Source organism: Leucopleurus acutus (assembly GCF_964270905.1).
Source record: "Leucopleurus acutus genome assembly, chromosome: 8".
Lineage (NCBI taxonomy): Eukaryota > Metazoa > Chordata > Mammalia > Artiodactyla > Delphinidae > Leucopleurus > Leucopleurus acutus.
The window spans coordinates 104373438-104441145 of record NC_139151.1 but is presented as its reverse complement, the minus strand read 5'-3'; the positions used below and the strand labels follow the sequence as shown (position 1 = coordinate 104441145).

At 55.5% G+C, this 67708-nt stretch overlaps 6 protein-coding genes across 7 annotated transcripts; 4 read left to right on the top strand and 2 right to left on the bottom strand.

The window, feature by feature from the left end:
• Positions 1-17112: 17112 nt before the first annotated feature.
• Positions 17113-24905, top strand: ACY3 (aminoacylase 3; the record flags this gene model as incomplete). Its single annotated transcript, XM_082845039.1, is given in 8 exon segments — positions 17113-17187; positions 17353-17431; positions 22928-23141; positions 24105-24155; positions 24157-24198; positions 24575-24654; positions 24761-24880; positions 24883-24905. Coding segments are annotated over 8 exon segments (684 nt in total).
• Positions 24906-26974: 2069 nt separating this feature from the next.
• Positions 26975-33893, top strand: TBX10 (T-box transcription factor 10; the record flags this gene model as incomplete). The annotated part of the gene is made up of 7 exons (XM_082845038.1): positions 26975-26986; positions 30724-31019; positions 31113-31214; positions 31571-31742; positions 32919-32986; positions 33201-33295; positions 33703-33893. 7 exons carry the CDS (start codon positions 26975-26977, stop codon positions 33891-33893), a joined length of 936 nt encoding a protein of 311 aa, XP_082701164.1.
• A 257-nt stretch (positions 33894-34150) lies between these two features.
• On the top strand, positions 34151-38102 carry NUDT8 (nudix hydrolase 8). Of its 2 annotated transcripts, XR_014326417.1 has the most exons (5): positions 34151-34386; positions 35026-35158; positions 35732-35809; positions 35911-36348; positions 38056-38102. XR_014326417.1 is itself a non-coding variant. In XM_082845798.1 (4 exons), the coding sequence occupies exons 1-4, from the start codon at positions 34193-34195 to the stop codon at positions 36136-36138; spliced, it is 633 nt and encodes a 210-aa protein (XP_082701924.1). In that variant the 5' UTR covers positions 34151-34192; the 3' UTR covers positions 36139-36352. The 2 variants fall into 2 exon arrangements, 1 of the variants encoding a protein (XP_082701924.1); XM_082845798.1 differs by lacking the exon at positions 38056-38102 and having other exon boundaries at positions 35911-36352.
• LOC309965526 (double C2-like domain-containing protein gamma) lies at positions 37496-42215 on the top strand (the record flags this gene model as incomplete). Its single annotated transcript, XM_082845037.1, is given in 15 exon segments — positions 37496-37560; positions 38242-38306; positions 38380-38528; positions 38532-38619; positions 38782-38830; positions 39047-39077; positions 39152-39223; positions 39440-39494; positions 39497-39542; positions 39630-39765; positions 39855-39908; positions 41215-41369; positions 41494-41572; positions 41761-41857; positions 41935-42215. Coding segments are annotated over 15 exon segments (1383 nt in total). The 3' UTR covers positions 42177-42215.
• Positions 42216-42604: 389 nt separating this feature from the next.
• On the bottom strand, positions 42605-48062 carry NDUFV1 (NADH:ubiquinone oxidoreductase core subunit V1). The gene is made up of 10 exons (XM_082844490.1): positions 47916-48062; positions 46728-46810; positions 46484-46654; positions 45594-45777; positions 44559-44748; positions 43908-44120; positions 43598-43764; positions 43206-43287; positions 42852-42997; positions 42605-42747 (listed from the first exon to the last, which is right to left on the bottom strand). The coding sequence occupies exons 1-10, from the start codon at positions 47985-47987 to the stop codon at positions 42661-42663; spliced, it is 1395 nt and encodes a 464-aa protein (XP_082700616.1). The 5' UTR covers positions 47988-48062; the 3' UTR covers positions 42605-42660.
• Positions 48063-61109: 13047 nt separating this feature from the next.
• Positions 61110-63905, bottom strand: LOC309965401 (glutathione S-transferase P). Its single transcript, XM_082844888.1, has 7 exons — positions 63807-63905; positions 63577-63612; positions 63174-63274; positions 62978-63065; positions 62496-62599; positions 61548-61655; positions 61110-61369 (listed from the first exon to the last, which is right to left on the bottom strand). Coding segments are annotated over exons 1-7 (627 nt in total). The 5' UTR covers positions 63808-63905; the 3' UTR covers positions 61110-61180.
• Positions 63906-67708: the final 3803 nt, after the last annotated feature.

Here is a 67708-nt window from a genome sequence, read left to right as displayed (position 1 = left end):
ACTGCGCCACCAGGGAAGCCCCTCTTTTTTTATTTTTAAGTGAACACTTTTGTGACAGTTAGTACATTCACAATGTTGGTATTGAATGGTTTTTTTTTTAATATTTATTTATTTGGTAGTGCTGGGTCTTAGTTGCAGCATGCAGACTCCTTAGTTGTGGCATGAGAACTCTTAGTTGCAGCATGCACGTGGGATCTAGTTTCCTGACCAGAGATCGAACCCAGGCCCCCTGCATTGGGAGCGTGGGGTCTTAACCACTGCGCCACCAGGGAAGTCCTTGCACCAGGGTAATTTCAAAATTATCTGATTCCAAGACTCTACAGTGTAACATTTTAACTATCTTTAACTTCTCAATGACATGTTAGAGAGCCTGAAAAGTCTCCTGCTAGAAACACCTAGAGATCCTGGATCAGAAACAAATTGATTTTCAAATACATAGCTGAGCTGTCAAGAAAGTAAGCAGTCGCCCAGGGGGAGGGGCTGGGCTCTGAGACCAAAAGATGGCCCACTGAGTATTTCAGACATGAGCAGGGTGCCCCAATGCGTGGCAGCGTCCCAGACCCAAGACGTACTGAAGGAATAGGCAGAAGGCTGAGCAGCGGTTCTTGTGTAACCGCCTGGGTTTAAAGATCTGAGGAGGTGGAAGGCCTGGACTTGGAATAAGCGGGTGGGGGCTTGCTTAATATCTGCATATTCAGGACTTGGGAGCACCTCCTACTGGAAGACACTTTATGATGTGCTGATTTTGATTCTTACCTGTACTGTGAGAAATTTGCGTTAGAATTGTTAATTATGCATTTTGTGTTTTTGATAATTTTTTTTTTTTTTTGCCACACTACACAGCTTGTGGGATCTTAGTTCCCCGACCAGGGATCGAACCCGTGCCCCTGCAATGGAAGCTCGGACTCCTAACCACTGGACCGCCAGGGAAGTCCGTATTTTTGATAAATTCTGCAACTTAGGTTGATCTATGTCAGCAGGATACCCAAAGCAAAAGTCGATATTTAGAGGGTCTTAGGGTTTATATTTAGGGGGTCAGTCTGGTCTCCATCCCTTACAGGATGCGGAGCAACTTGTGAACGTGGACATTTTCCTGAAGGTACTGTTCAGGCTATGAGCCTTTTATGAGAAGGGGAGACCTTCTGATAGTTGTTGAAGTTTCAAAATTTGGCACACGGGCAAATCATTTTGTGTTGGATATTACGGCTTATGAGGCAACAGATGTTGTGGTTTTGCTTTTAGAGACAGCCAACCCATCAGCACAGCCCAGGAGTCAGGAGAAGTGCGCACGAGGCCCTGGCTGGTCAGGGTCCTGCTCCGGTGCTAACAGTAGCACCCGCTTCATCCAGCTGAGCTGCCCCGTGTTGATCAGGGAAGGCCCACAAGAGAGGGAACCGCTGCTCTCAGTCAGCCCCTTTCTTGTTTACTCACTTATTCCTAGGGGACCCCAAAGTGGTTAACGACTCTGGGACAGGGGTGGCCTCGCCCAGCATCATAGTCTCGGGCAAGGGACAAAGGGCGGGGGTGGGGATGGGGAAGGGGTGGGGCGAGACTCTGCCAGATGACCCAAGTCTGGCTTTATCCTAAAGATGTCGTCTTTACTGTAGCAAGGAAGCTTCTGTGGCCCACCTTCCTGACCTAAGACATAGGCGCAACTGTCCGAAAGGTCATCAGGTCAGAACCAGCGAGCTGTTATATAAACAGAAGTTTTATATGCGCTGGGGAACCAAAAAAATTTCTTGCGAGACTTGCTCTATTACGATACTTGCTTCCTTGTGGGGTGTGGAACAGAACCTGCAGGGTCTCCAAGGTCTGCCTGTAGGTGATGGTACGGCTGGTCAAGCTCATACCCAAGACAAGGCCAAGCCAAGGTCAACCCGACTGGTTTGGCTGGTAAAGGCACAATGAGCCACTTTTAGATTCAAGGCATATTATTTCCATGGACAGTGAAAAGGAGAATAAGCCCAAGGTGCCAGCCCCTGGAGGTCCTTGTCACTCGCTCCGAGCTCAAGGGGCCCAGACTGCGAGGCTGCTGTGGGAGACCCTGCAGCTGGGGAGCTGATTCTAGACCACTGCTGAGTGCCTTCTTATCCTGTGCTTTCTTCTGAGGAGGGCAGCAGAAAGCCTCAGGCCTCATCAGACTGGAGGTGATAAGAAGCTCTCAGGGCAGCCTCCAAGGTGGGTAGGTGGGCGAGAGGCAGACGGCCTCACAGCAGCTCCCACAGGCCTCCCACCCTCTGGAGTCCTGGTGGATTATAGCTTCCTGCCAAGACTCAGATGAGCTGCGGTTCAGGCCTCTGCCTGCGTGGCCTGTGTGGACACGTGTGGGTCACTGGGGCGCAATGGAACCTTGAGGGCTTGTGCCCAGGTGGGCTCCATTTATGACGAGCAGACGTCTGAGAACTTGTATAATTAGGTTTCTTTTTTCTTTTTTTTAAAATTGAAGTATAGTTGATTTATGATATTGTATTAGTTTCAGGTGAACAAGCACAGTGATTCAGTATTTTGTGCAGATTATATTCCGTTATAGGTCATTACAAGGTAACGGGTGTAATTCCCTGTGCTATACAATAAATCTTTGTTGCTCATCTACTTGGTATAGAGTAGTTTGTGTCTATTAATCCCATATCCTTAATTTGCCCCCCCGCCTTCCCTCTTTGGTAACCCCAAGTGTGTTTTCTATGTCTGTGAGTCTGTTTTGCATATACATTCGTTTGTATTATTTTTTAGATTCCACGTGTAAGTGATGTCATATAGTACTTGTCTTTGACTTATTTCACTGAGCATAATACCAAGTCCATCCATGTTGCTGCAAATGGCAGTAGTTCATTCTTTTTTATGGCCGAGTCATATTCTATTGTATGTATATATATATACACCACATCTTTTTTTAAAAATTTATTTATTTTTGGCTGCGTTGGGTCTTTGTTGCTGCCCGGGCTTTCTCCAGTTGTGGCAAGCAGGGGCTACTCTTGGTTGCAGTGCGTGGGCTTCTCATTGCAGTGGCTTCCCTTGTTGTGGAGCACAGGCTCTAGGCGTGTGGGCTTCAGTAGTTGTGGCACATGGGCCCAGTAGTTGTGGCTCACGGGCTCTAGAGCTCAAGCTCAGTAGTGTGGTGCATGGGCCTAGTTGCTCCACAGCATGTGGGATTCTCCCCGATCAGGGCTCGAACCCGCGTCCCCTGCACTGGCAGGTGGATTCTTAACCACTGTGCCACCAGGGAAGCCCTGTTTTTTTTTTTTTATAAATTTATTTATTTATTTATTTATGGCTGCATTTGGTCTTTGTCGCGGTGCATGGGCTTCTCATTGCAGTGGCTTCTCTTGTTGTGGAGCACAGGCTCTAGGCGCACAGGCTTCAGTAGTTGTGGCATGCGGTCTCCGTAGCTGTGGCTCGCAGGCTCTAGAGCACAGGCTCAGTAGTTGTGGCACATGGGCTTAGTTGCTCCGCGGCATGTGGGATCTTCCTGGACCAGGGCTCGAACCTGTGTCTCCTGCATTGGCAGGTGGATTCTTAACCACTGCACCACCAGGGAAGTCCCACCATGCTGTTTTGTTTTTTTTTTTTTAACATCTTTATTGGGGTACAATTGCTTTACAATGGTGTGTTAGTTTCTGCTTTATAACAAAGTGAATCAGTTATACATATACATATGTTCCCATATCTCTTCCCTCTTGCGTCTCCCTCACCATGCTGTTTTGTTTTGTTTTTTTTTTTAAATCTCATCACAGGTAGATGTGACACGTTATTTTTTTTTAACTTTTTATTTTATGTTGGAGTACAGTTGATTAACAATGTTGTGATAGTTTCAGGTGTACAGGAAAGTGATTCAGTTATACATACACATGTATCTATTCTTTTTCAAATTCTTTTTCCATTTTAGGTTGTTGCATAATTTTGAGCAGCGTTCTCTGTGCTATACTGGGTCCTTGTTGGTTACCCATTTTAAATAGATGCCCATCTTAAGCACAGGCTCCGGACGCACAGGCTCAGCGGCCATGGCTCACGGGCCCAGCCGCTCCGCGGCATGTGGGATCTTCCCGGACTGGGACACGAACCCGTGTCCCCCGCATTGGCAGGCGGAATCTCAACCACTGCGCCACCAGGGAAGCCCCCCCACCATGCTGTTTTGATTTCTGTCACTTTGTAGTATAGTCTGAAGCCTGGACGGGTTATACCTTCAGCTGTGTTCTTTTTTCTCAGGATTGCTTTGGCAACTCATGGTGTTTTGTGGTTCCATATAAACGTTAGGATTATTTGTTCTAGTTCTGTGAAAAATGTCTTGGGTATTTTGATAGGGATTGCATTAAGTCTGTAGACTGCTTTGGGTAGTATGGCCATTTTAATAGTATTGATTCTTCCAATCCAAGAGCAAGGGATATCTTTCCATTTCTTTGAGTCATCTTCAATTTCCTTCATCAGTGCTTTATAGTTTTCAGTGTACAGTTCTTTCACTTCCTTGGTTAAGTTTATTCCTGGGTATTTTATTCTCTTTGATACGATTTTACATGGGATTTTTTTTAACTTTCTCTTTCTGATGTTTCATTATTAGTGTATAGAAAAGCAACAGCTTTCTGAATCTGTATCATGAATCTTGTATCCTGCTTGTATAAATAGTTTTCATGATATTTGTAAATGGGAATATGTCACCTCAAAAATCCAAGTAGGAAAAAAAAATCCAAGTAGGTCTAAGAAATATTATTAGAAAACTCTTTAATAAGCATTTGGGGGAACTCCCTGGTGGTCCAGTAGTTAAGACTCCACGCTTTCACTGCTGAGGGCTTTGGTTCAATCTCTGGTCAGGGAACCACGATCCTGCAAGCCACACAGCACAGCCAGAAAAAAAAAAAAAAAAAGCATTTGGACACTTCTGTGGAAAGTGTTGTCAATAAAATGTCACACTTGGATTCTGCGGACAGCTACATGTGACCGAGGGTCTGTCTGCATGGATTTCATGCCACAGCTGGGCTCTTCAGGTATCCTGGGGAGTGGAACACAGGTGTACCGTGCCTGGTCCAAGGTGAATGCAAATTGCTGAGGGTGACGGTGTGCCACACGGGAGAGCCCCGATTGAACAGTGGGGCCTCCAAGAAGGTTAACAGGCTAATCCCTTAGCCCTCTCTGCTGGAGCGCCACATAGAGAAGGACTTACCTCAGAAAGGACTGTGGGTGTACCTTTCATCACATGGACTGAACTTCAGTGAGAGTCACAGAATTCCCACAAAGTTTTTGAGAAATTTCGCCAGCTTGGACTGAAAGGACGCAGACAATTCAAAACAAAAAGAGGCCATCAGAACCCTGCCGAATCCATCAAATTCTACCGGCAGGAAGTAGGCTGAGAAAACCACTCAGCTGCAAACACATGCTTCCTTTCATGAAAAAGGAAGGACTCAGACGACCAGGACCCAGAGAGCAGAGCCAAGAGCCATGGAGAATTCTTCCCAAACCTTGGAAGCTGATCAAAGAACTTCCAGCATGTTCCTGGCTGGATTGCAGAATTGCTTTGGACCATGGGACTTCCTGGTGGTCTAGTGAGTAAGACTCCATGATCCCAATGCAGGGGTCCCGGTTTCGATCCCTGGTGGGGGAACTAGATTCTGCATGCATGCCACAACTAAGAAGTCTGCACGCCTCAACTAAATATCCTGCATGCCACAACTAAGACCCGGCACAGCCAAAATAAATAAAAATAAATAAATATTAAAAAAAAAAAGAATTGCTTTGGACCAGTCTGGTCCACTGTGCCTCACATTTTCTCCCTCTTTTAACGGGAATGTCTATGGCAGTTATCCTGCACTGAGGTTATAAGACTGCAGTCAAGGCATCAGCCAGAATTCCAGGCATCTCAGGGCTCAGATGGGAGTAAACAAGAGAAGAAGCAGAAAGAGCATGAGCCGATGGAACAATAGTCTTTTAGTTTCATGGAAACAAAATTCAAATAACACGCAACTCACCATTTTAAAGTTGCAATTCAGTGGCATTTTCTGTATTTGTGATATTATGCAATCCATACCCCTCTCTAGTTTCAAAACATTTTCGTCACCACTAGATGAACACCCTGTACCCATTCAGCAATCACTCCCCATTTTCCTGTCCCCAGACCTTGGCAGCCAACAGTCTGCTTTCTGTCTCTATGGCTTTGCCTATTCTAGACATTTCATGTAAAAGGAAGCATGCAGTATGTTTGGTATCTGTTTTTTTCCCACTTAACGTAATGTTTTCAAGTTTCGCCCATATCGTAGCACATGTATCACTACTTCATTCATTTCATAAAACTTTATCGCAGTTTTAAGTTCACAGCAAAACTTCATTCCTTTCTATGGCAGAATAATATTCTATTGTATGGCTATACCATATTTGGTTTATCCATTCATCCATTGATGGACGTTTGGGTTGTTTCCATATTTTGGCTGCTGTGAATAATGCTTCCATGAACATTTATGAACAAATATTTGTTTGAACACCTGTTTTCAGTTTTGGGGGGTGTACACCTAGGAATGGAATTGCTTAGTCGTGTGGTATCTATGTTAAACGTTTTGAGAAACTTGCAAACTGTTTTCCAAAGCAGACGCACCATTTTATATTCTCACCAGCGATGTATGAAGATTCTAATGTCTACACATCCCAACCAAGACTTGTTATTTTCTGTTTTTATGGGGTTTTATTGTTGTCATCTCATTATAGCTATCCTAATGGGGGTGAAGTGGTATCTTATTGTGGTTTTGATTTGCATTTCCATAATGATCGATGAGGTTAGACGTCTTTCCATATGCTTTTTGGTCATTTGTACATCTTCTTTGGAGAAATGTCTATTCAAGTACTTTGTCCATATTTAAATTGGGTTGTTTGCCTTTTTGTTGATGACTTGTGAGAGTTCTTCATATATTCTAGATATAGAACCCTTACCAGATACAGGAATTGCAAATATTTTCTCCCATTCTGTAGGTTGTCTTTTCCCTTTCTTAATAATGTCCTTTGATGCACAAAAGTTTTAAATTTTTGTGAAGCCCAATTTATCTATTTGCTCTTTTGTTTTTCGTGCTTTTGGTGTCAAATTTAAGAATCCATTGTCAAATCCAAGGTCATGAAGATTCACCCCCATGTTTTCTTTTTTTAAGTAGAGTGCAATATATTTCCCACTGTATTCTCTCTCTCTCTTTTTTAGAAGTTTTATTTTCTTTTATTATTTTATTAATTAATTTATTTATGTATTTATTATTTTTATTTTTGGCTGCGTTGGGTCTTAGTTGCAGCACCCGGGATCTTCTCTGCAGTGTGCGGGCTTCTCTCTAGTTGTGGCGTGTGGGGTTTTCTTTCTCTAGCTGAGGCACGTGGGCTCAGTAGTTGCGGAGCGCAGGCTTAGTTGACCCGCGGCACGTGGGATCTTAGTTCCCCAACCAGGGAACCTGCGTCCCCTGCATTGGAAGGCAGATTCTTTACCACTGGACCACCAGGGGAGTCCCCCCATCCCTATGTTTTCTTCTAAGAGTTTTATTGTTTTAACTCCCATACTAGGTTGTTGATACATTGAGTTAATTTTTATACGTGGAGTGAGGTAGGTATTCAGCTTCTTTGGCCTGTGGTTGTCCTGGTAACCCAACACCATTTGTTGAAGAGACAATTCTTTCCCTACTGAGTGATCTTGGCACCTTGTTGGCAATCGATTGCTCATAGATGTTTGGGTTTATTTTTAGTCTCTCGGTGCTATTCTATTGGTCTATATGTCTGTCCTTAAGCCAGAACCAAACTGGTTTTTTTTTTTTTTTTTTTTTGCGGTACGCGGGCCTCTCACTGTTGTGGCCTCTCCCATTGCGGAGCACAGGCTCCGGACGCGCAGGCTCAGCGGCCATGGCTCACGGGCCCAGCCGCTCCGCGGCACGTGGGATCCTCCCAGACCGGGGCACGAACCCGCGTCCCCTACATCGGCAGGCGGACTCTCAACCACTGCGCCACCAGGGAAGCCCCCAAACTGTTTTTGATTACTATAACTTGAAGTAAGTTTAGAAATCAGGAAATGTAAGTCCTCTTCGTTTTTCTTTTTAAGTATATTTTTGGCTATTTAGAGCGCCTTGCAATTATGTATGAGGACTGGCTTTTCCATTTCTGCAAAACATTGCAGTTTCGATAGAGATTACATTGTATCATAGATCGCTTTGGGGAGTATTGCCATATTAAAAATTATTCAGTTTTTCAGCTCTCGGGTCCTGCTTCCAAGATGACCAGGAAAAGAAGGAACAATAGTTGTGCCTAAAAGGGCTGTGGCAACATGCAGCCTACTCGTTGCACCAACTGTGCCCAGTGTGTGCCCAAGGGCATATCCATTAAGAAGTTCATCATTCAGGGACTTCCTGGTGGCGCTGTGGTTAAGAATCTGCCTACCAATGCAGGCGACATGGGTTCGAGCCCCGGTCCTCGAAGATCCCACATGCCACGGAGCAACTAAGCCCGTGTGCCACAACTACTGAGTCTGTGCTCTAGAGCCCCCGTGCCACAACTACTAAGCCCCAGTGCCACAACTGCTGAAGCCCGCACGCCTAAAGCCTGTGTTCCGCAGCAAGAGAAGCCGCTACAATGAGAAGCCCACGCACCGCAATGAAGAGTAGCCCCTGCTTGCCGCCACTAGAGAAGGCCCACGTGTAGCAACGAAGACCCAATGCAGCCAAAAAATAAATAAATAAACATTTGAAAAAAGAAGTTCATCATTCAAAACACAGCAGAGGCTGCAGCCATCAGGGACATTTCTTTTTTTTTTTTAACATTTATTTTATTTGTTATTTATTTTTGGCTGCGTTGGGTCTTCGTTGCTGTGCGTGGGCTTTCTCTAGTTGCAGAGAATGGAGGCCACTCCTTGTTATGGTGCGAGGGCTTCTTATTGCGGTGGTTGGGACTTCCCTGGTGGCGCAGTTGTTGAGAATCTGCCTGCCAATGCAGGGGACATGGGTTCGAGCCCTGGTCCGGGAAGATCCCACATGCCATGGAGCAACTAAGCCCATGCACCACAACTACTGAGCCTGAGCTCTAGAACCTGCGAGCCACAGCTACTGAGCCCACGTGTCACAACTACTGATGCCCATGCGCCTAGAGCCCGTGCTCCGCAATAAGAGAAGCCACCACAGTGAGAAGCTTGTGCACCACAATGAAGATGGTCCCCACTTGCCGCAACTAGAGAAAGTGTGCACGCAGCAAAGAAGACCCAATGCAGCCAAAAGTTAATTAATTAATTAATTTAAAAAAACACAAGAAGCAGGGCTATTTCTATGGTTGGGTATCTGAATAAATCTTATCTGTAGCGAGTATAGACTAGAATGAGGGTAAAGCTGTAATTGGTCCAGCAGTTACCCATACTAGCCAGGATAGCGGAACGCTTAGTCACTTTTGTGGTCTGGACAACGTTCATGTTTGGGGGATGATGGTGTGTCAGGGGAGGTTTGTTGGTTGTAACAAATGTACCCCTCTGGTGGAGGATGCTGACGGTGTGTGTGGAGGGGGGACAAAGGGAACTCTCTTTATTTTTTGCTCAATTTTGCTGTAAACCTAAAACTACTCTAGAAAATAAAGTGAATTAATTTTAAAAAGATGCTTGGCAAAGGATTACTGTTGCGAATGTATAGAGAATTCCTACAAACCAGTAAGACAAAAGAAAAATAAAACAATAGGAAACTGAGCAAAAAACTGAACTGACAGGAAGCCTGAATGGCCCACATGCCAATGTCAGCCTCGATAGCAACTGGGAGAATGTAAAATAAAACAATTGTAAATGCCTTTGCACATCTATTGGATCAATTTCCTAAGACGGCCGTAACAAATTACACAAACTTGGTGGCTTAAAAACCAGATATTTATTCTTTCACAGTTTTGGAGGGCAGAAGTCTGAAATCAAGGTGTCACAGGGCCGTGCTCCCTCCGAAGCCTCTAGGGGAGGATCCTTCCCACCTCTTCCAGCCTCTGAGGGTTCCAGGCGTTCCTTGGCGTGTGGCGGCATCACTCCAGTCTCCGCCTCGTGTTCACATGGCTTTCTTCTCTTCTGTCTCAAATCTCTCTGTTCCTTTTTCTTATGAGGACCCTTTTCATTGGATTTAGGGCTTTCCTGAACAATCCGGGATGATCTCATCTCAAGACCCTTAACTTGATTACATCTTGAAAGACCACTTTTCCAAATAAGATCATATTCCCAGGTTCCAGGACATGCACATACCTTCGTGGGGAAGGGTGGCACCATTCAACCTGCTACACCCATTGGCAAAAAATAAAAAGTCCAACCATACCAAGTGCTGGAGACCATATGGAACAAGGGGACTGTCATACAATTGTCAACAGGACTTTTAATTAGTCTCTTTGGAGGCAGCATCCACAATCCTGGGAAAGTTGAAGATGTACGAACCGTATCACCTGTTTCACTCCCAGATACACACCAAGAGACGTGACCCAATGTTACTGGCAGCAATGTTTGTAATCCACAAAAAGGGAGCACTTCCTAAATGTCCACCAGCAGCAGAATGGGTAAGTCAACTGTGGTGTGTTTATTCAACCACAGTATGAGTAAGTACGGATCATGGTGGGAAAACCTCAGAAACAGAATGTTGAGGAACAAAGCACATTGCAGAAAGATAAGAATGTGACACCAGTGGTCTAAATTTTAAGCTATGCAAAGCAATCCTATGTAACGTTCAATGATAGCAGATATACAACAAGAGCATGATGCCACTCACAGCGTGATAAAGGTAAGGCAAAGATCTGACGAAGCTGGGTGGTGTGTACATGAATGATTATATGCTATCCTGTGTATTTTTGTATGCTTGAAACATCACATAAGGCATAAAGAAAAAAAGAGGATTCTGTGTGTCCCAAATCCCAGTGTTCTCCATATTCTGAAGTTTAGAGCGGCTAAGAAGAGCTTGAGCTCTCAAGACCACACGTTTCCCTGGGTCCACAGTGCTAAAACAGAGTGGTTCTGGGGTTTTCGCACACTGAGATTCAAGCCCGTCCTGGGACCACAGCTCCCCAGCTGCCCCTCTGCCCCGTGGTGTGAGGGGCATGCAGGCTCCTCTGGCCCTGCCTCTGCTCCTCGCCACACCCTCACCTGGCTGGGTCCTTGGGGCTGGAAAGGACACATCAACCTTTGTCCCTCCCACCACCCCTTAGGCTTCTCACTGCCTGCAGTGCTTTGAAGTTTCTGGAAGCATCCCACCTGGTCCGATAACTACCTCCCAGCAACCTTGTCAGATGGGTGTCACTTTTTTGATTCTTTTTCCCCATTCTATGGATGGGGAGACTGAGGCTCTGGGCTTTCTGGACAGGGTTGGTTCCTGTCTGAAGAGCTTCCATGTGGAAGAGGCCCGGAGGGATGCTGCCAGGGGCCCCCAGATCTGTCACAAACCTATTGGGTAGCTTTTCCCAGGAATGACCAGGGAGCAACCACCTGCTCCGCCCAGGGAATCCAGTGGCAGTTTCTAAATCCATCTGAACCTTGAGATCATTTGGGAGCTGGTTAAAAACGCTGATGCCAGGGCCCATCCCACACCTGCTGGGGCAGAAACACAGAGTGAGCCCCTGGAATCTTCAGGTCCCCAGGGAGGTTCGAGGGTCCCTGAATTAATCTGTTGAGTCCTACTGAGGAGGCCGGGGTCCTGGAGTCCTGGGCACTGCTGTTACTTTTTCCCCCCAGGAAGGATCCCCCTCACAGGGCACCCAGCAACTTGGCTCTCTCCCTGCTCCTACCTGAGGGAATAGAGGGTCCCTTTCTCCAGGCCCCGCCCACCAGGTGGAGAATCATGCCAGGTCCGTATCTTAGGCAGCTTGGGCTGTTCTAACAAAATACCACAAACATTTCTTTCTTGCAGTTCTGGAGGCTGGAAGTCCAAGACCAAGGTACCAGCTGGTTAGGTTTCTCTTGGGGGCTCTTTTCTTGGCTTGCAGGTGGCTGTCTTCTCCCTATAGCCTCTCGTGGCAGAGAGAGCCAGCAATCTCCCTAGTGTCTCTTCTTATTAGGGCACCGATCCCATCACAGGGGCCCCACCTCCTGACCTCATCTAGCCTTAATCACCTCCCAAAGACCCCAGCTCTAAATACCACACACCGGGGGTTAGGGCTTCAACATATGAATTTGCAGAGACACCATTCAGACCACGGGAGTCTGTCAGATCTCACTGGAAGGTCATGGCCTAGACCAGAGTCTGCTGCTCTGCCCTCAGATTTGTCACAGCAAATCCCTCCCTCCCCTACCCTGGCTGGTGGTTACTTCCTGGAAAACACAGAAACCCCCAGAGGAAATCGCCCCTCATTCTCCCACCCCCAACTCTGCAAAACCCCACCCCACATCCACATGCGCCACCCCCGGTGACATCCCCATCAAGGGGACCATCCTGTAAGCACCCAGCGTGTCCCTGGACCACCACTCGCTACCCGACCCCGCCTGTCAGCCGTCACCCATTCTCTGCTTCCCTAGAGCAGCAGAACCTCTTGAAAGAATCATCTAGGGTGGTGGCTCTCAACCGGGCCGATGTCATTCCCCTGGGGACACTTGGCAGTGTCTGGAGACCTTTCGAGTTTTTGAGGAGGTGTGTCCCAATAAGAGAAGCAGAAGGAGATTCGACACACACGGCGAAGGCCATGTGAGGACAGAGGCAGAGCTGGGAGGGCTGTGCTAGGAGCCGAGGAGTGCCAGCAGCCACAGAAGCCAAAGGGGCCAAGGAGGACCCTCCCCTGGAGCCTGCAGAGGGGGTGCAGCCCTGGCAGCACCTGGATTTCGGACTTCTGTCCTCCGGGACTGGGAGACAGTAACCCCGCCGTTTCCAGCCACCACGGTTGCGGCCTTTGTTAGGGCAGCCACAGGAAACTCATCCGACGGGTTTGCAAAGCATCTTACAATCGTTTTATCCTGCGTTTCGCAATTGCTCTGGAGGTTTTTGGACATATTTTCATTGGCTTGCGGGTTATTCAGGCTGCTTACCGGTTCCATTCAGTTTAGTTTGTTTCGTTTTTTTGTTTGTTTGTTTGTTGTTTTTTGGCCGCGAGGTGAGGCTTTCGGGATCTCCCCGACCAGGGACTGAACCCGCGCCCTCGGCAGTGAAAGCGCAGAGTCCTAACCGCGGGACCGCCAGGGGATTCCCTAGTTTGTTTTAACAGGTTTACTGAGATACAATTCACCCCTTTGAAGTGCATAATCCGATGGTTCCAGGGAGGTGGGCCTCGTCAGTCACTAGCCCCCGCGCCCTGCTCTTAGACTGGACTTGCCAGCCCTGGCTTCCCTTCTGGTGTCTTGTGTGGCTCCCGCTGGCCTGGTTCCAGTCACAGCCAGGGATGATGCCCATGATGCCAGGGGGTTCTCACGCTCTGCCTGGAACAGCTCTCCACAGCCCTTGGCCGTGGGTTTTTTGGTCCCTTGGGACAGGCTGGGGGTTGCTGGGGGCACAGGGTCAGACCATACATGAGGGATAGCGGTGGGGCCTAGCGCATTCTGCTGCTTCCCAGAACCTAGCAGGTGCTCAAGAAAGGCTCGTGGAAACATTAGTAGCCAACACTTAAGAGCGCCCGATTTTGCACCAGGAGCTATGAAATGTCTTGTCTATTCTTTCATCTTCTCATGTGATCCTCTCAAGAACCACGATAATTAAGTGCAAGTGTTACCCCAGGGAGGCTCAGGGAGGTTAAGTAACTTGCCTAGGGTCACACAGTAAACAGAAGAATAAGGGAAAAAAGGAACGAGGTGTGCCGCCCTGCAGCCACATGTTCCCCAGCCTGTCCAGGCTCTCTCTGCAGCTGCCAGGGCCCCTCCCTCTGCCCCAAGGATGCCAGTCGGGCACATTAGGAGCATGCAAATGAAGGAGCCCTGCAGGGTGGGGATGGGGGCATAGACTTGAGGACCTAGTGCAGGGGCTTCGGTGGGCCGCTGAGGGTGCAGGCTGAGGGCGTCCTGGAGGAGGCTGCCAGGGTCCCACTGATATTTTCATCCTGTAACCATTCTCCTTATCAGGTAACTTTCTGCCAGGCCCTCCCAGTGATCACAGAGCAGCCTGGAGTTGCCAGACCTGTTCCCAGGCCAGCTGTGCCAGGTCAGGGGAGGCAGCTGCCAGAGGTGCCGATGTATAAACCAGGAGGAGGCCGGACTAGCTGGAGCTTCGGTGAGGTCAGCCCGGTGCCACGCCACTGCCAGACGTGGGCCCGCGACATCTGGTGGGGGGCTGCGCAGGCTCCTGGGAGGATTGGCCGTCAGCAGAGGCAGGGGTGAGATGGGCCAGGAGCAGAGTCAGCACACGTGAAGGCAGCATGTCAGGCAGAGAGCAAAGGCTCAGCAAAAGGATACAGGGTCGGAGCCCACACCTGCGGGGTACCTGGGGTCCCGGGCTGAGGGCCAGCAGCACGAGGTGCGGGGAGATGAATGGGATGTGAGTCCACAGGGTGGGGGGCCATGGTCCTGGGGCCTGGCTCAGCACAGGGAGGTGGGTGCTGCCCTGCCCCAGCTGTGTACGTGACCTCTGGCCCGTCATGCTGTCTAAGCTTCACTCCCCCCGCCCCCCCGCAACCCCTGTGACAACCAGGAGTACCCTCGGAGGAACCCTCCATCCCTGGCCTCTGCTGGCCTGGCCCCGGGGGTAGAGGCAGACCCTGTCCTCCCTCGAGAGGCTCCCCAGGCTGGGGGAGGAGGTGGCGTGTGGACAGACGGGGGCCAGCCAGGCGTGGCCCGGGCTGTGATTGGGACGTGCCGGGGAGTTGGGACGAGGGAAGCTTCTTGGGAGGTTGTAGAAGCAACACTCACTGTTCATTTCTGATTCTGGAAGCATTGGATGCTCGCTGTAGAAAATTTGGAAGCTGCAGAAAGATGCTGAGAAGTCAAAAAAAGTGCAGGGCACACGTTGATGCTGGTGGGGAAGGTGCTGCAGGGCCACCAGACCTGGGACTGAAGCCACCACGTAGCAGCTGTGAGGAGGGCAAATCGGATCACCTCTCAGAGCCTCGGGTTGCTCTTCCTTACAACGAGGTAACAAAAAGACCTTTGAGGCTTAAATGAGACGATGCACGCTGAGCACTGGGCCCCAGGCGCCAGCTCTGCTTCCCCTCCCGCCTGTGTTCTTGTGCCCACAGAATAGGTCCCAAATCCCTATGTGAAGGTCCTGTCAGGCTGCTGACCTGCCCAGTTGCATCTTGTTTCTCTAAATCTGCCCCCACAGGGCCTTTGCTTGTGCCGGCCCCTCTGTCCCGACGCCTGCCCTCCGAGGGCCCTCCCCTGCCCCTTTCCCACTGCAGTCGGGGCCTCTGCTGGGTCTCCAGCCGGCCTCTCCCAGGGCCTGCGGCACCAATTCATTTATTTGTTTTTGTTTTGTTCTGTTTTTAGTATTTATTTATTTGGCTGCGCCAGGTCTTAGTTGCTGCACGCGGAATCTTTTAGTGGCAGCATGAGGGATCTAATTCCCTGACCAAGGAGCGAACCCGGCCCCCTGCACTGGTAGCACGGAGTCTTAACCACTGGACCACCAAGGAAAAACCCCACCAGCTCATGTTTATAATTATCTTGTTTTCAGTGTCATTATTGTTCCATGTCTAGACCGTGAGCTCTGCACAGGCTGGCTAGGTCTGCCGTGGTCACCTCTGTGGCCCAGGTCCAGCCAGGCCCTGCCTGGTCAGCAGCCAGGGTCCCTAGTCAGCCCCACCTCAACAAGCACCTGGGATAAGGAGCAAGGGCCAGCCGTCCCGCTCCAGGGCCCCTGGGGATGCGGCCGACCTCAGCCCCATTCAGCCGTCTGCCTCCTCATTTGACTGGGCAATGGTGGGGCTGGGATTCGGCCATGCACAAGCTAAGCCTGAGGCTGTCCCCAGGCACTCCAGGTGTGCACGGTGAGGACACAGACAGTGACAGAGGAGAAAGTCAGGGAACCCCTGCCCTGCTTGCCTCACCTGGGAAACGTATGATTGAGCTGGGGCCAGGGTCCCTCGACAGACCTCAGGACACCTGGGTCCCATAGCTCACCCCAGACTCCTCCACTCTGGGCCTTGATTCAGCCCTAGAGAGGCTCTAGGGAGCCATGGACAAAGTCAGAGCAGGGCTGATCGGACCACGAGCCACTTGACCCCAGCAGGGAAGCCAGGTGAGAAAGGTGATGCTGGCACTGCAGGCAGAGCTCTGGGTCAGCCCTGCAACTTGCAGGCCTGAAGGGGCTCCAGGCAACCCTGGACTGAGGGTGGGCGCTGCCAGTGGTCAGAGTTGGGCCCAAAGCAGCCCCAGCCAGGCCCAGCTCCTCCAGGACGCACTCGGGAGGAAACGGCCCCCGGCCCCTCTTGGCCCGGAGCCGAGGCCTAGGACTGACTTCCCTCTGCCCCTCTGCAATCTGGGGCAGGGGTCGAGGTGGGGCCACCCCTGGGCCCGGCTGTGGGTAGGCACAGCTTGGGGCCCGTTCCAGCCCAAGACATGGTGGACAAGTCCTTACTGAACACCTACTGTGGGCCACGTCCTCCCCCAGGCCGTGGGATGGGGGGAGGGGATGGACAGTGCCGGGAATGAGGGCCTCACTGCCAGGCGGAGGGAGGCCGTTCTGCAGGTGTTGCCCAGGAACGTGCCCAGTCTCTGTTCCTATCTCCCCATACTCCTCAGCTTGGGTGGCCCCCTGAGCCGGGCACCAGTGCTTTCCCCGTCTTATGGTTCCTAAGAATAATAAGCTCAGCGGCCAGGCCTGTGCTGTACACGCCCATGGAGGAGTGCTGTCCCCACTTCCCAGATGAGGAGACTGAGGTTCAGACAGGAGGAGGGGGAGGTGCCGATGGGGCCCCCGGCCCGCAGGGTGCCCACGGGGGACGTTGAGACCCATCTCACTCCATGGCCAACGCTCTGAGGCAGAGGTCCTGGGCTCAGGCCTGTGGGATGCTGCTGGACTCCGAGGACGACTCACGTCCACACACAGAGAAAGACAGACAGACAGACAGACAGACAGAGACGCGGAGGCACAGGCAATGGTTCGGTTTCGTGGCCCCAGCTGGGGTGCTCAGAGCACTTCCTTGCTCAAGGTCCAGGCAGTTCCCCCCCCAGAGACCCTGCTGGGCTCCTTCTTTCCACCCCCATGCCCCATCCCTCTCCACTCTCAGCCCCACTGGGGCTCCCTTGGGTGTCAGGCCAAAGCCCGGATGGGCTCCAGGCCGCAGTCAGCCCTGCCGCAGGCCTTCCCATGGACGCCCCGCCAGGGTGAGCCCGCGGGCCAGGTAGGGGCAATTCCAGGGCAGCTCGGCCCAGGCCCAGGGAGAGTCGCTGACTTTCTCGGGACCTCTGTCTCCTTGTGGAGACTCCACTGCACAGGCAGCTCGAGGACTCTGGGGGAGTGGGCTTTGGGGTGATCCTCGGTGGGGCCTCACTGTCCCAAACCCCAGCTCATGCCACTGGACTCGGCCTTCATCTGGAAGGAGCCCTTGGGCCCGGGGCTCATCATCGCCCCCTGGAACTACCCCCGTACCTATCCCTGGTGCCCCTGGTGGGCGCCCTCGCAACAGGTGATAGAGAGCCTCCTCCTTACTGCCCCCTGCCAGTCCCCCCAGCCTCGTGGCCTCACAGCCGCCCACAGAGACAGGAAAGAGGGGCACCAGGTGGCTAAGAAGGCCTGGTCCAGCCCCTTTCAGGGCCAAAGTCCTCTCTGCAGCCTCCTGACAGATTTGTTGACCCTCTGCTTGAACATATCTGATGACAGAGAACTTACCCCCAAGGTTGGGCAGCTCTGGTGGTTAGAAAAGACTCCCTCACATCAGATCTATAAATAAGCTCCCAAAATACAGAGTGATTTCTAACAGCTCCAGTCACACCTGGTTTGGGGAGCTGGGTTTGTCTCACCTGAAGTGATCTGATCTTGAACTCAGGTCTGGCCAGTCGCCGGTGTTGGCCTGAAGTGCGTTATTTACAAGGACTCTGATGGTGTGTGTGGAATCCATAGGAAGGAGTGCAATGGTTGATTAGTGATGTCTGCTATGGGCACAGGAGGGGGTTGTGCTCATGCTGGCCACATCGTCATTCCTGCTCTTATCTCCCAAAGAGAGGTCAGGGCGGGCAGAATCTAAGTCTGGTCTCTTCATCTGACACATGGGAAAACAGATTTAGAGCCAGGATAGGGCTGAACTGAGTTTATACGGTAAAGCAGGGCAGAGCTGAGTGACAGTGGCCCTCATCTGGCTCACACAGAACCCTACCCGTCCCTGCAGTAGCTCCGTCACCTAGAAAGCTTGGGTTTGTGTCAGTCCATGGCCACATTGTTACTGGGTGCCTTTGGGCATGTCCCTTAACTTCTCTGAGCCTTATCTTGTAGAATGGGGTTCCCACCTACCTCTTACAATTGGTGTGAGTGTTAAATGTGATCATATGTGTCTGGGGCCCAGGGGCCCCCACCCCAGACATAGTAGAGTCCAGACTCTCATGTAAGTTAAGCCAGCATTGGGCAGAGGCCCTGGCTGCAGAGGTGCCCCTGGCCACACCCCTCCCAGAGCTTCCCAGGGCTCTGTCACAGTCACAGTTTTTGTGACAGCAGCCTCTGCTTGTCCAGCAATCATGGCATGCTGCTGTCCCCAGGCTTGGGGGTGGTCCCAGGGTCCCTTAGATGCTGGTTCCACCCTGGGAACAGGCCACAGTCCAGAGTGGGTCATTAAGAAAAACAACAATATGGGGTGATTCCTCTTCCCACCCCCACCCCAGGACACTAGGCCAGCAAGAAGGAGTGGGCAGGGTGGTCCTGGGGTCATAAAGGAACACCTGATATGAGGGCGCTGTGAAAGGCTGACAGGAGGGTGTGAGCAGAGGCCAAAGTGGGACTCAGAACCGGGTCAGGATGGTAGAGGGACAGGCAGGGGCTCCAAAGCCCCTGGACAGGGACTTCCCTGGCAGTCCAGTGGTTAAGACTCCATGCTTCCACTGCAAGGGGCGCGGGTTTGATCCCTGGTTGGGGAACTAAGATTCCGCATGTCGCGGTGTGGCCAAAACCAACAGCAGCGGCAACAACAAAAAACAAAGTGGCCCTTGGGTGTGGCTCCCAGGTCACGTGGCTCTCCTGAGCCAAGACTTACAATTCTGTGGGATGGTTCAGGTTCTGACCCCGCTCTGGGCCTCCGTTTCCTCAACTGCAGTGAAGAAGTTGGACCTTTGGATACTCACGATGCCTCTGCCCTCCATTAGGCCAGGGTCTGCTGCGCATGTGTCCGTTCTCCAAGCTTGCACCTGCCCCTTTGCTCCCTTACTCCTCACAGCTGCCCGGACCCAGGAGGGAGCCTCATTCCCATTTCACAGGCAGGAGCCAAGGCCCAGAGAGGGCACTGACTCCCCAAGTCACACAGCTTGTCAGGGAGGGGTGTCAGAGCCAGTGGGGGCTGGGGGCCCCCTCTACTTCCTGGGGCTCAGAGGTGTGACTCAGCAGGCCCACCTCCAGACTGTTCTCACTGCTGTGGCTCGCACACACGTTGGTACACGCAGCACAGACGTGAATACACAGATCCTCAGACACCAGCACACACACACACGAGCTTGCACACTCAGTTGGGATTGGGGGCTGCTGTTCCTGGGAGCTCTTGCCCTGGCTCCCAGATGCCCTTCCATTCTATAAACACTTTCTGAGGGTGTGGAGAAAAGGGAAGCCTCCTATACTTTGGAGAACAGTATGAAGATCACTTAAAGAAACTAAAAATAGAGCTACCATATGATGTAGCAATCCCACTCCTGGGCATATAGCTGGAGAAAACTTTAATTCAAACAAATATATGCACCCCAATGTTTGTAGTGGTATTATTTACAATAGCCAAGACATGGAAGCAACCTAAATGTCCATCGACAGAGGAATGAATAAAGAAGATGTGGTGTGTATATATATATATATATATATATATAAAATGGAATATTACTCAGCCATAAAAAGAATGAAATAATGCCATTTGCAGCAACATGGATGGACCTAGAGATTGTCACATGAGGTGAAGTAAGTCAGAGAAAGACAAATATTATATGATATCACTTATATGTGGAATCTAAAAATTAGTACAAATGAACTTATTTACAAAACAGAAGCAGATTCACAGACATAGAAAACAAATTTATGGGGAACTTCCCTGGTGGTCCAGTGTTTAAGACTCTGTGCTCCCAACGCAGAGGGCCCAAGTTCGATCCCTGGTTGGGGAACTAAATCCTGCATGTATGCCGCAACTAAGAGTTCGCATGCCGCAACTAAGACCCGGCACAGCATAAATAAATAAATAAATTTAAAACAAAAACTAAAAAAACACACAAATTTATGGTCACCAAAGAGGAAGTGGGGGAGGGATAAATTAGGAGTATGGGATTAACATATACATACTACCATATATAAAATAAAAACAAGGTCCTATTGTATAGCACAGGGAACTATATTCAATACCTTGTAATAACCTATAATGAAGAATTAATTTAAAAAATTAAAATAATTTTAAAAAGAATATATATAAAACAATATTGTAAATCAACTATACTTCAATTTAAAAAATAAATTAATTAAAAAATATATATATATACCTTCTAAGAGGGCGACGCTAGACCCCAGCCAGGGGAAGTGAAACTTTCCAGGACCCCCTAAGGCTGTCCTCCCCAGAGCTGGGGGCCCACCACCTCCTGGCAGGAAGCATTCTGGTCTCCTGCAACCCCCCAGATAGCCAGGGCTGGTGCTCAGACCCTTCCTTCCTTCCCAAGAGGCCCAGCACCCAGAGAACAGCAGAAGCCCGGCAGCCTGGGGGGGCCTCTCAAAGACTGCGGCTTCTGCCTTAGAAAGCAGGGCCTTGAGGCCCCTACCCTGAGCGAGGCAGGGAGCAGGGACCCGGAGGGAGGCAGACACCCCACTGACTCCCTCCACCACCCCTGGCCAGGGGGTTGGCCGAGTCGCTCAACCTCCCAGAGCCCAGGTCCAGCCCCACGAACAGAGCGAATGGCAGCTGCCCTCTGTTTGCTGCGCCAGGGCCGTTGCCCATGAAGATTCAGTGACCACCCCCCCCCCAGCTACCCTACTGAGGTACCAGCAGGCCTGACAGGTCCCACAGCTCCACCTGTGGGGGTGAGCAGGAGAGCAGGAAAGTGCAGGTGAGCCCAGCCCTCACGAGGAGTTGCCTGTGATCTGAGCAGCTGCAAAGAGGGCTGGTCTGGAGGGAGCCCCAGCTGCTGGGCCTGGTTCTGGAGCTCGGCTGACACCTCCTGGGAGGACTCAGCCTGGTCGTGAAGAAGGCCTGGGACCAGACGCCTGGGGGAGGCCCAGCTTCAGGGCCCCAGTGCTGGCACACAGGAGGCACTGGTGACCTGACGGTCACTGTCCAGCAGTGCCTCTCTCCTCAGGGACCACTGGACCACCCTCGGCTCCTGGGGAAAGGACAGGACTTGGGGCCACGTGCAGGGGACTTAGCCGTCATCCTTACCCCCTTGTCCCTTGAGAGCAGCAAGAGGAGAGTGGGCTCAGATTGGACACCTCCCAGGTTCCAATTCCAGTTCTGCCTCTAGTGCCCTGGGTACCCTTGGGCATCCTGTCTGAGCCTCAGTTTCCACATCTATAAAATGGATCTGAGGGTCATTTCCAAAACAAAGCAAGTTGAATCATTTGAGTCATACCTGTCCCTGAAAGCGATCAAAAACAATGAAATATTTAGAAATTGTTTAAAGCACCGAAGAGCTGTAAAGCTGGGGACCCCACAGCTCATAGCCCTTTAGGGTAAAGTGTGACCCGGGAGTGACCCTGGTCCTCTGAGGGCCGCAGGGACAGAAGCATGTTGCTGAAGGGATGGAGGGAGGGGGATATTCCTCATCTGGGTGGCCACCAAGGCACCATCTCAACAGGCAACTTGTGGTGGCCTGGTCTGGTGGTGGCGCATGGCTCAGCCAGTGGTGGATTCCAGGCCTGCCCTTCCTTGGCTGGACACCTGGGCAATGAATGGTCTGCACTTGGCAGCCCTCCAGGGCTCTCTCTGGGGGAGTAGTCTTCATCTCAGGCTTTAAAGAGTCCCTACAAGCAATTTCCCAAAACCTTGTGCAGCTCCCCAGCAGGAGCCCCAGCTGGCCCCAGGAGGCGGGAATGCTGAGATTCCCAAAGGAGGGACCAAGGACAAGAGCAGGGGCGTGGCCGCAGGACCTGGACTCAGTGGACCACGGTAGCAGCAAGCAACAGTGTGAGGTAGAGGCAGGCAGGGAGACCCCAGCACTACTGACCTCAGGGTGGACCTCAGCCCATCACCCACTCCTGCCCCCTGCTCTCTACCAACTCAGCACAGACACTTCCTGCCCAGGGATCTCCTGGCCCATAAATACCCATCGTTCCAGGAGGTGCACATCCCAGCCCTGGTGGCCCAGGCAGCTGAGACCTGCACTGACAGGTAACCACCCCTTCCTCCCTAAGGCCCCTGCACCAGCTCAGAGGAGCATGGGGGAGGGGCAGGAAGGAACAGGAGTCGCCTGGAACCCGACACTCCACAGCCAGCTCCTGTGACACCGTCCACTTCCCCTGCTGTGCCCGGTTTCCCCATCTATAAAATGGGAGCACAGCCCTCTTGCTATAGGGAGTGTGCCTTGGTGAATCCATCTTCCCAAGTCTGGGCCCCTTTTCTCAACTTGGGAGAAAGAAACTCCTTCTCTCCAAAGGGAGCAGAGAAGTGATCTCTTCAGAGAAAGGCAGGGGAGGGCAATGCTTACCCTCAAGGGAAGGGTGCCAATGGAGGGACTGCAGGCACCAGGAGGGACCAACTTGGGCCACTGGAGGTGCAGGTGGGACACCGCTGAGCTGACATCCAGCCACGGCTTTGGACAAGCAACCGCCCCGCCTGGCTTGTGCTCCTCAGGCCTCAGGGAGCTCACCACCACCAGCCCAGCTCTAAGCACTGGGCATTGTGCTGGCGCCAGGGTTGCCTAAGCAGGTCCACCCACCAGGTGCGCCACCCCACACGGCGACGTGCTGGCTGCTGGTGCCCTGAGAGGCCCTGCACCATGTGGCAGTGACCAGGGCCACTCACGGCAACGAGACAGCTAGCGCCTACCTGGCCCGGCACTGGCTGCGGGTCCCAGGGGAGGTGCAGAGACTCAGCTTCTCCACCATGCCCGTGCTGCTGGCCAACCCGGTGGCCTCAGCCGCCTGCTGCCGCTATATGGGCCATGACCTCAGTCATGCCTTCACTGGGTCCTTCCTCAGGTGAGCACCCTGCCCTGCTGCTACAGCTCCCGCTGGGGAGCTGCACAAGGCTTTGGGAAATTGCTTGTAGGGACTCTTTAAAGCCTGAGATGAAGACTACTCCCCCAGAGACAGCCCTGGAGGGCTGCCAAGTGCAGGGCTGCCAAGGGCCCCCACCTGCTAAGCTGGTCCAGTCCCTCCACCCGGCAGGAGGCACCCTTCTGCCTGTGATGCCCATTCCTCCCTTTTCAGTTTAGAGAAATTCAGATTGATGTCACCTTCTCCAGGAAGCCCTTCCGGATCCCAGGCTGACACAGGGCCTCTTCTGGGTTCCCCAGACCCGGGGCTTGCCTCAGATCAGCCCCCTACAGGCTGCGTTTATGCAACCACTGTTTATACCTTCCTTCAGTGGATACTGGCCGAGCCCCACCTCTGAGCCCCATCTCAGGCCAGCTCGGGTGAGAGAATGGGGTATAGGACTGAGGCGCTGTCCTCAGCTTACTAAGGACAGAGAAAGGACTCAGCGACCACAAACCGGGAGGCTAAAGGCAGGGCTGGGGGCTACACGAAGCATCTAACTTGGTCAAGGGCAGTCAGGGAAGGCTTCCGGAAGGAGGCGGGATCTCAGCCAAGCCCCAAAGGGTGAGTATAAGTTAACCAGGTGGAGAGGAGAGGAGTTCCAGGGAAGGGCCCAGCAGGTAGGAGGCCTGAAGGCGAGACCAGCACAGTGCTTGGAGGTGTGGCCGGCGTGAGAGCTGATGAGGCGGGTGGGCAGGGCCAGGCCGAGGGTTTGGGGCCGTGCGAGGGGGCAGGCAGCCACATGAGCCCCTGAGCTGCTCTGTCCCTCCTGCAGGGTCTCAGGGGCTTCACTCCTGTTGGCGGCACAAGGCTGCCCTCCCCCGCACCACTCACACACTCTGACCCTCTGATCACTGACGGAGACTGTCAGGGGCTGACACTACATCTTCGCCCCTGAAATGCCAGGGCCAGAGACCTGAACCAGCTGCTGGGGCCCAAGGCCTCGGGCCGGGCTTCTACTTATCCCAGACCTTCACAACACCACGGCCTCCCCTGGAAGGCACCTACGTTTATGCCACGCACCTGCGCCACCACCCATCTTCCTTGTGGATGCTGAATAAGAGACATTTTGAGTGATTTCTCCCACAATTTAAAAATTTATTTAATAAACTTTTATATTATATTCACTATGTGTCAGGCACTGTTTTAAGCACCATTAGCTGTTTAATTTAGACTTCAGGATAATAGGAGGAGATAGAATAATCCCTATTTTACAGATGGGGAAGCTAAGGAACAGAGAGGTTAAGTGACTTGCTCAAGGTCACACAGCTAGCAAGGCTTTGGACGCAGGCTTCACTATCTGTGCCCGTAACCACTAGGGTACACTTCCACAATGACAAGTGCCTTTCTAAGGTGACTGGTGTCTCCATTTCTAGACACAGAGCCAGTTGGCATCTCAGCAGACACCCTGTTGCCTTGATCGAGGAAGTGAAGGAGCAAGTGGGCAGGGCCATAAGTGGGCAGCATCTCTTAGGCAGTGCCTGCTGGGGTGGCCCGCACTGAGGCCAGGGCAGAGGTCAGCCCCAGCAACCTTGGTCCTTGGCTCTTCTCCCAGGACTGAGATTTTGAGCCCCTGCGGCCTGGCGTACCCATCTTCCAGATGTTCAGCGGTGAGGACGTGCTCTATGAGGGGGAGTCCACCATGGACCATGTGTTCATCAACGAGCTTGCCTACTACGAGGAGGGCATTGCCTTCCTCCAGACTGAGAAGCTCACGTTCTCCGTGCCTGCCTGCCCGCAGTGGCCTCCACCCCGCCAGGGTCCCTGATCCAGGCCACATCTGCCCGGCATCAGCCCTCCCTTCTGAACAGGGGGTCGTGAGGCACAATCTTGAGCCCAGGGCCCTCCCTTTGCCACCCACTGTGTACCATGTTTCTTGCCATATCCCCACACCTCCCTGCCTCAGTTTCCCATTCTATAAAATGGAAGATGTCCAGGGGTCCATGGTTCATGTCCTCTCACCTGCACGGCCCCTCTCTGTGACCTCAGGGTCTGGGGCAGGTCTGGCTCAGGGTGGTCTTGGACATTCTGTGTGTACTGGGGCCAGGGGTGGCTGTCTCTGTGCCCACGCTTTTTCATCAGTGCCCAGGGGGAAGATCCCATAGTGTGTGTGTATGTTGGGGGGGACTTGGAGAAGTACTGTCCTGGGGCCAGCAGAGGGGCTTCCAGAGGCCATGACCCAGAGGAGGGCTCCAACCCCTCTGCATTCCCAGGGCCAGAAAGTCGATCTCTGTGTGCCCGTGTGTGTGGGTGTCCAGGCGTGTGCCTGCCCCAGGTGCTCCGTGGTTGTGTGTGTGTGTGTGTGGGGTGTCTGCACACACATGTGTTTCCGAGAGCCTCAGTACCTTGGGCATTCTTCCGGGGGATCCATATGTGGCTGGTGGCACAGCCCAGATGTGCATTTCCAGGTGTGCAATGAGCTCAGGGCTCATGGCGGATCAGGGGGCGTCAAGGCTGGGGAAGGGGTGCAGCTCGACAAGGCTCTCCCCACCCAGGACAGCCGTCCAGGCACAGGGATGCAGGGAAGAGGTGCAGGTAGGGCAGGTAGGGCAGGCAGAAGTCTCCTGCACCACCCAGGACAGAAGTCAGCGTCGGGGAGGGAGCGGGCACAGGGTCTGCGGCTGGGGTCCCCTCAGTCCTGCCCCAGGCACTCTCTGCAGGGTGTCCACAGCAGGGCTGAAATGGATGGGGTGGGATGACGCCTGGACACAGCCTCACACTTTCCATGCTCCACCCCCGGGGCCCACACCCCACCCCGCCCCGTGTTGAGAGCATCGCTCCTGCCTGACAGTGGGGCTGGTGGAGCCCAGAGCTCCGTCCTCTCCAGGCATCTCTACACTCTCTGGCCCCTCTACACCCCCGCCGCCTGGCTCAGCCACCTCCCCGCGGGCACAGCTGCCACGCTGACTTCTGCTATTGAGCAGCGAGGTGAGAAGGTGGGAAGGATATGAGGGGCACCAGGGACAGGCTGGCAGGCAAGACGGATGAGGGGGCAGGGGGCCAGCAGGCGCCCCCCGCAGGAAGGGCAGACTGGCCGGGGAGGAGGCTGTAAAGGGAAGCGTGCCTGTGTGCATGGTGTGTATGTGTGTGTGTGTGTGTGTGTAAGAGGAGCGTGTGCACAGGAGTGGTGGCAGGTCATCAGGTCTTGAGTTCGTTTATGCATTTGGGCTGACATGTGAGTGTGCCCACGTACGCATGAGCATGTGTGTGTATGGGGGGGTGTCCCAGCACACGGACCAAAGGCATGTGCAAGCACACACACACACGGAGCCAGCAGAACCCCGGACCCCTGGGAGTCCAGGCTGAGGGGGAGCCACTAGGACTGGTGCAGATCCCCCAAACCCCTCCATCACCTGCCTATTTCTCACCTGCCCCACTGTACATCTTGGGACAGGGTGGCACCTGGGGGCTGCTGGGACCCTCCAACACAGGCGCAGAGAACTCTCCCCCATCTTGCCCAGCAGCAGACTCCAGTGCAGGTGCAGCCTTCCTCCCAAAGCTGGCCGTGGGTCTATGCCAGGGGTCGGCCCATGCTCTCCCCAAGGGATTCCTCCCAGCCTGGCAGGCAGGGACCGGGGGCACAGGGGGTGGAAGCAGCAGGCCTCCCTGAGCTGAAGGGAGGAGAGGTCTGCCCCCGACATGCGACATGTGGCTCTGGGAGGGGCCAGCCCCTCTCTGCCCCCTGTTAGGTATGGCCTCTGCCAACCCCTTGTTCCCAGTGCCAGACTCTGGAGGAGGTGCAGGGGTCCAGCCGCCTTTGGGGACCCCAGTCGAGCATGCCCAGCTCGGTGGGCTCTCACCTAGTGCTCCGGCCTGGGGGCTAGCCTGCGATGCTCCCTCCTGTACTGGGCTAACCAGGGTCTAGCCTGATGACCCTCCTTGCACCACATGGCAGACACCAGCTTCGGGGAACCCCCCTCCTCTGCCTTCCTGACTGGAGATCTGTGTGTTCCCTGAATGCCCAGACCCAGACAGGCAGTGGCCGCCTGGGGAAGGTGTCTGGTCAGGACATGCCCCAGAGGCCTCTGACCTGGGCCAGCGTCCCCCCCTGTGGGGACTGTGTAGGCACCGTCAACCAGGATGGGGACAGCTTACTGCCCCCCAGGCTGGGCCAGCCCATCCCAGGCAGAGGCGATTATGCACTTAGTTCAGTTGGGGAAACTGAGGCACGGAGATGTCATGGTCCTGCCAGCATTGCATAGCTCATCGGGCCGAGCGGTCAGGAGGACCTGGCTTCCTGCCATCCAGTCCTGGGGCTCTGCCTCTGCTGGTACTTGCGGCTGCTGCCCCCTTGCCTTTCCTGCTCAAGCTCCCTGGTGATTCCACACCAGCAGCCCCAGGTCAGGTGTCTGGGTCCTGGGGAGAGAGCTTCGCCTCTGCCATTCACCCCTCCATGCTCCTGCCACCACCGCAGCCCCCTGACCTCCCCGAGGCCCTGTCAGCCCCGGCCCCTCCAGTCAACCAGGCGTGGGCCCCTGCAGATCACCCAGCCTGTCCTGGAGATGGGCCCTTACCCTGTGTCTGGGCCCATTGATCAGGAATGGCTGGGGGGCTCCTAGCTGGGGAAGGGAGGAAGCCGGGAGGGGGGACCAGGAGAGGGAGAGGAGGCTTTGCCACGTCAGAGCCTTCCCACCTGCCCTCCTCCCCCACGGCATCGCGCCTGGAGCTGCACCAGCCCAGCCGGGGGCCTTGCACAGTCCATTACGAGGGTGGCTTGGAGAAGGGGCTGTGCACACCCCAGAGCCAGGGTCCTGCCTACAGAGACCAGGTGCCTGGCTTGGGTGGAGAACCAAGACCTGGGCGATCGAGGAGGGAAGGCCAGTCCTGCCAGGAGACTGGGGACTGAGTGAGGGCCCAAGAGCTGAGCCATGCTGCCGAATGGACCAGGAGACCGGGAGGCACTGACCAGAGGCGGGACACGCAGGGACCCCAGCTGAGCCGCCCTTCTCCAGGAGCCGGAAGTCCGGGCTGTCCCCATGGCAGGTAAGGGGCAGGCGGCCAAGGGAGCCCTATGGGTGGGCTCAGGCTCGGGGGTGAGTGGGGTGGGGGGCAGGGAATGGGCGTGGGGACCAAGGAAACGCCACTGGACCCAGGGCCTGGGCAAGAGCATGGGGCAGGGGCACCCCAGGCTGAGGCCTCAGATCCCCCAGGGCGGGGTCGATGGGCTCACAGCCACCCAAATGCAAATATAGGGGTGCTGACAGGCAGGGAGACACAGCCATTTCTGGGAGGTGAAAGCCTTATCAGACGTTGGTGAGCGTGGGCCTGGCTCCGCCCCTCTCTGGGCCTCACCCCGTGAGTATCAAGGTTTGGTGGGGGCTGGACAAGGAACCTCTAACTTCCCCTCCAAACCTGACTTCATGCCGGTGGGAAACTGTCAACTCCTGACCCCAAGAGGTGCTGGCTTTTAGAGGAGCTGGGCAGAGGACAGGGCCCTGCCCAGGGTTATTGAGGGTGCCCAGGGGTGGCACATTGACTGGGATGGGCAGGGTGTAGGCTTGTAGAAGACTTGGAAGCCAGTAACCAGCCTGTGAAGGCCCCAGGACCAGCAAAGCCATGAGCCTCCCCGACTTGGGACGCATCACCATGGACCCTGGGGGCTGGCATCGGTTACCGGGATGATGTACGTGCTCCAGCAGGACAGCTGGATGATGGGCAGTTGCCCATGTAATGGCCTGGTCTAGATGGTGGGGGGCCATTAGCCCATCCACCCTTCATGCCCCTCATGCCCCAGTGAGACCCACCCACCTCCAGACTACAGAACTCCCAGGGGCTTTAGTGGGGTGCCACTTCTCACACGTGGCCCTCAGGGCTGCTAAGGATGGGGCCGTGGGCCCGGAGCCCCACACTCTCACCAGGCACCTACTGTGCACTGACTCTGGCCAGCACATCACACGCTATACCATCCCAGGAACCTCCGTCTACCCATCTATCTATCCGTCTATGCATCCATCCATCCAACACCAAAATTCTACCTCTGCCCAGAGGATCTCATGGTTTTACCAGGTCCTCAGCCCCTTACGGGGCTGCTAGAAACTGTTTCTCAGGATATTTTTCCTAGCTTTAAAATTGTAATTGTGTTAAAATATACAAAACATAAAAATTATCATTTTAACCATCTTTAAGTGTTCAGTGGCATTAAGTACATTCATACTGTTGTGCAACCGTCACCACCATCCATCTCCAGAACTTTCTGCATCTTGCAAAACTGAAACTCTGTCCCCATTAAACATTAACTCCCCTTCCCCTCCCCCTGTCCCTAGCAACCACCTTCCTACTTTCTGTCTATGAATTTGACTCCTTTAGGCACCTCTCATGAGCGGAATCACACAGTATTTTTGAGACTGACTTGTTTCACATAGCATAACATCCTCAAGGCTCATCCACGTTGTAGCCTGTGGCACGATTTCCTTCCTTTTAAAGGCTGAATAATATTCCATTGTCTGTATAGACACATTCTGCTTATCCACTCATCCATCGATGGACACCAGGGTTTCTTCCACATTTTAGCTATTGTGAACAATGCTGCTATGAACACCGATGTACACATATCTGCTCGGGTCCCTGCTCTGGATTCTTTTGGGTTTATACCTAGGAGTGAAACTGCCGGATCATATGGTAATTCTATCTTTAATATTTTGAAGGACTGTCAGCAGTTTTCCACAGGGTTTACACCATTTGAGATTCCACCAGCAATGCACAAGAGTTCCAATTTCTCCACATCCCCGCCAACACTTGTAATGTTTCATTTCTTGTTTTTGTGATTGTTTTGGATTTTGGTAATAGCCATCCCTGTGGGTATAAAGCAGTATCTCGTTGTATCGATAGTTAGGTTTTATTTTTTTAATCAGAAGGGTGGAGCTGTGGCAAAGTTTTTGGCCAAGACTTGTGCCAGGGCTGCAGATCAAAAGGTGGGCTCCTTAGAAAAACGTGAGGAGGCCAGAGCAGAAAGATGTTAGAACCAGCTTCTGGAAGAAGGCAGGATTTGGGCCCGTTTGGGGGGGTCAGAGATGGGTAAGAGTTGTTCGTGGTAATTCGGGGATCTCCTTCAGCTCAGTATTCCTTAAGCAGCACGAGGCAGCCAGGTCTCCCCAGAGCTGAGAAAGACCCCCCACCCCCATAACCCCACGTGTCACGTCATCCATAACAGATGTCCTTTATGAAGGGCCTACTGTGTGCCAGGCTCGTGTGTGTCCTCACAAATCCTCACATCAGCCCTATAAGGCAGATATTAAGAACCGTTTGTGACAGATGTGGAAACTGAGGCTCCGGGAGGTGAAACAATTTGCTTGAGGCCACTAGGCCTCTTGATGGCTCAAAGATTCCCTGGGGAGCCTGAAAGGTCCTGTCTCTGGTTTCCAGGAGCTTTAAGTGAGCATTTACCTCATGAAGTGATGCCGAGTTGGGGATCCTGTGGGAAAACAGGCCTGGCAGTCAGGGGGAGCTTCCTGGAAGAAGAGGCATCTAGGTGCAGCCTGAAAGATGAAGGCTGGCTGGGTGGAGTGGGGGTGGGTGAGGTGAACAGGGGCCCACACTCCGTCCTCCCTCTCCAACCTTCCTCTCTGCCGGCCTTGGGGTATTTGCCCCCTCGGAGACCTACCCTTTGCCCATGACGAGCTCCAGCTGGAAGTCCCAGCTGGACTCCCTGTTACCATCAGGCCCTTCCACCAGCTCTATAGGGGCCCAAGCCATGGCTGAGCCCACAGAGCAGGGCCCCAAGAACCCACGTGTGTCTGATGTGATGGTTCAGCTGGAGATGAAGGCTCTGTGGGAGGAATTCAACCAGCTGGGCACAGAGATGATTGTCACCAAGGTGGGCAGGTATGAGCAGTGGCGGGGGTGGGGGTGGGGCGGTGGCGGGAGTTGGGGGCAGGCCGGAACCACAGTCGAGCTGCTGAGCAGCCCCTCCTGCAGGAGGATGTTCCCCACCTTCCAGGTGAAGATCCTGGGCATGGACACGCTGGCTGACTACGCCCTGCTCATGGACTTCATGCCTTTGGATGACAAGAGATACAGGTCCGGGCCTGGCTGGGGGTCACAGCTCAGACCTCAGGCACTTGGTCGGGGAAGTAGACCCCCACCAGCACCCTGAGGGAGGCAGGGGCCAGTCGGAGCAGTGTCGGGGGGGGCCCATCCTGGGCAGCAGTGGGCGCACCTGGGCAGGTAGGGTGGGCTAGCCCAGGGCAGCAGATGCAGCCACGGTGAACCCAGGCCAGACGGCACTCTGGAGCCTCTGGTTCTTCATGTGCCGACGGGGCCAGTGCATGGGCAGTAGGAGAGATGCCCCGTCAGTCTTGGCTCCGGGTGGGGGCAGCAGATGAGGTGCCGTGGGCTGCAGTCGGGGCGCCCTCGCCACCTTGCTCTGTCCCCAGGTATGCCTTCCATAGCTCGGCCTGGCTGGTGGCGGGCAAGGCGGACCCGACCACGCCTGGCCGCGTGCACTTCCACCCCGACTCGCCGGCCAAGGGCGCACAGTGCATGCGCCAGATTGTGTCCTTTGACAAGCTCATGCTGACCAACAACCTGCTGGACGACAACGGCCACGTGAGGCCCGGGCCACAGTGGGGAAGGGTTGGGCCAGGGCAGGGGACACTGGGGCCTGATTGTGATGAAGCCCAAGCCAGGGCTGGCTGGGCCTTTGGTGCCCGAGTTCACCTGGCTGGGGGTCGGACAGCAGAGACTGCCAGGCGGGTGGGCCAGGCCCACGTAGGTGCAGGAACCTGGCACCACTGACACTGTGTCAAACAGACAAAGATACCTGCCCTCACAGGGGCTCACCTCCTGGGGTGCCAGGCAGATGGTAAGCAAAGAATCCAGACGGCAGAAGGGTGATAAATGCCAGGAGAGAAAGGAATCCAGACGGCAGAAGGGTGATAAATGCCAGGAGAGAAAGGAAACAGGGAGCGGGGCTGAGACGGAGGGGGCCGTTGAGTTCAGGGGGCTCAGGAAGCAGCTGAGGCGCTATTTGAAGAGGGGTCTGATGGAAGTGGAGGAGGGAGCCTGTGCGTACAGAAGGGGGAGCCGTTGCAGGTAGACGGAACAGCAAGTGCAAAGGCCCTGAGGCTGGAGAATGCTGGGGAGTTGAGGAAGCTGTGAGGAGACTCCCGTTTGGCTGGGGTGGAGCTCAGAGGGGCAGTGGGAGGGGAAGGGATCCTAGGGGCATCCAGCACTGCTCTGCAGGGCCAGTTGGCTGTGGAGAGGATTCTGGTCTTTACTCTGTGTAGCTCACGAGGGCTCTGAGCTGACTCACTGGGGCTGCTGTGTGAAGGGAGTGCAGCCAGGAAGCAGCTGCGGAAATCCAGGAGAAAGATGACGGTGGCCTGGCAGGGTGGAGCCAGTGGGGTGGGAAAGGTGGTCAGATCCCAGATAGTTCTGAGACAGCTGGGGCGTGGGAGTGAGACACCAAGCAGCCTGGAACCTCCAACAAAGGGGCCTTTGATACAGAACTGCAGACTCTCAAGTTCAGACCTGGCACCGCCGCTATCAGATGGGGGCAGCGGGCCCTGGAAGAAGGGCTTCGGCCCCAGAGAGGGTTTGCGGCTGCCCCACCCCTTCCGCACTCCCTGCACTGGCTCTGTGGCTCCTGGGCTGAGGGGCCCAGGTCCCGGGGCCTCCAGATTGGGGGCGGGGTGGTCCAGGGAGGAGAGGGTGGCTGAGCCCGGGGCCCACAGCCTTTCCCCAGCTCAGGGCTGGCCCATAACTACCCTTTCTCCTCTGCAGAGCACCCAGCTGAAACTCACCAGCAACCCTTTTGCCAAGGGCTTTAGGGAGAGTGACCCGGACTCCTGGTACCGTCTGGCCCCTGACAGCTCCGCCCAGCTGCCCTAACCCACCCCCTCACCCCATCCCTATCCCCAGGCATCTCCTAAGGCCTCCGACCCTTCCTTCAGGGTCACACCCACTGGCTTGTCCCGGGGTCCCACTGTCTGACTCTGACCATGACCCTTGGCCTGGGTTCTCCATCTTGACCCCCTGCCTCATTCCTGCTTGCCCCACCTTCAGGCCTGTATCTCCACGGCCCCTGCTCAGCGTCCGGACCCGGAGTCGCAGCAGCCTCCGCCGCTGCCTGCCGAAGGGCTCCACAGAGCAGGAGAAAGGTCAGGCCCCAGGCCCACAGACACAGTGGGACCAGAGCCTAGGTAGTGGACGGGGCCACGGGGCCCCCAGGAAGGGGCTTCCGCATGCTCAGCAAGCTCCCTGGGCATCTGTGTGGACAGAGAGGGGGAGGCAGAGAGAACGGTGCCGGGACGAGGTGCTGAGAGCAGGGGCAGGGGCGTCGGGGGGACTTCCTGGAGGAGGTGGTTCCCGAGCTGGGCCTTGGAGGACTGCGAAGGGTTTGGACAGAGGGAGAAGGTGGGGGAGAAATTCCAGGCAGAGGGAAGAGCAAGCACAAAGGCTAAGTGGCGGGCAACCTGGGGTGGGAGGGGCAGGGAAGGGGACGGGAAGGCTGAAGGTGTGAGGGGAGGTCTGGGGTCCACTCACACCATTTCCTCCCGCCCCGTAGACCCCCTAAACGCCGACCCCGAACATCCTGGAGCACGTCCTCTGAGGTCCCGGACCCCCGCGGGCGCGGAGAAACGCGGGTCCCGGCGGGGCCTTAACAGCCAGACACCCCGACTCGCGAACCCCGCGGTCAGCACGGCCGTGCCCGGTCGCCGGGCCAGGCGCGACGCCAGCTGCTCTAGGCGTTCGTAAGGGGACACTCTCCAGACCATCCACGCCAGCTCCGCCCCGCCCCAGGCCCGCCCCTCTACCGGAAGTCCAGGCTATCTGGTGACGCCCCTTGGCCACGCCCCACAACTCGCGGAGAGGCCCCTTCCCGGCCTGGGCCCGCCCCTTAATCGGGCCCCGCCCCGTGGGCAAGGCCGCTGCCGCTACGGGAGCCCCACCCTGCGGGCAGACTCCTCCCACGGCCCGCCCCCCAGATTCCCGAGACACCCTGGGGTGTGCGCTCTGCCCGGTGACCTCGGTTTCCCGGCCGCGCTGGGCCGGACATGCTGCCCGACTGCCTGTCGGCGGAGGGCGAGCGGCGCTGCCGGCGGTTGCTGGCGGGGGCCACGGCCCGGCTCCGCGCGCGACCTGCGGCGGCCGCGGTTCTCGTGCCGCTGTGCTCGGTGCGTGGGGTCCCGGCGCTGCTCTACACGCTGCGGTCCAGCCGCCTGCCCGGGAGGCACAAGGGTGACGTCAGGTACACCGGCCGGGAACTCCTCTCCCTTCTAGGAAGAGGCCGCTGAACCCGGAGACCACAGGGTCGTGGGCAAGGCACTTAGCCTTTCCGAGCCTCGGTTTCCGCCTCTGTAGAATGGGTCTGAGTCTGAGAGCCCGTCAGGCAGAGGGCTATGGCGGGAGTCAGCAACCCACGTCCCTCCGCCCCGAATCTGGCGCCGCAGGTGGTCCTGCCCGGGCGCCGCGCGGATCGCTCGACACCTCGTTCAGATCTGTGTCCCCCTCCAGAAAGGCAAGACTCCGCCCCCTTCCAGCGACTACTGGGAGATTCGTGTCCCCGAGCCGAGGAAGCGCGCGGGGCGGGGTTACCTGGCTTCCCGCCCTGGCCCCGCCCCCGGCGGGAACTGGGGACACCCTAGAGTCAGTGTCAGCGCCTCTGGGGCCACCATAAGCAGAGTGCATGTCTGAGCCCCAGGGCCTCTCTCCCTTACTCCCGTTGTTCAGGGAAGTAAACTGGGCCTGGAGAGGTCGTGTGGCTTGCCTAGCCCTCTCTGCAAACTAGGGGCGGAGACGTTACTTAGGTGGGTCACTGCCACAGCCTCCACCCCCACCCCTCCACGGCCCCAGCAGCCCGAGAACCAGGCTCCCTGTGCCTGTTCAGTTTCCCAGGTGGCAAGTGTGACCCCGCTGACCGCGACGTGGTGCACACGGCCCTGAGGGAGACCCGCGAGGAGGTGGGCCTGGTTGTGCCTGAGGAGCACGTGTGGGGAGTCCTGAGGCCTGTGCACGACCAGGTAAGCCCGCCAGGCCCTGAAACCACCACCGGCCCTTGCCCCATTCAGGCCCTCTGCTTGCCCTGGGCTAGGAGCAGGGACCCCAGGGACAAGGAGGGTGGTCATGGACTGTGGCAGTCACGGAGTACGGTGGGGACACCTGCCTGGCAGTTGTGTTCCACCCTCACACAGCCCGTCAGGAAGGGGCCAGGGGTATTTTATCCCCTTTCACGAGGGATACTGAGGCTCAGGTCCTGGGGTGGAGGTGGCTCCAGGGTGAATCAGCTCTGCTCTGCTCCGTGGACAAAGGTTGGGGAGGGCTTTGCAGGGTAGGCAGGGACTGAATGACCACTGGGAGATTTTAGGGTAGTAAAAATAAGGAAAAGCGAAGGCCCAGAGGCCTGAATGGGTCCAGTGTGTTTGGGAGGCCTGAGTCAGTCAGCGTGGCTGGAGCGAGTCCAAGGGCAGGGGCCGGGTGGACCTGGCCTTCACTGCTAAAGGCCCCTGGAGTCTTCCTCTCAGGCTCCCTGCCCCAGCCCCAAAGCCCTGTCGAGGGCGTGCCTCCCCTGACTGCCTGCCCTCCTCCTGCCTCAGCGAAAGACCACTGTGGTGCCGGTGCTGGCCGGCGTGGGCCCACTGGATCCCCAGAGCCTCAGGCCCAACCCCGATGAGGTGAGTGGGGAGATGCTAGGGGTGGAGTCTGGGTCGTCTGGATGGGCGGAGGCTGCAGTGGCCAGTGCTCTGTCTACCCTCTCGCTGCCTCCTGCCCACAGGTGGATGAAGTGTTTGCACTGCCCCTGGCCCATCTGCTGCAGGAACAGAACCAGGGCTATACCCACTTCTGCCATGGTGGCCACTTCCGCTACACACTGCCTGTCTTCCTGCACGGGCCACACCGGATCTGGGGGCTCACGGCCGTCATCACTGAGTTCACCCTGCAGCTGCTGGCACCTGGCGTCTACCAGCCCTGCCTGGCCAGCCCTGAGCTGCCCAGGGGCTGATGACCTGGCCCTGAGCAGCCCCTGCCTTTGCCCTGCCACGCCAGCTCCACTCCAGGACTGAATAAAGAGCCTTTGCCAATTCCGTGGCGACTGCACCTTCTGCACTGGAGCCCTGACCTTGGGCAGACCCCATGGGACAGCTGGCCTCCTGGCTAGGGTGCCTCTGGATAATCACACTGTTACTTGCTGTGCCCACTCACTGTGTGCCAGGTGCCTGGAGTCTTTTTTCTCATTTCACTCTCACCACAACCCTGTGAGATGGGGCCAACGCTGTCCCTGGCTGGTGAGACTGAGGCTCAGGGAGGGTAGACACCTTGCCCAAGGTCACCCCGGTTTGGGATTTGAACCAGGCCCTCTCTGACTCCAGAGACCAAACTCCTAGCCACTACCCTGTACGAGCTCCTGTTCCATCTTCCGTGCCTGGCTGACCATGTGCTGGGCAGTAGGCATCCAGAAAGGAGCCCTGCCTGCTACTGCAAACCTCTAACATGCCAAGCTCCCACCATGTGCCAGGTGCTATGCTGGGGTCCCATCTGTGCACCGGCCAGATGCTACTCTGCCCTCTGGGGGTGCTCAGTCTGTGGGAGATCTGAGACCAGGTCACACAGATAATCATGTGATTGTACATTAATTACTCACAGATATGTAATGGAATTATGTATCAATCATGTAAATCTCTGTGAGAGAGTTGAAGGGGTGGGCAGTCTAACCTTGACATGGTAGACTGGGCAGTATTAGGCAGGACAAGTGATAGAAAACCCCACCCACTAGCTGACTTTGCCAAAGGAAGAATGGTGATTACAAACTCCAGAGATAGACCAGCTTCAGGTATAGCTGGATCCAGGAGCTCAGGGACTCTTCTTTCCACTGTATTGGCCTCACTCTCAGGAGCATTCTCTACTCCACAGGGGTGAGAGGTGAGGAGAAGGCAACAGCTCTAGGATGGCACGATACCAGCATCCCATCAACAGAAAACAGCTTCTCTTTCTGGGCCAGTCTATCCCAGAATTGTACTTTATTGGCCTGCTTCGGGTCACATGCCCTTCCCTGAACCTGTCACGTGGCTGCTGGATTTGGAATTCATTGATTGGCAGGGTCTGGGGCACAGGCCTGGGGAGCAGGGTGAACCTCCTAGAGTGAGAGTAGTGAAGGTGTGGCCCCCAAAGGACCCCTGGGGAAAGACAGGGAAGGTTGAGCAGGTAAAGGCAGCCACGTTCCCCTGCAGAGAGTGACGCTGAGACCATAGGTAAGCGGGAGCAGGCCCGGTCAAAGGGCAAGGGAGGAAAGTCGGGGCACAAGGAGCAGCATGTGCACACAGCTTGGGGTGTTCTAGGAAACCAAGAGGGGCCGTGGGGACATGGGGGGAGGGGCCCAGCACTCGGGGCCCCAGTGGGCGGCCAAGGGGACCAGCCTCAGTGATGGGTTAGGATTTTATTCCAGGCTGGCAGAGGGGGAGAGAGGTGCCGAAGTGATCGGATTCAGGTGTTAAGAAGCTTGAGCTCCAAGGGGACCGGGTTGCGGTGGCACCCCCACCCCGTCTCTGCAGAGCCCTCCCCGCCCGCCCATCTCCCCTCCCCCCAGCCTGCCCTCCACACCCCTCCCCCTTCCCACACGCCTCCCCACACGCTCTCCCCCAACCCCTCTGTCTCACCTACCCCTTCCTCCCCACACTCCCCTCCCATTGCCCCTCATACCCCTTGTATCACCTCTGGCCCTCCAGCCTCACCTGGGAGCAGGGCCACGTGATGGCGGTAAAAATAACTCTCCGGTTGTGTGTGAATTGGGGAGGGGTTGGGGGAGAAGGAGGGAGGCTGGGCCCCAGCACTAGGGAAGGGGCCCTTGGGGTGGAGGGCAGGGAGCTGCTGGTCTCCTGGGCCCGAGAAGCGTTCTGAGTCCCACCCCTTCCCCCATCCCCAGGGCCACACTCTGGCTCTCTGGGTCACCTCCGTCAGGCGCACACCCAGCACTGGCAGCAACCCAAAGCAGATGGAGGAGCTCTGAGGGCGGTAAGTAGCCCAGCCGGCCTACCTGCCAGTCCACGGGATCCCCCTCCCGGCTGGAGGCCTCCACCCTGCCGACCTTGACCTTGCGCTCTGTCCTCAGGTCCCAGCTGCTGCCCAGGACCCCCCCGCCCCCCGCCAACACCCTCAGTGATGCCTCCTCGCCCTGTCTGGTTGGCCTGATGCGGTGCCCTCATCTCCGGTGCTCAGGGGCTCCTCTGAGTGCCGCCTCCATGTCCAGGCCCCCATGGCGGGCACGGCGGGCCGGGGGCGGAGAGCGTGCAGGAACACGTGGCTATTGACGTGAACCTGGGCCCCATCCGGCCCATCCACCTCATTTCCGACTACTGCCTGCACTTCTACCCCTTCGCTGAGCCCACCCTGCACACCTGAGACCTACACCCTCCAGTGACCCCCACCATCCACTCTGCATCCCAGTCCCAGCCGGACCCTGAGCCAGAGGGAGACTCAGACAACAGCAGTGAGTGGGCGCGGGGGACAAGGGGGACCCTCTGGGCCCAGCCCAGCCAGGATGGGGTCTGGGGCATCCCCAGGCTTCCGACCTGGGGAGGGGAAGGGCAGGAGGCATGGCGCCGGGGCGGAGGTTGATGTAGAAGCTGACCTGCCGGCCACCTGCCCTTAGCCACCCTCGGCACCCTCAAGTTCACGCTTCTTTTTTTTTTTTTTTTGCAGTACGCAGGCCTCTCACTGCTGTGGCCTCTCCTGTTGCGGAGCACAGGCTCCGGACGCGCAGGCTCAGCAGCCATGGCTTATGGGCCCAGCCGCTCTGTGGCATGTGGGATCTTCCCGGACCGGGGCACGAACCCGTGTCCCCTGCATCGGCAGGTGGACTCTCAACCACTGTGCCACCAGGGATGCCCCATGCTTCTTTTTGACACAGACAGTAGCACACTGCACTGCACAGCTCACCGTGCCAAGGTGAGGATGGGGCGGCATCCCTGGGTCCCAGGTGTGGGCCCCGGGCCTGTCCCACATCCACTGTCTCTTCCCAGGGCCTCAAGCCACCGGCCTCGGGCTCTGTGGATACCTATGTCAAAGCCAACCTGCTGCCTGGGGCCAGCAAGGTGAGGGTGAGACACAGGCCCCTACTGCTGTCCCTTGGCCGCACACCCAGCCTGGAACACCCACGTGGCCTGCCATGCCCCTCTTCCCCAAGGCCTCGACCTCAGACAGGGAGCCCCCGTTGCTGGGATGTGCAACTAGAGGCTATATGAGGGAGGGGGACCAGGCTGGGGCCCTGGGGCCCGACAAGGCTCTGACCCTCCCTGCTCAGCCCCCAGGACAGCCAGCTGCGGACACGCATGGTTCGGGGCACAAGGGGGCCTGTCTGGGAGGAGGCACTCATGGCTTCACCCTCCAGGACACCCGGCGCAACACCCTGTGGTGAGGATAGGGCCTGGGCCACAAGGGGGCAGGGCCGAGGTGAGGGTGAGGGCTTGCCTGGCCAGGTCTGACCTGCGTGGCCACCAGGCTGTGCGTCTGGGAGGACCCACAGCTGCAACAACGACGGCGGGCGCCTCCCCTGCGGGAGCTGCGGGTGCCCCTGGGGAAGCTGGTGCCCAGCCAAGCCAGGAGCTTCGATGTGTGTCTGGAGAGGCGGAGGCTGGTGAGTGGGCTGGTGCACAGGGTGGGGCGTGCAGGGAGGGAGACCTGGGCAGTGTGCAGCCAAGGGGACCGGGCTCTCTGCTCTTTCAGACCAAGAGGCCCAAGAGCCTGGACACAGCACGTGGCATGTCTCTGTATGAGGAGGTGGGTGGGACGGCGGATTCCAGCGAGGACTGGGGGGGCAGGTCTGGGCTGGCCCAGGCTGAAGTGTGTCAGGCAGGGATTGATGTGGGTTGGACAGGGGTCCAGGCCCAGGCAGGCTTGGAGAAACTGAGGCCATCTCGCTCACCGGCCCTGTGAGCGCTCATAGTCTCAGGGAACAGCCAGGCCCCAGGGGCTGGGCAGAGGGTGACTTCCCCTGCCAGGGCAGCCCAGGGGAGCTGTGGGGCACTGGCACAAGCCCTCAGGGGGCAGAGACACAGGCCAGCTTGAGGCAGAGGCTGGAGCCAGTGGGATTTGTCCCTGGCCTGAGCTGGGAGGGCAGGTCAAAGTCCGGGAGAGAATGGATATGGTGGGGCTGCACGGCTGCTAGGTCTGCCCGAGGCAGTGTGGGTACCACACTTCTGGGGCTGGTAGTCATAGACACAGGCCCTTGGCAGGAGGCAGCGACGGTGACCGCAGGGGATTTGCAATAGGAAACCAAAGACCTGGGCAGAACCCCTGCAGCCCAGAGGGCCAGGTGCTGCTGCCCCGCCCCCTAGTGGAGCCGCATGTTGCTGCGACTGTCAGTCAGTCAAGGCGAAGCTGCGGAGCCCTACTAGGTGGGGCAGGGACCCGCCACAAGCACTTCCTGGCCCAGACCCCGCACAGCAGCCCCTTGGCTCACGGAGCACTCCGTTACTGAGAGCTGAACGCCAGCAAGGTGGCTGGGCTTTCGGCAAATCAAATCCCTCGTTAAGTGTGGGAGAAGCACATTCTCTCCAAAGCATCCTCCCAAGTCCTTTGGAAGCACCAGGGGCCAAGTGTGGCAAAGGATGTTCAGAATCTGGCCGCTTGGGCTGCGGGGTGTGAGGAGGGTGGGCTTTGTAGCTGAACAGACCTGTATGTCCTTGGGTAGAGAACAGCCTCTTGGAGCTGCTTCTGTGGCACCAGGCTTACCCTGCGGGAGGGTGGTGATGGGTACCTAAAGGCAGGCCACCTAGGAAGCTCCTAGCATGTTTGTGGCCCTTAGGGACATCAGTTCCCTTCCCCTCCATGACAAAGATGCCCCGAACTGGCCAGTCACGTGGCCTGGTGTCCCCTTCTCAGGCCCTGGAGGATAGAGCTGAGCTGGAAGTTTCCTTCCAGGGCACTAAGCCAGTGATTGTTTTTGTAAATTGAATCATGAAATCAAACCACTGGCCCCTGACTTCTCTGCAGCCAGTTTGCATTCTCACGTCCAGGCCAGCACTGGTGGGTGGTGGGCTACGGGCCACACGGGAGCTGACCCCAAGCCTACCCCCTGCCCGAGGAGGTGGAGGCTGAGGTAGCCGGGGAGGAGCATGGGCGCATCCTGCTGTCACTGTGCTACAGCTCTCAGCAGGGCAGCCTGCTGGTGGGTGTGCTGCACTGTGCCCACCTCGCCCCCATAGATGCCAACGGCTACTCGGACCCCTTCGTCCGCCTGTGAGTGTGAAAAGGGGTGGACAGGTGGACAGTGAGGGTTCCTCTGAGCCGCTCGGGGCTCAGCTCTCCAGGGCCACACCTGGAGCTAAGCTGACCCCATTCTGACCCCATTCTTCCCGATCAGTTACCTGCATCCGAATGGAGGGAAGAAATCGAAATATAAGACCAGTGTTCAGAAGACCCTGAACCCTGAGTTCAACGAGGTAGGCCAGGCCAGGGCTGGGGGGAGGCAGTCCTGGCTGCTGGGGGTGGGAGGAGGGGGGTCAACATTCCTGCTTCCGAGAGCACAGGCCCCAGCTACCCTGAGCCATTCACCTGTCTGAGTCTGTTTCTGAGGCTGTGAAGGACCCAAGGCTGCCTCCCTCCTGCCTTTCTGCCCCCTTCCCTGCAGGAATTCTTCTGCACAGGCCCACGGGAGGAGCTGGCGCAGAAGACACTGCTGGTGTCTGTGTGGGATTATGACCTGGGCACAGCTGACGACTTCACTGGTGAGTGGGAATGTCGGGGAGCTGGGGGGTGGGCCCAATGGACTCCCACACGGCTCCTGACCTGTCCCCCAACCCAGGCGGGGTGCAGCTGAGTAGCCAGGCCAGCGGGGAGCACCAGCAGCACTGGCGCAAAGGGCTGGGCCGCACTGACCACCAGCTGGAGCCATGGCACCCGCTGGACGGTGCGCACTCCAGCTCAGCGAGTAGCGGGGGCACCCAGCCTGGCCCTGCTCACCGCCCGTCCCCAAGACTGACCCGCGGCCGCCTCCATGGAGCTGCGAGGACCTGGGGCTGCCTCACCCACCATGTCCACCCCTAGTCAATTGCTTCCTTCCTTCCTCCCTTTCAAATTCACCCCACTGCCAAATCATGAAGCAAGAATAAACCTCTCCTCCAAACCAGACCGGACAGCCGGTTCTTTCCCTGCCCATCGCCTCACAGGGCAGACTGGGCCCTGTCCTCCTTGCTCCCATCCTCCAGAGGCCTTCACTGGGCCAGGCCCAGGTCTGCACCCCAGGCCACAGTTTCCCCCTCCCCACCCGCTTCTTGCACTGAGGGGTCAATGCTCAGGATGGTCTATGACAGACTGACGCACAGGAGGCCAAGTGTAAATTCACAACGAAACCTTGTGCTGACCTATCCCTCCCAAACCTCCACCTCCATCTGGGAAACAAGCCTCCAGGAATAATGGGCCGCAGAGGCAGAGTGAAGAGCAAGGCCACAGAGAAGACGCACCGAGTGGGCAGCACTTGCTTTATTGTCCAGCCGTCCAGGCAGATGGATGCCGGCCCAGCGCGGCGGGCTCAGGAAGCGGCTTGCCTGGCCTGGTGCTGCTGGGCGAACCGCTGCATCCGCTCCTCGAGCTCCGGCCGGAAGTGTCGGATCAGGCCCTGGGGGTGAGGGTCAGGGTGCTGGGTGCAGCAGGGCCTGAAAATCCCCCAACGCCCGGGCTCTCAGCACCGCCCCCAGCACCACGCAGCAGGGCAGCGAGTACCTGCACGGGCCAGGCAGCTCCGTCACCCAGGGCACAAATGGTGTGGCCCTCTATCTGCTTGCTGATCTCCCACAGGGAGTCGATCTCAGCCGGCCGGGCGTCCCCCTTCACAAAGCGCGCCATCACCTTGTTCATCCAGTCCACACCTGGGCCGTGGCAGCAAGAGAGGGCCTGGTGATCTCCCTAAGCCGGGGTGCGGGGGGATGGAACTCGAGGGGTGCGGGCCACAGGGAGGGTGGGGCTCAGAGCAGCCACAGCAGGCTGGGAAGCAGCAGCTGTTTATTCAGGGTCCAGTGCCCGGCCCAGGCCTGGCGCAAGCCACAGAGAAAGCCCCAGCCTGCCCAGCGCACTTACCCTCGCGGCATGGGGTGCACTGGCCACAGCTCTCGTGCTTGTAGAACTCAATGAGGCGGGCGATGGCTTTCACGATATCCGTCTGGGGAGACAAGGGACAGTGAGGAGGCACCCAAGGCCTGAGCCTCAGCGCCCCCCGGCGGCACACCCTCCTGATTCCAGCGGCACTCTGGCTGTCTCCTCCCCCTGCCGTGGGCATCCTGCCCCGCCCAGGCTCCACGGGCGTGTCCCCCAGAGAAGCCTTGCTCCCCACCTCTCCCACCTCACTGTATCTCAGGTGACACGAACCAGGACCCAAGAGCTGGCAGGAGTTCTCCGAGAGGCCCCGGAAGGGTTACTAACCAGGCTGGCATAAGGCAGGGACTGGGTGGGGAGCATGGGCCAACCCTTACCGAGCGGTCCATGACGATCACAGCAGCCGTGCCCAGGCCCGTCTGCGCCTGCACCAGCGCGTCAAAGTCCATCAGCACCGTCTCACACACGGACTTGGGGATCAGTGGGGTGGACGAGCCGCCAGGAATCACAGCAAGGAGGTTGTCCCAGCCACCCGTGACACCCCCTGGGGCCCCAGTCAGTCCCCAAAAGGATGGATGGTCAGGGCTGGGGCCGGCACACCTGCCTAGCCCTGAGCCCAGGGCCTCTGCTAGCCCCAGCCCCAGCTCCTGAGGCTCTCCCACCCTGCTGGCTGGCCCCAGGCCTCACCGGCGTGCTTTTCGATCAGTTCCTTCAGCGGTACAGACATCTCCTCCTCCACGGTGCAAGGGTGGTTGACGTGGCCAGAGATGTTGAACAGCTTGGTGCCTGAGTTGCGTGCGCGGCCAAAGCTGGCAAACCACGCACCCCCTCGGCGGCAGATGGTAGGGGACACGGCCACTGTCTCCACGTTGGCCACGGTTGTAGGGCAGCCGAACACTCCTGTGGGGGAAATGGGATGAGAAATCGGTGGCTTCTAGTGGGTGGGGACAGGTTGCGGCGGGTTTCCTGGCAATGGGGTATGTCCAGGGTCCTGCTCCGGTGGCAGAGAGCCCTGCTTTCACCCCTTTGTTATTCTCGTCCCCCACCGGACCCCAGATTCCAGCAGGAGCTGCGCTGCCTTTTCACCATCCTGCCCCGAGTTCCCGGAAGGTTGGAGAGGACTTGGGTATCTGACATGGGAGCTGAGGCAGGATGAGGGACTGCAGGTGGCACTGGTGGAGCCTCTATGTTGTTCCCACCCTGCTCTCTGTGTCAGGCGCCCAGTGCAGAAGGGACTCAGAAATTCCCTAAGAATGACCAGTGGGGACCTGAAAACAGATCCCGGACTCCACAGGACACAGGACAAGGCCCAGGATCGGGCCAGGTGCCAGGTCTTACCCACGTCTGCAGGGAAGGGAGGCTTTAGGCGGGGCTTGCCCTGCTTGCCCTCGATGGACTCGATGAGCGCTGTCTCCTCCCCGCAAATGTAGGCCCCAGCCCCACGCACCACAAACACGTCGAAATCGTAGCCGGAGCCGCAGGCATTCTTGCCAATCAGACCAGCCTCGTAGGCCTCTCGGATGGCTACCTGTGGGACAGGGGTGTGAGGACACGGTCCCCAAGGGCCCAGGAACACTGTGTGTGGGAGGGAGGGGTACTGGCCCAGTGAGCCCATCACCGAAGTCCAGAGCAAAAGCTCCCTTTGGACACAAGCAGAGGACGCTCTGGGAGGGGGTGGGGGTTTTTACGATGCATGTGCTACTTCTGTAATAACATTTAACAAATTCTCCAACTATATGTATTTTTAAAGACTTTAGGACAATAATGAAAATTTCAGCAAGTAGTTTCTCCAGGTGGTGGATCTGTGGGAGAGTTTCCTTTTGTGTGTGTGTGGTTTCCTATCTTCATAATGAACAAGTACTGCTTCTGAGTAGAAGAAAAGACCCTGGAGGCTTATTTTTAAATATGTAATAATAATAACAATAACACTTACACATAATGCTACCATGTGCCAGGTTATTACTCCCACATCCTTCATCACTGTTGTGTAGCAGCCTAATAGAAAGGTGAGGCTTTGGCCCTGGACCAATTACTACAGGCATCACTGAGCTGAGAATTACTGAAATGACCCCCTGACCCTCCAGGAAAAATGCCCATATGGGAGTTCTCCAGCCTACCCCTGCCCCAGGAGTCGTGGAGCCCTGGAAAGAGTCATGGAGCCCACGCAGAAGCTCTGGAACATACAGAAAGAGACAGAGGCATTGGGGGCCACGTCCCACTCAGGACACAAGGCATGCAGGAGTGATCACCACTCTCCTAGTGCGACCCCAGACAGATCAGGAGCTAAAATCTAAGAACAACTCTGCCTAGGATTGGGGCATGTAAGTGCGCACTGAGCACCTTCTCCTCTGTTGACGCCCCACCTCTGCCCACCTGCAGATTGGACGCCTCATTGTAGAATTCCCCGCGGATGTAGATGTAGGCGGCACGGGCACCCATGGCCCGGCCCCCCACTAGGCAGCCTTCCACCAGCTTGTGGGGATCGTGGCGCATGATCTCCCGGTCCTTGCAGGTGCCCGGCTCCCCCTCATCTGCATTCACCACCAGATACTTGGGCCTGTGGGGGCCAGCAGGTCAGTCAGGCTACAGGGCCACCAGGGTTGGGCCTTCAACCACATGCCACCCCACTCCACCCAGGGAAGCCTCCTCTGACAGCCAATCCCTCTTTGTCCTCCTGACATGTTCCCAGGGGCTCTGCTTGCTCACCACCGATGACAGGGAGCTCACTGCCTATTCCGTATTTGGGTGGGTATGACCACAGGAAAAATCTTTGCTTTCCCAAGAGCCCCAATCTGCTCTGGGTCACAAAGAGCATTCCGTGAACCTCCACCGTATCTCTGGAGCCAAAAGGAGGCAAAATAGCTGACATTCAGCCTTTGCTTTCTAGGCGCCAACCACAGTGCAGGCCAAAAGCTGTACGAACATCCTCTCTGTCATCCCTGCACGATATAATATCCACTTACAGAACAGAAACCTGAGGTTCGGAAAGGCCAGGAGACTGCCCAAAGATACATGACTAAAAGGCAGAGCTAAGCATTGACCAGTTAAGTCTGACTGAGTCAAAGTTTTGTGTCGATTCTGCTTCCCCCCCAGTCTCCCCTGAGGAAGACCAGAGAGAACTGGATCCCACCTACCTGAGCTCTGGTTACGTTTTCCCATTTCATTCACTCTTAGTTTCCAAGGAAACAGCCCAAAGGCCCAGGTAAGCCACAGCCACCCCCAAGGTCTCTCCTGCAACCCCATTTCTGCCTGCCTACACACACCTGCCATCTGAGGGCTTATTCATGAAGCTCCATTTAAGGCCAGTTGGGAAGCCAGCACCTCCACGGCCCCGCAAGCCCGACGTCTTGACCTCACCCAGGATCCAGTCAGGCCCCTTCAGCAGAATCTCCTTTGTCTTGTACCAGTCACCTCGACTCTGGGCACCTTTCAGCCTGGACAGAGTGGGGAAGGCAGTAAGGGGGAGGCCCTGCCTCGGGAACCACCAGCCTAAGGGCACCATCTCACCTCCAGTCATGGCGGCCATACAGGTTGGTGAAGATCCGGTCTTCATCCTTCAGCGAGCCAAATGAGGTTTTCTTGGGTGCTGTCTGGGGACACAGAGGGTCAGCAGGCCCAGCAGGGCTCTGGGGTCATGAGGGGCCAGGCCAGAAGGTACAGAGTTTTGAGTCCCCCTGATTAGAGAGAGCTGGGCTGGGAGGAGGGCAGGGGCCTAAGCCTCAGAACCCTTCATAGCATCATAGCTGCCATCACCACTTAGTAAGCACTTCCTGTTAGCAGGCACGAAACTAAGTTTTCTATATCCAAGACCCCATTTCATCCTCATAACCTTGAAACAGGAACGATTTCCTCCATTTTACAGAAGAGGAAACTGAGGCTCAGAGCAAACTGAGCTTATGAAAGGCACACAGCCCAAAGGAGCAGCAGATGGAATCTAAGCTCAGGTGTGTCCGTGGCCAAAGCCCACACCTGAACTGTGCACAGCACATACTACCCCCCTGAGCCCAGTGTGATGCTATGTCCATTTACTTGTCTGGCTGTGCTGCTGGACCCAAACTTGGTTAGGCCAAAGCCTTGTGTTACTAAACTCTGCTGGCGACAAAATGCACTTTCGGAAGGAAAAGAAATGCCTCACTGCGGCTGGGACACAAGATGACGGAGGGAGACCCGCTCGGGATAAAACTGTTGAGGAGAGATGGGTCTGGAATTCCACGTGACCCAGTGAGGAGCACCCCAACTGAGGGCTAAGGGGACCTGGCTTCCAGACACCCAACCCCTTAAAAGCCAATATGGGGATCGGAGTGCTGAACGAAGAATGAGGAGGCGCACGGCCCTTTCCAAAGCTATTATCTGCATCTGTAAAATGGGTCAGTGGCCCCTTCACGCCCTACAAAGCTGTGGCGGGAAAGGAATGAGATAAGGACGCTTTGCCACCTGCAAAATTTTCCGTTAAGTCGCGCGGCTGTTAAATAAGGGAAGCCAAGGGGCCGGAGGGCTGGGGGCGGGGTGAGTCAGCCTCCCGTTTGGACCCGTTCCCCTTCTACACCCAAGCCGGATCGGCAACCTTCCTGCCGGGCTGGGGAGATGAGAATGTTCTCCAGAAGGCACTACAGACCCAAGGGATGGAGCGCGCACAGGCGCGGCAGCGAGAGCCGGCCCGCGAGCACCCCTGGCCCGAGCCAGGTCAGGCCTCACCGTATCGCCGCTGAATCGCACAGACACCCGTGCGGGGAGCGACCCGCCGAGCAGCCGCCGTGCCGCCAGCATCGCGGGGGCCAAGCCGGTCAGCTCCAGCTGTCACCTTCACGGCTCGAGGCTGAGGAACCGGCGCGACCTAGACGCTAGGCGGCGCACAGGAAGAACGTCACGCGCCCTGGCGCCGGCGACGCGCCCAAACTTCCCTGCACCCCTCCCGCCCCGCCCTTGGCCCCGCCCTTGGCCCCGCCTCCTCGTAGGAGGGCGGAGAGGCCGGAAATGCCCTGTCTGGCGCTGAGGCTGCTGGGAGATGCAGTCCCGCGGGCTTTCGGACCTCCTTTCTCCCTTCGCGGGGTTGGTATTTACTCTCTTGCTCGCCCGCGCTGCTCCATCACATTAGCCCGTGGACCCTCAGCCTTTCAATCCCCAAGTAAACAAACCTCGCATGTCACCTTCTGCTGGTTCTGGTGTTTTCTGCAAGTTCCGCATTTCGCGTGCTCTTGTTGTATGCACAAGCGTATAGGGGAATGAGGAGAAATCAGATCGGTGACAGCCCGACCCTCATGACCGCCTTGTAATTATTCTGTCCCCGTCCAAGCCCTCCCAGACTATGATTTTCCCCTCACCCACTACGGGCACCCCTGGGCTCAGAAAAGGATTGCTCATTAGCCGCAGGGAGCCGGGGCAGACTGGGGGTTGTTGGCGGAGGTCTCCCCAGAGGAGGTGTGTCTAGAGTCCTAGGTTGGGGTGAGGCGGAGACAGTCAGTGGGTGGCACATCCTCTTGCTGTAGTGCTGCTACACTCTCCCAGCCATTCCTTCCTCAGCCCCTGTGAGGAGAGGTTGGCACCTGATACTCCTGCACAAAATCCTGGAGCGGCTCCTACTGCCTCGGCAACCTGGCATTTAAGGACTCAGCCGCTATCGTGCAGGTTGTCAGGCCCAGGCCACATCATGCCCACTCTCCACAGGACCTCTTCCTCTTGGGGCTTTAGGGCATTTCTGCCCACTCCCTCCCCACCCCGCAATGCTCCCGTGACCTGAAGAGGGCCTCTGTTCTTTGCCTTCTCTTGAAGTCTTGGAAGCCTGATTAACTCTTGTTAATCAGTTTGTCAGTTCTCTGGAACCCTTTGGCTCTGAGTCCCATGATAAGCATGTCCGTTTTGGTCTGCCCTCCCCAGCTCCTCTATTCTCTTGTCCTGTAATCATCCTTCCCTGTCTCTCGAGAGATGTGCCATTTACAAAGAAATATACCCTTATTTTCTCATATATTCCCCACAGTAGCCCTGGATAGTGTTAACTCCATTTTCTACATGAAAAAAATTGAGGCCCATGGAGGTTTCATCTCTTGTCCATGGGTATGAAGCTGCTGAGTGGTAGAGCTAGAATCAAACCCAGGCCTTTCTTCCTTCCCAAAGTGCCCAGACACAGCACACATATGACAGTCATTGCAGGATGTCAGTGGTGTTTCCAAAAGAGGCGGCAAGAGCCTGGGCACCTTGTCTGAGGGCTCACAGATGGGTAGGGCAGTACCAGATCCAGGGCCCAGCAGTCCTGACCCCCAGCCCCAGGCCCCCTCTCCTGGGCAGGGAAAGAGATTGCCCAGACAGAGCTGGGGATTACACAGCTAATCCGGAGCTCAGACCCGAGTCCATGGATCCCTCCCTTTGGGGTGGCAGAAGGGGGGCAAGATGGAGCCAGAGGGTGGATTCTCTCCTCATCCCTATCTAACGGGGTCAAAAGGGAACACAAGGCCATGGGGAGAAGGCAGCCGGGTGATGCTGTGGATGGGAGATGCTGGGCATGGGCCCGTGGGAAACTAAGAGTGAGGGGCAGGAGCTCCAGTTCGTCCAGCGCCAGGCTCTGTGCCAAGCACTTGCCATGTGTTATCTTCTTAATCCTCCCACAACCCAGGGCATGGGAATGATGAGCCCCCATTTTCAGAAGAGGACAGAGTATATTAGCCACGCTGAGTTGCCTGCCCAAGACAGCACAGCTGCCAGAACTCGGCCTGAGGTCTCCTGACCTTCAGTCCCCCACTCAGTCCCCACCCATCTAGAGCACCCACTTGCCAGGCTCCACTCAGTATCACCTCCTCCAGGAAGCCCTCTTCCAAGGCATCCCAGACCCTGGCTCTCACCTGTCTCATCCTATGCCACTGTCCATGTCTGTCTCCCCTACCAGCCTCCAGGCCAGAAGCTGGGAGGCATCCAGGATGCCTCCCTGTCCCCATATCCACTGCATCCTGCCAAATCTGCCTTCTGAGCACACCCTGTTCCTGTGCCTTTAGGCCCCGCCCCATGGCAGTGACCCATCAGCTTTCACCTGGAATTTTGCAAAGCCTCCTTGAGGTCCCCCAGCCTCAAGTCTCGGCCCCCGCAATCACTTCTTTGCACCATGGAACGAGCGGGATTGTTGTAAACTTCGGATCCATTTTGCCCCGCTCCTGCCTGAGACTCTCCGTGGTTCCCTCGTGTCCTCAGGACAAAGCCCAGGTCCCCGGGCCTGGCACTCAAGGCCCGTGCTGACCTCTCCAGCTCCAGCTCAGATTTTCTCCAGGGGATCTCTTCCAGTTTTGTTAAAATGAGGTGTGCCCCTTCCCATCTTTTCCTATACATTGCAGGAGTTTTCTGAGGGTAAAAGTTATCATCTCCAGAAGTGTCACTAGAACCCACTCTAAGGCCGTCTGAAACTGGGGGCTCTGCTTAGGAGTGATCTGATCACCATTTCCATTTCTTTTGGGGCTATTTGTTTATTTCCGTGAGCCAATTTTGGACACCTATACTTTATTTTAGTTTATTAAATATTATTTATTTATTTGGCTGCGTCAGGTCTTAGCTGCAGCATGCGGGATCTTTGTTGTGAAATGCGGGATCTTTCGTTGCAGCACGTGGGCTTCTCTCTAGCTGTGGTGCGCGGGCTCAGTAGTTGCAGCGTGCGGGCTTAGTTGCCCCAAGGCATGTGGGATCTTAGTTCCCCAACCAGGGATTGAACCCACATCCCCTGCATTGGAAGACGGATTTTTAACCACTGGACCGCCAGGGAAGTCCCTGAACACCTATATTTTAAAGAATGTTTTCTTGATGGTTGTTCCTTTTTCTAATATAAAATATTTCTCTGCATCTCTTTTAACAATTTTGCCTTGAGGTCTATGATCTCTGATATTACTATTGCTACACCAGCTTTCTTTTTATTAGTATTTGGGGGTTTTTTATTTTCAATCTTTCTCTTGTTTTAGGGATGGCTTTTAAAACAACATCTAATTAAATTTCATTTTGTTTTATTTTAATTCAATCAATCTCTGTCTTTTAAGAAGAGAGTCTGGGGCTTCCCTGGTGGCGCAGTGGTCGAGAGTCCGCCTGCCGATGCAGGGGACGCGGGTTCGTGCCCCGGTCCGGGAAGATCCCACATGCCGCGGAGCGGCTGGGCCCGTGAGCCATGGCCGCTGAGCCTGCGCATCCGGAGCCTGTGCTCCGCAGCAGGAGAGGCCACAACAGTGAGAGGCCCGCGTAACGCAAAATAAATAAATAAAAAGAGAGTCTGTCCTGTTTACATTTATTGGTATTGCCATTGGAACATATATCTGCCATATTATATTGTGTTTTCTATTTAGCATTCTTTCTCTTTATTTCTTTTTCCTCTATTTTCCGGACTTCTACTGAATTAACTGAGTTTTCTTTGTGCTATTCCCTTCTTCCCCAGTATTGTTTTGAAAGTTATACATTTTATTTCTATTTTTAGTGGTTTCCCTTACATTTTTTTCCTTCCTTTTTTCCAAAAAAATTATTTATTTATTTATTTTTGGCTGCGTTGGGTCTTCCTTGCTGCGCGCGGGCTTTCTCTAGTTGCGGCGAGCAGGGGCTACTCTTCATTGCGGTGCACGGGCTTCTCATTGCGGTGGCTTCTCTTGTTGTGGAGCACAGGCTCTGGGCGTGCGGGCTTCAGTAGTTGTGGTGTACAGGCTTAGTTGTTCCGCGGCATGTGAGATCTTCCCGGACCAGGGCTTGAACCTGTGTCTCCTGCAGTGGCAGGCGGATTCTTAACCACTGCGCCACCAGGGAAGTCCCCTCCCTTACATTTTTAACAGTCATGCCAAAATTTCTTTTTCCAGCAAAAGCTAGTTCATATGTCTATCCTCCTGCTGGATATGAAATAAAACCAGGTATACTGCTTCCCTCTGTACTTACTTACTTACTTACTTACTTCCCTCTGTACTTACTTCCATCCCCAATTCTGCACTGCTGATTTCTGGGTGGGTCCTGTTTGTGACCCGGCAGGGAGGGCATTTCTGGCCCCCTGCCTCACGCTCCTGGTGGAGACCTGGCCTCAGTCACGGAAGGCTCTCAACCTTGCTCTCCAGCCCTGGCCCCAAGCCTGTGCATTTGGCTTGGCTCTGTTCCTGCTTCCTGGCTAAGTCACAAGGCTTCAGCTCCCGCCCCAGGCTGTGGGTTTCTTCCTATTTCTTTCCTTCAAAGAGAGCCTTATTTCAAGTCTACACAGAATTCCCCTTTTCATTTCTATGTGGTTGGAATGTCATTATTAACGCTTTTTATCCTTCTCTGATTTTGATGTGTTTGAGAAGGACAGGGTGCATTTCAGGTTCTACTCTAATATCTTGAACTGGAAATCTCTCTCTTTTTCTTTCCCATTAAGTTAAATTCGAGAAAGTAAAGTCGATTGGTCATGGCTGGTGAGGTACACACAGGACAACGTGACTGCCTTTGGATCAAGCAACACACTTAACGATGCATGTGACCCAGCCTCCTTCCCTGCTCTCCAGGGCAGGGCGCCCTCACATGCTCTGCAGACTCTTGTCCTGGTGTAAGAACCACCCCCTGTCAGGCTGCCAGTGTCTCGGGGTCCTTCTGTGGCTCATACTGGTCCTGAAGCACTGGGCAGCATCTGCAGTCTCCAACACGGAGGACCTGTGAAGTCTCAGTTGCGCACAGGTCCCAGGGACCGGTGCAGTCCGCTCAGCCCACCCACCCTGGCACCTCCCTGGTAGCAGCAGATCCACACTCAGAAACCCAGTAGATCAGGTCTAGGTATATGGAGTGTCTCCATGTTGGCCCTTTGCCCATCCCCACGTTGTCCCTTGGCGTTCTGCCTACACCCCCTCTTTCCCTTAACACAAAAGCTCTAGTCTCTTCTTTGCCCCGTGTAGCCCTTGACGGCTACTTGGGAGGACAGATACCAGGAAGAGCTTACACACCGCTTGACTAATCCCAAGCTGTTAGAAATGTGAGACTCAAGGTTCAGTTTTTAGAAACGCCAGGCCCTACCTTATAAATCAGCAAAAAGAAAAACCAGTTGAGTGTTTATTAGAGACAGGTTGAGCTATTCATCTTCTGGTACATGTTCTTCTTACCGTGACCACTTTGCACCTTCCAAAGACAATTTCCTCCCAATACACAAAACTCAGAGCCACAAAGGACACATGGAGGGGCGCCGCTTCTGCAATGGGTCATGACGCCATAGCCAGTATTTACGGCTGCCTCCGTCCTTCCAGAATCCCACATTCCCTTTGCCTCTAGCCAGTACTGCAGCTGCTGAGGGGACTTTACCAGGTGGGTGACTTAATGCCATAAAGATGTCACATCTTTCCAAGTTAATTTACAAACTCCAATCAAAATCCCATCAAGGCCTTTCATGGAACTGGGAAAACTGATTCTAAAATGGATATAGAAGAACAAAGGGCCAAGAAGGGCCAAACCAATTTTGAAGACGAACAAGAGGCTTGGGGGGAATCTGCCCTGCCAGACAGCAAGATTAATTATAAAGCTAGAGTAATCGAGACAAGAGGACCAACACTTCCGATTTATGGTGCTCCTTTATCATAATTTGCTAGAAGTTCTGCAATTCTGGCTTTGATTTCTTTTTTGACATGCCATTTTCTTTTCTTTTTTTTTTTTTTTTTTGGCCTCACACACCGCGGCATGTGGGATCTTAATTCCCCAACCAGGGATCGAACCCATGTCCCCGGAAGTGGAAGCGTGGAGTCCTAACCATTGGACTGCCAGGGAAGTCCCATGCCATTTTAAGAGAGATGTATAAATACACTTATAAATATAAATACTATAACTGTAAACATTACAGTCTCTTTGTTTCCTGGGTTTTGCTATTTTTCATTTTATTGCCTTATAATGAGAGACTGTTGTCTGTACTGTTCCTCTCTCTCCCTCTGGAATGTTCTAAAACTTTCTCTGCGCCATGACATATGGTTACTATAGTAAATGTCCCATGAGCAATTGAAAGGACAGTGCCTTCTCTGTTTTCTTATTTCAGAGTTGGACATTTGTTGTTTCCAGTTGCCTAAGTCCCTGTCTTCCCATCAGCTTTTGCTTTGTGAACGTCAGGGTATGTTATTTGGTGCATAGAAGCTCATAACTGTAATCACTCCAGGTGTCTCCTACATACATGAGAGAAGGAGTGTGTGTTTGGTTTTTTATGGTCTTTGTGGCTTTGGTTTTTTGTTTTTGTTTTTTGTTTTGGCTGTGTTGGGTCTTCGTTGCTACGCGGGCTTTCTCTAGTTGCAGCGAGTGGGGGCTACTCTATGTTGCAGTGCGCAAGCTTCTCATCGCGGTGGCTTCTCTCGTTGCGGAGCACGGGCTCTAGGCGCGCAGGCTTTGGTAGTTGCCGCACGCAGGCTCAGTAGTTGAGGCACACAGGCTTAGTTGCTCCGCGGCATGTGGGATGTTCCCGGACCAGGGATTGAACCCCTGTCCCCTGCACTGGCAGGCGGATTCTTAACCACTGTGCCACCAGGAAGGCCCCCTTTGGGGGGATTCTGAAAGATTAGTGGGAACACCATCTCCAACATTATAAACCACTGGTCCTCCCTCCCCTGTCAGATGTTGCAAATATATTTCCTTTGAGTTTATCTATCTGATAATCTGATAAATAGTAACCATCATTGTACAAGAGAAATCCTCAGTCTTGATGTAGTCAAGTTCATTCATTTGGGGGCCTTGTTTAAGGAATTCATCCCCAGTCCAAGGTCATAAAGAAATCTCTTACTTTTTTCCTGTTATTATTTTATTTTTCTCGTTCACATATAGGTGAACCCTATGGCAGGGTTTCTAAATCTTGACACTATGGACATTTGGGCCTCTTCAGTTCTTTGCTGTGAGTGGCTGTCCTGTGCATTGTGGCATCCCTAAGTGCCAGCAGCACCCCATAAGTTGTGACAACAGAAATATCTCCAGATGTGGCCAAGCATAATCTGGGGGACAAAATCACCTCCAGCTGAGAACAACTGATCTATCTGGAGTTTATTGTTGTAAATGGCGTGAGATGAGAATCCAGTCATTTTTCTCAATACGGTGAATCAGTTTTATTAACACTAAATAACTCTTCAAACTTATTCAGTATTTGTGATGTCACTGCTATCACACATCAAGTTCCTGTATATGTATAGATCTGATGTTGTATGTGGTAGGGACTGACTAGATATGACAAACTTATTTCCTCCTCCTGGGCAGAGAGCCCCCTTGTATCTGGATGGGGCAGAAGTGAAGAGTGTCATTTCCAGGGCTGGGCAGCTGGGAGCAGGTGTGTCTTCATCACTGCTCCTTCCCTCCCTCCCTCCCTCCCTTTTTCTCCCCATCTCTGGTCTCTCCACATGGGCTCTCTCTGTGGCAGCCTCAGGGTGGCTGGACCTTTTGCACAATGACTGAAGCAAGTGTCTCGAGAGAAACTGCAAAGCTGTGTGACCTTCTCAAACTTAGCCTGGGAAGCCCCATCGTGTGGCTTCCACTGTTTTCTCTTCACTGAGGCAGCAGCAAAGTCCTGCCCAGCTTCCACGGGAGGGCATAGAGATGCCGAGCGTCAAAGTATTTGTGGACATGTTTCATCACCACCACAAGATATCTGACGCGATTTCAAATTCTTTATCCCTCGTGTGTGGTGTTTTTCTCTCTCCGGAAGGTTGCAGGGTCTTCATTTGCCTCCTGGGGGCTCTGGAATTTCACGATCTGCTTTTGTATCAGTCTTTGGTCCTTCTTCATTCAATGTGCTGGGCACTCATTGTGCCTTTCAACGTGAAAGCTCATCTTCTTCAGTCCTGAGAAAATGTATTATTCATTTGATAATCTGCTCCCTACGATTTTTTTGCTGTATGCGGGCCTCTCACCGCTGTGGCCTCTCCCGTTGCGGAGCACAGGCTCCGGACGCACGGGCTCAGCGGCCATGGCTCACGGGCCCAGCCGCTCCACGGCATGTGGGATTCTCCCGGCCCGGGGCACGAACCGTGTCCCCTGCATCGGCAGGCGGATTCTCAACCACTGCGCCACCAGGGAAGACCTCCCTACGATTTTTTTCTACCCTCTTCTCTCCCTCTCTCTAGACTTCCTTGAATAATACTCTGTTTTTCTCATCTTTCCATGCTTTTATCTTTTTGTTCTATTTTCATATGTATTTTTCAACTTTACCTTCTGAGATTTTTCTTTTCTGATAAATTTATTTATTTTATTTCTTTATTTTTGGCTGCGTTGGATCTTCGTTGCTGCGCGCGGGCTTTCTCTAGTTGAGGCGAGCAGGGGCTACTCTTTGTTGCGGAGCCCGGGCTCTAGGCGGGCGGGCTTCAGTAGTGGTGGCTCGCGGGCTCTAGCGCGCAGGCTCAGTAGTTGTGGCACACGGGCTTAGTTGCTCATCGTCAAGTGGGATCTTCCCGGACCAGGGCTCGAACCCGTGTCCTCTGCAATGGCAGGCGGATTTTTAACCACTGCACCACCAGGGAAGCCCCTGAGATTTTCCATTTCTGCTCTCATATTTTTAATCTTTCCAGGAAACGCTCTTTTTAATAGCCTCCTTTTATCTTCCAGATGTAATAACTTTTCTTATCTCCCTGAAGATACTGATTAAAGTTTATTTGAAGTTTTCTCACGCACAGCCGGCACAGTGTCTATCTTCTCTGAGTTCCTTTGCCCCCTCCTGTTTATTATTCTTTCTCTCTTTTACGTTAGAGATTTCCCTCAAATATCTGGCAATCGTTTGTTGTCCGTTGATATTTGTCGTGTTAGGAGCGAGCAGGAAGTTTGACGGAAGCTCTGGGTGACTGAGGGGACTGTCAACTTCGTGGCAGGTTTGCTGGCTACAGACCCTGTCATTGGATCAGTTTCCACTGCTCGCGGAGGCCTCCGATGCTCTCCCAGCCGGGTACGGACCTCTCTGCGCATGCTCCGGAAGCTGGGCGGGAGGGCACGCTGCTAGCCCCGCCCACTGCATGTGGCCAAGGGCGGGAGGCCAGGCCAGGCCTGTGCAGCGTCAGGCCTACGCCCGGCGGCCTGGATTCCTGATAGAGAGCGATGCCACCAAGTTTGTTCTGCAGCAATAGGTGCCGAGTAGGCACAGGGTCGGCTGGGGTAGGAGGAAGCAGCGAGCCTTCTAGAGGTCAGCACCCCCGATTGTTTGGAGCCTTCCTTGTTCTGCAGCAGGGTCATCCCACTGGCCACCCTAAGGCCCTCCTTTAATCCTTTATGCCAACAACCTCAATGCCAGCTCCTACCTCCCCCGCTCCCCCCCGCCCCCCCGCCCCGCATCTTGCCCCTTCCAAGTTCCTGAGCACCGGCCTCTGCCCAGGACTTTGGACGCTGACCTTGGCCTTCTCTCTTTCCTGGCAAAGTGGGCAGTGAGAGGTGCCACTCAAAGTTCTTCCCTGGGGAGAACTTCCTTCTCCAGGGCCTTTCAGGGCTGCCCACCTTGGCCAGAGGCAGCAGCCCTGCTGCACAGAGCCCTGGGGAAGCCCAGCTCCTGGTTAGCCCCCAGGGCCCTCCAGGCCAGGTGTGGCAGGTGCAGGCACATTGGCAACGGGAACCACGAACTCCTGCAGTTTCCCGAGTCCCTCACGTGTCCTGGAAGCAGTGCTGTTTGGCACACCATCTCTGACTCGCTGTTCTCGTGGACAACTCAGACTGATCCTCTGGTGCCCCCCGAGTGTTCAGTCTCCTCCAGGGCCCAGAAATGAGCCAGGGACCGTTCCTCAAAGGAGAATGTGTGGGCTCCTGCTTTCCCCCTACAGGATTTCTTCACTCAAGGTAAATGCCTGAGGAAAAGGCTTCCAGTTGCTGTAGCTGGGGTCGCCTCTCTGCAAGAGGAGACTGAACACATAACGGACAATGGCCAGACCGTGTATGGATAAAGATCTGACCCACAACCTGCAGCAACCTGCCTGGAAACCAATCTCTTACCTACAGTAACCGGACAGGAAGCCAGCCCATTATAGGTCAGACTTGTAGGAAGTCAGACTGCTCTCTCTAGGAACAATCCAGGAAGCCAACGATAACCCTTGCAAATAATCGCCCCAGATGTCCAGGACTTGATTAGTAAGTGGCAGCTTCCTTAATTTTTATCCCCTTTTCCAACTTAGGACCAACCAGAGGAAGCCAAATCTGCTCCCCTAAGCAGTGACACACGATGCCCCCACTTCCAGTCAGCCCGCCTACAGCTCCCCGGGCCGACAGCCTCCATTCAGGGCACAGCTGAAGTCTCCCTTTTCCCCCGTAAAGCTTCCTCACTCCTCTGCCTGCCTTTGAGCCAGCCTTTGGCAGTGGCCGATTCCCTTGCTGGAGCCGGCTCTGAGTATACAGCCTGCTGTCATCTGCTGGTCTCTATTTTCACAGAGGGCAGCTAGAACCAGCTAGGAGGGAAGTGGAGTTTCCAAAAGAGAGGTGAGGGCGGTGCTGAGGTCAGGAGATGGTGGAGTGCAGAAGGTCTCTATCAGTCCGTGGGGGCGGGCCTTCGGGATGCAGTGGACTAGGTGTGCAAGTGCAGTGTGCTCCCAGGCAGAAGGAGCAGGCCCGGCCCGGCTCTGAAACCATCCTTTGCTCTCCCCAGTGGCCAAAGTCACCTAGCCATCGTCTCCAGGTCCAGGTGCTGTCTCCAGGAGAATCTGTCTCACTTTGGCCCTGCAGCCAAATGTCCAGGCCAAGGAGGGGGCTGGGCCCTTTAGTCTCTCTCTGATCACCTCCCCCAGCTTGGGTGTCTTCCTCCACTCCCAGATGAAGACATTTTCTCAGTTCCCCATCACTGACAGCTCTCAGGGGCTGGTCTGGGAGAGCCAGAGGGGCCTACTGTTGGCGTGGGGAGAATACCCCAGAGTCATAGCCCCCCTCCCCTGCCTGATCACCTTCAGAGGCAGGACAAAATTGGGAGGTGACTGGATTCCCTTCGCCCAAGCTGAGAATAAAGGATAGATCAGACAGGATGGGTCAGGTTATGCTGCAATAACAAACAACTGTAAAATGCCGGCAGTATAAAACCACAAGGCCACCGCTCAACCACACCACGTGTCCTGCTCCATGTTGTCCTTGGAAGTGATTCACCCACTCTGCCCACAGTCCAGCACGACCAGAACATGTTATATGGCCCCTCCCAACTGCAGAGGGGTCAGGAAAGTGTCATTTTCCCAAATATCATCGGTGAGCAATAGAAAAAAGTCTCTTGCAGAGGGCTGCACTCTGTTGGCTCAGCCCCGTGCTCCCAAAAGGCTGGATCCAGGCCTCCTTGCTCTTTTTCACAGTGCAAAATCCACTGTGTGTGTGCACCTAGCGTACGGAGGCAGTCTCCTGTTGATGGACACCTGTTCTGTTTTCAACCTGCTGTGATCACAAGCAATAATATGATAACCTTGCTGGTGCCTCTATTCACTCTTTGGCAAGTTAAACGTTCTGTGACTCCTCATTCATAAACAGGGATGAGAGTACCTACTCAAGGGTGGTGAGGACTAAGGAAGGTAATATGCTAAAGCATTTAGTACAATGCCTGGCATCGAAGGTACTCCATTAGCTTTAGCAATTATTATCCTTATTTGCAAGGGCAGCTATAGATGGTTCAGGGATACATACCTCTTAGTTTTTGTTTTTTGGGGGTTTTTTTGCGGTACGCGGGCCTCTCACTGTTGTGGCGTCTCCCGTTGCGGAGCACAGGCTCCGGACGCGCAGACTCAGCAGCCATGGCTCACGGGCCCAGCCGCTCCGCGGCATGTGGGATCTTCCCGGACCGGGGCACGAATCCACGTCCCCTGCATCGGCAGGCGGACTCTCAACCACTGCGCCACCAGGGAAGCCCCGCCTTTTAGTTTTGCTTCACACTTCCTGAAGCCAACGTCCCCCACAGGCAATGTCTGTTCCAGCCTCTAACCCATTTCCCCAGCCACCTGCCCAATGGCACTGCTCTCAGCTGTTCTGTGCTCCTGGGGTGCTCCGAGGGTGTTCAGGCATGAACTGAATCATGGCTGCCCTGATGCTGGAGCCATGATTGCTCTGACACCATGAATGGCCCCTAAACTGGGGCTCTCTATGTGGGATGGGTGCAGGTACCCCTCTGCCAACCCATCAGCCCTGCAGCATGCAGGCAGGACACCTTAGTCACTGCAGAGCTGCTTCCCTCTGGGCCCTCAAATAACATTTCCTGGAAGTCTCACCTACTTTGAGTTCTCTCAGCAATGAGAGAGGTTGACTTACTGAGAGGTTCCCCGCTTTGGGCCGGAGGCTCTGATGCTGGGCAAGGCTCCCCAGAGAAGGGTCTGCTCCTCCAGGCTGCACCAAGGGGGCCTCCCACAGGCCCTCCCCTCCAGCCATCCATGGGAGCCCCGAGAGCCACAACCTGTTTGCACCCCAATGCCTCCCCACTGTGGACACGCCACAGCCAGCTCACCTAGGCTGGGTCATTCTCTTCGCCCAGCTAACAAAGGTGGTGAGAGAAGGCAGGAGGCGAGCCACCCGGATCGCCCAGTGTTGTTCCCGTGCCCACGATGCACAAGGAAGAAAGGAGAGCCCCATCTGAGCAGAAGTGACTGACCCTCCCACCGACCCAGCCGGGGCTGCTCTGAGCGGCTCAGCTCCTCCCCACGCCCCTGCTCGGCCAAGGGCCCCTCAGCTCCTGCAGTCCTGGATGGAGGCCCTCTGGCAGGTGGCCTGCTGAGAGCAGAACACACGTTTATTTAAGTGAGCCTGTTCTCTGTAGACTGTGGGGATCCCCAGGGCAGGGACCATGGTTGATTACTCTTCCTGTTTCTTTTTTGTTTTTTCTTTGTTTCTGGAGTTCAGTAAACACAGAGCTGGTTGAGGGCTCCAGGAAGACACTCTGTGTTTTAGATTCAAGTATCCTGTCCAGCTGCCTGTCCCTTCCCCAAGCGTGAGAGGATCAGGGAGCCCCCTCCCCAGAAAACTCAATGCTCACAGCACTGCTTCTCTCTTGGAGACTTTATTGGTCCTAGGGAAAGGGAAGCAGGCAGCTCCCTGCCTCTTGCTGAGAGTGTCACAAGCCCTCACTGTTTCCTGTTGCCATTGATGGGGCGGTTCACGTGCTCCGGGGAGGCCAGGAAGGCCTGCAGCTTGGGCCGGGCGCTGAGGCGGGCCACGTAGGCCGAGAGCAGGGGGAAGGAGTCCAGGCAGCCGGGGGCCAGGACCTGGTGAATCCGAAGCAGGTCCAGCAGGTTGTAGTCGGCGAAGGAGATCTGCAGGGCAGAGCGGGGCAGGGGCTCGGTGGGTGTGGGAGGTGCGAGGCAGGGAGCCCGAGCCGGTCCCCTGGTCTGCGCAGCTTTGCTGAACCAATGGCTCACGTGCTCGCTCTGCACCGGTTTGCCATCTGTAAGAAGAGGGTGGTGCGGAAGGGGCGGGACAGGGCCAGCTCACCTGGTTGCCCACGATGAAGGCCTGGCCGCCCTGGCTCTGGGACAGCAGGGTCTCAAAAGGCTTCAGGTGCTGGGGCAGTGCCTTCACATAGTCCTCCTTGCCCGCCTCCTGCCAGAGAGATGCCAACGCACATCATCCTCCTGACCCTCACACTGCTGCTCGCCCTGCCTCTGCCCCTGCCCTGAGACGTCGCCTACTGTCTGCCCCGTCTCAGCGAATCGCCACTCACCCGGCCCCCGCCCCTCCTCTCCTCACTCCCCACCCCAGGCTATTGCCACATTCTGTCCATTTCAGCTGCTGATCCTTCGCTAGGCCACTCTTGCCACAATCGCTCCCCGGACTGTTGCAAAAGCCTTGTAGGATCTTTCCGGATCTCACAGACACCGCCCTGCTTAGACTCCCCAAAGAGAGCATCCAAGCCAGCTGGCTCAAGGCCTCCAGGACCTGGGCCCGCTGCCCCTCCAGCTCTATCTCCTGCCGCTCTTCCTCCCTCCCTCCCTCCCTCTCACACACGTAGGCACACACGCCTTGCCTCTGCTAAACTGGTCCCAAGTCCCTGAATGTGCTCCGTGCCTGATACCTTGTGCACCTGACAGTGCCAGCACCCCTTCTAGAAGCTGACTATAGACCCTCCTCCTCTGCACCTGGTTCCAGGAAGTGCTCCGGACCTCCCCCAGCTGCGGATCAGGGACCACCTCTGGCTGGATGTCTTCTGTCCTCACGCTGTTCTGCCATTGCCTGCCACTTGACTGGGTCCCTCCCCCAGGCAGGGAGGCTGAGTCTTGTGTCCAGTCCATAATGGCTCTTGGCCCCCCCCGCCGCCCCCGCAGAGCCAGAAGCAGCCCAAGGGAAGGGTCAGTCAGAGCTGCGTGAGGGGTGTCGTGTAGGGTGAGAAGGAAGCCAGCCCCTTTCTTTGTCTTCAGTGACCGTCCCCGTGTCCCTGCTTACGTAGTTTGTGTAGATGAGGGTGACGTATTTGCAGCGAAGGTCCTCCACGCCGTCATTCACCACATCCACCAGGGCCGCCTCCCGCTGGTCCTTCCCATACAGCCCTGGGGTGGCGGGAGAGCAGACAGCATGACGGGGAGCCTGACTAGCCACTACAACCTGACCCACCAGACAGGCCACGTGGCTGCCTGTGAGCCTCGGCCAGGGAGGAGGGAGGAGGATGTGGAAAAGGACCGTCTGAGTCCATGCTCAGAATTCAGTGGGAGGTGGCCTGCTACAGGGCAAGGATTGCTAGACAGACCCGGGCCTGACCTTAGGCAAGATGCGTAACCTCCACTTGCCTCCACTCCACAGGGTTGCAGGACAATTTGATTTAAGTGGTAGAGGCTCAAGGGGCCAACACTGAGCAGATGCTCAGGAACGCTGACTGATGCCCGCACACCCCTGCCCTGGACTGGGCCACCTGTAGCCTCAGGACTCACCGAGGGAGCGGCCCAGGTGACGCAAGATGGCATTGGACTGGTACAGGGTCAGGTCTCCATCCTGGAACTTGGGGAGCTGCCCGTACAGCTGGGGGAATGCACAACTCTGTCAGAGGTGCTGAGCTTGGCTGCACCCCACCCTAGTTTTGCCCCCCAGTGCCCAGCCCCTGACCCAGGATACGACAGAAGTACTGACACAGGAGGCCTTGAGTGAAGGCCAGGTCTCCATGGTCACCACCTCTTCCTTCCAGCTCTGGTCCTGGTCGGCCAGCAGCATGCGCATGGCCTCGCAGCGCCCTGGGGAAGGGGAGGACGGGGTGTGGGGATGGGCAGAGACCCCAGCCTCGCAGCACGCTGGGAAAGAGCCAAGGAGGTGAGGACTCCTCCGATGATCTCCCAGCACACTGCGGAGGGGCGGGCCAGGCCCGGGAAGTTGCGTACTCTAGCAACGGGCAGCTCCGGGGCACAGGGAAGGCGGAGCTAGTAGCCACGTGATGGAGGGAAAAGGGAGGCTGGGGACTCCCTCAGGTGGGTGAGGGGCGTGGGCTGCTGCAGCCCCCAACCTCTGCCTCCCCTCCCTCCCGGTCACAGGTCCCTACCTCGAACAGGGAAGTAGACGATGGTGTAGGGCGGCACTGCAGGATGCAGAGAGAAGTCTGTTAGCGTCTGGGAGAGGCGTGTTACGGGGGAGAAGGCGCCCGCTCGTCCTCCCTGGGGTTGCATCCCCTGTTCTGGGCGCTGTAGGCCCCCCCGAGAGCCCCAACTACTCCCCAAAACCCTGGGAGCCCCCTCGGAATCCCCCAGGGAGTTGCAGGCGGCGGGGACTCACTGATGGCGACGCGGACCTCTGCAGCGGCAGCAGCGACAGAACTCCGGCGCCCGCGGTGGCGGCCCCGAGCCTTATACGGGTGGGCGCGCCCCGCCCCGCCCCGCCCCGCCCCGCCCCGGCCCACCCCACCGTGCTGAGTCACCGCGTTGGCCGTAAGCCGCTCCTCCGCCCCCCGCCCCGCCCCTCAACCACGCCGCGCAGCCAGTCCCAGACGGTTGCATCCGATTGCCGAACGTCCAGCCTGGGCTGATGGGCTCACAGCTAGGGCTGGGTTCCAGAACCTTCCAGAGGCCTGAGAGGGAGCGCAGTCCAGCCCCTTCCCCTGCTGGGGTCACAGACCCCAGAGACATAAACCCTTGCATGTAGACACTCGTTCCCAGGTGCTGTACAAAGACGGACACACCCCCTGGGCCCAGATGCTGTACAAAGACGGACACACCCCCTGTGCACGTACGTGCAAACACTCAACTCACACCCCAAGTTGGGTTTTCAGACCCATCTGCCGTTTGGAGGCCACCTTCGGGTTCTTGTATGAGTCACGTACCCCGCTGCTCCCTTCTTACTTTTTCTCTCTAAATTACCTCATTTCTTCAACTCAGGTGCGCTTACCTTCACGGAAACCTGTTTCACCCCCTACGTGGAAGCGGGCGCCACCTGCGATAAGTAGGATGGTAAAAATCACGACAGGAGGACGATGTGGTTTCTGAAATCTATCTAGACAATGGGACACTGGACCCTCCCTTTTCAAAAGTATCACTGGCAAGGTTACACATTTCTGGCACGATAACACTAAGTTGATCACTTGTCCTTCAGTTCCATCAGGATTGAGGGCAATTTTAAAGGATTCCAGGACGAGCACCAACGCTGTTGAACCCCATCTGTCCACCGGGCAACCCCTTTCTGGGGGTTCAGGCCCTACTCTGCGTCCCCCCATGGCAGTGATGGAGAAGGCTTCAGTGAGGGTTGTCCAGGCGGTATTTCATAAAGACCCCTCCTCCTCCCCCAATGCTGACTGAGCCAGCTGAGACTGCGGGGGAGCCAGGCCCCAGGTGGGGCCTGGGCTGGGCCCTGGGCAAGTTCTCCAAACACATCCAGGTGGAAGCTTCTGGACTTGGTGACTGCGTGGGGAAGGAAGCCTCCAGGGAGACCGAGATGGGGACCCGGGAGGAGAGGCAGTCACTGGGAGGACATCGTATGTCCCGTGTTGGACCTAGTGAGTCCAGGCGTCTGTGGGATTGGCAGGGAGGAGGGGGCGTCCAGAGGCAGAAAGAAAACCCAGGCAGGAGTTCGGCGGAGTCAGGAGATCCACACTCCAGCTCAAGGACTAGTGCCCTTCTCCTTTCTTCACTTTTGACATCTCTTACACCGCCCAGCCCTTCCCACCCCAGCAGTGATTCTTCAGGGGCGATGCAAAGCTTGAAAAACACCGTCAATTGATAACTTTCTAAGTGGATAATGAAACGATCATTTCCTGACTGCACCCTCTGGGACTGGTGCAGGCAAAGGCGGTACAGGCAAGGACAGGCACTGTTCTGAGGCCCACGGTTCTGGACGCAGGGAGGGCTGGGCCGAGCCGGCAGCAAGTGCCTGGGCCTTAGAACAGGCTCCAGGTTCCCGCCCAGGGGCCAGGACTTAGGGTCTCTGCTCCTCCCCCATTCACAAACCTCTTCCCTCAGGTCCCGCCAACGCCCTTTTTATCCCTTAACACACAAACCCCTTCTCCTCTTTTTCTTCCAGAAGAGCTTCCTTTGCTCCTTTGACCTGAGCTAAAAGCAACCTGAAATTTGCCTTCCCCAGTTCTGAACGTCTGGCAATCAATGAGCCACCTAGAGCCAAGGACAAAATAAAGCAAAGAAACAGTTGCAATTTGATGTCAAAAATATAACCTGAACAGTTCCCTTCCTGCTACATTCTCTCTTTGCAGCAAATTCCACAGCCTTGACAAAGACAACACGCCCCCGTCTCCAAAGACACACTCACACAACCCTTTCACACCCCGTCACACACATTCAAACACACCTGCACACACACACGCAAAATGCTAGGAACTGAAGTCTCACCAGGCAGCACTGAGGCCTTCTCCTCTGAGCTCTCCAGGGCCTAACAGGGACAGCCAGACCTCAGCGTCTTCCTGTGTAGGCAGGGTGCTAGGTCTGGGCAATTGAAGGGGAGGGGAGGAGAGGGGAGGGGGGGAAGTGGAGGAGGGGGCGGTGGCCCTGACGAGTGCTCCCCTCCCCCACCCGTCCTGCTGTGGCCGCAGCTCCAGGTCTCTGTCCCTTTCCCATCGCTCTGAGTAGACATTAGCCCAACTCAACCTCCCTGATGGCCCTGGGTGTGCAGGAGCATTTGCCTACTCACACCCTCCATCCCTGTGCCCTGTGGACCATCAGAGACCTCCAGGGTTCATCTTAGCTTGTCTTGTCCCTCTGTCCTCCCACAGCAAGGTTGCAGGGCAGTCCTGGACTGTTCCTGCATGCTGGACCACGGCACAGGGTGTGTGTGTGTGTGTGTGTGTGTGTGTGTGTGTGTGTGTGTGTAGCACGCATGCTCCTCAGATTCTAGTCCGTTGTCATTGCTAGTCCGTGCTGGTCCTGCCCTCACCATTTGTTTAGTTAGTTAGTTAGTTCTATGTTCCCTTTATCCCCACATTCCATTCTCACTTCCTGTGGGAATAGTGGGACTGCTGCGTCCCAGGTATGTGAACACTTGAGTTGCATAAGTAGCGCCAGGTGGCCTTCCCCAACGGCTGCACCAGCCTACTCCACAGCCCAGTTACCCTTCCAACTCATTCCAGCCCCACATGCCCCCAAGACGTGGCATTAGCAGCTTTGGAATGTTCGCCAGTCGAATTGGTATAAAGTTGTTCTAAATGGCGTCTCTCATTACTAAGATTTTGCATCAGCTCTTCACGTGCTCCTTGGATTTTGTTTTCCTCTTCTGGGAATTGCCTCTTCATATCTTGACCATTTTCTAGTTGATTTGCTGGCTACTTCCTGTTGATTTGCAGGAGTTCTTTGCTTATTCGAGATTTCAATGTTTTGGCTTCAAACATTACAAATACCTTCTCTGATTCTGTCCACCCTCTCTCTTTACTTTGTCCTAGGTGTCTTTCAACAAACAGTGTTGTCAAATTCATCAGGAGGCTTTTGGGGGGGAGGGGGCGGTGGAGTGGTTGTGTTTTGTGCTTTCGAAACTTTGTTTAAAAGTCTTTTATAACAACAACAACAAAAAAAGTCTTTTATTACTGGGGACTTCCCTGGTGGCTCAGTGGTTAAGAATCCACCTGCCAATGCAGGGGACACAGGTTCAAGCCCTGGTCTGAGAAGATCCCACATGCTGCAGGCAACCAAGCCCGTGCGCCACAACTACTGAGCCTGAGCCCTAGAGCCCGCAAGCCACAACTACTGAGCCCACGTGCCACAGCTACTGAAGCCCACGCACCTAGAGCCCGTGCTCCACAACAAGAGAAGCCACCACAATGAGAAGCCCACGCACCGCAACGAAGGGTAGTCCCCGCTCACCACAACTAGAGAAAAGCCTGTGCACAGCAATGAAGACCCAACGCAGCCAAAAATAAATTTAAAAAAAAGTCTTTTATTACTGCATGTTTTAATGATAGGAGAGAATATATGGAACATTTATACCTATGTAACTTATAAGAGGCAATATTTTCTAGTTAGGTAGCATAGCTTGGGGATTAATAATAAAAACAAAGTCTTTAATTACTGCCCTGAATCACAACAAATGGCTCCTATGTTGTCTTTTATTAACTTTTTCAAGTTACTTTCACATTCACACCATTAATCCACCTAGAGGCCACCTTGCACGTGCTGTCAGGTAGGAATCCACTTCCCCAACACCATCTACTGAACATTTTGACCTACATGTTAAGCTCCTGAAGG

Excerpts from the sequence above, each read along its gene's own strand:
- LOC309965401 (XM_082844888.1), bottom strand. Across the intron at positions 63,066-63,173 it reads CTTCACTCAAGGCCTCCTGT|CTGTACGGGCAGCTCCCCAA; the intron begins GTCAGTACTTCT and ends GCATTCCCCCAG. Across the intron at positions 62,600-62,977 it reads TCACCTGGGCCGCTCCCTCG|GGCTGTATGGGAAGGACCAG; the intron begins GTGAGTCCTGAG and ends CCGCCACCCCAG.
- NDUFV1 (XM_082844490.1), bottom strand. The coding sequence starts at position 47,987 with ATGCTGGCGGCACGGCGGCTGCTCGGCGGGTCGCTCCCCGCACGGGTG. Across the intron at positions 46,655-46,727 it reads TATGGCCGCCATGACTGGAG|GCTGAAAGGTGCCCAGAGTC; the intron begins GTGAGATGGTGC and ends CACTCTGTCCAG. Across the intron at positions 42,748-42,851 it reads GAGCTGCCTGGCCCGTGCAG|GGCCTGATCCGACACTTCCG; the intron begins GTACTCGCTGCC and ends CCTCACCCCCAG.
- NUDT8 (XM_082845798.1), top strand. The coding sequence starts at position 34,193 with ATGCTGCCCGACTGCCTGTCGGCGGAGGGCGAGCGGCGCTGCCGGCGG. Across the intron at positions 35,159-35,731 it reads TGAGGCCTGTGCACGACCAG|CGAAAGACCACTGTGGTGCC; the intron begins GTAAGCCCGCCA and ends CTCCTGCCTCAG. Across the intron at positions 35,810-35,910 it reads TCAGGCCCAACCCCGATGAG|GTGGATGAAGTGTTTGCACT; the intron begins GTGAGTGGGGAG and ends TCCTGCCCACAG.